Source organism: Gorilla gorilla, chromosome 11, assembly GCF_029281585.2.
Source record: "Gorilla gorilla gorilla isolate KB3781 chromosome 11, NHGRI_mGorGor1-v2.1_pri, whole genome shotgun sequence".
NCBI classification, from domain to species: Eukaryota; Metazoa; Chordata; class Mammalia; order Primates; family Hominidae; genus Gorilla; species Gorilla gorilla.
In genome coordinates, this window is record NC_073235.2 from 137,365,884 (window position 1) to 137,437,972 (window position 72,089).

The 72,089-nt window shown below is 43.5% G+C and overlaps 1 long non-coding RNA gene across 1 annotated transcript; it reads left to right on the forward strand.

Annotated features, from left to right (window-relative positions):
- The first annotated feature begins 16,930 nt into the window (after window positions 1–16,930).
- LOC129532108 (uncharacterized) lies at window positions 16,931–51,951 on the forward strand. Its single transcript, XR_008677723.2, has 3 exons — window positions 16,931–17,031; window positions 29,867–29,963; window positions 51,822–51,951. It is a non-coding gene; the product is annotated as an uncharacterized lncRNA (long non-coding RNA).
- Window positions 51,952–72,089: the final 20,138 nt, after the last annotated feature.

Here is a 72,089-nt window from a genome sequence, read left to right on the forward strand (position 1 = left end):
TGGGCTAATTTTTTAATTATTATTTTTTGTAGAGACAAGGTCTCACTACGTTGCCAGGCTGGTCTCAAACTCCTGAGCAATCTTTCTGCCTTGGCCTCCCAAAGTGCTGGAATTTCAGGCGTGAGCCACCATGCCTGGCCTATTTCTTTATCTTTTCATTTCTTTCTTTGTCTTTTTATTTTATAAAGTTTTACTTCAGTTTGTTTATTTTTACCCAGTCTGCTCTTTAAGCTTCTGGTCTTAGCATTTTATTTTGTTTCTATCTATCTGTCTGAAGTGGTTTGTTTTCTCAATTAGTTCACAATGTTTTAATTTTATCTTTATCTTACTGTTTTGACTCTTTGATTGTAGCCTTCTCATCTTTAACATGAATTTGTTTTACTTTTGCATTTGGTTTCGTTTTTCTATTCACCTCTGTTTTTCCTAAAGTTTTGTCTGTTTTCATTGTAGCTTCCCATCATTCCCTCCATTGCTTTAATGATCTCTTTACCATTTATTTTATCCTGTTATTATTTAATTGTTGTATAGAGATTTAGTTCTTCATTTTAGGAATTCTAGCCATGGAAGGCTGGTGTCAGAGTGACAGATGAGGGAAAGCTGTCATAAGGCCCTGAACACGTCACACCCACTTTATTAGGAAGCCAAGCGACAGTGAAATGAATGTGCACTTGCCATGTGTACCCGGGATCTCAGAAACGGGTCCCACGGTAATGAATGAGCAACATTTATTCTCATGGTAGCCCATTCCCCCCAACCCCCAAAAAGGAGAATCTAAAAAGCTTGTTTTTAGAATTCTTGGTGTTCTGACAATGTATACTACTGAAATTCAGGAGGAAAAACCTAGGCACATTAGGATCTCATATCCAATTGTATCATGGGTTGTCCGGAAGAAGACACCAATAAACAAATCTTCCTTTTAATCTATTCATAATATGATTTAGGTTGTTATCTGAACAGAAGGGGGCAGAAATAGGAGAAGATAGGAGAAGTTATTTTGATAAATGGGCAATGGCTTACTTATGAAATCCTGAGCATAGGTATCCTTCTCCAAGTCGTATTTGGTGTGGGACAGTCCACTTTCCTGCTATGGAAGACACCGTGGGGTCAATAAAACCACTGGTGATCCTGCAGGCTGAGCAGGTCTCACCTCTTTACTTTAGCTCAGGATTCTAAAGAAGTCTTGGCCAAAGGAGAATACTCCGCTTCACCAGGGAGCAAAACCATTTCCACCGTTGTCCCTTGATCAACAAACCTTAGACAGAATCCAATAGTACCATTTTGCAATGCTGTATTTTAATTCCTGAAAGAGGTAAAAGTCATCAGAAATCTTGCAAATGAGCCCCGATGTTGCTGAAATCAGCATTTTCCAATCTGTATACACAGGTATTTATAATTGTCCAGTGTTTCACTGTATGTCGGCAGAGGCTGATAGTGATTAAGATGGTAGGAAAAAATGTCATAACCATAAAGCTGGAGAAAATTGAAGTGCAATGTGCTCTTCAGACAGCAAATGGAAAAATAAATGGGTCAAGTTCTCATTTTGGCAATTCAGGGGGAAATTTTTTGAAGTAATGAAGGGAACTAGAATTAGATAGGATGAGAAATTGGCTCATGAATTGAAAGGCATCGTCTGTATCCTAAGTAATAAGAAATTCCAGATGTCGGTTAGAGTATTCACATTGCCCTGATGACATCTCAATAGTCTTCAAATGTTTATTGCAAGGGAATGTAAAAATTTTATAGGCAAAACATATTAGCTAACAAAGCACTGGATTATAACAAAAAGGAAAACAGCTTTCATTAAGTCTATAGAATGCATCTAGCACTTCTCCACTCATTTAAGGTGATTGTGTGATTTCATCCTCTCAAGAACTCTGTTGCTGCAAACAATGAATATGAGGCTAAACACTTAAGCTTCTTGTTCAAGCTCACACAGCTGGGAAATGGCACACCTGGGTCCTCAAGCAAGGAACCCTGAACACAGATGCTTTTCCATTTGATCCCACCCTTCCCAAGATTCTGAGCTAGGTTCAGCCACAGGCCGGCAGTGTGACCTCCACTCTACTCTGGGTTACCGCACACCTGCAGTGAGCTACACATTGCTAGAAGTAGGATTGGAAGCTGGATAGGCTGTTCCTGCCTCATGGTATTTACCACCTGATAGGGCCTCCAGCAATCAGCAGTTCACCATATCCATTAAAAAAAACATCAGTGAAGTCATTTAATTTCTTAGCTATCCAATTTCTTCATCTGCAGAGTGAGAAATGTTTAACCTTTCAGTGATTCAGAACTAAGAGCACGCAAAAAAGTCACCTACAAAGGTTTTGAAAAATTGAGTTATCAAGGCCCTACCCCAAACCGGCTTTTGAGTTGAGGCCTAAAACATGTAATTTGGAAACTTCCTTAGACGATTCAATTCAAACCTGTATTGTAAGAACCAATAGAAATGCTGACTCCAAATTCCTTTCTAGGACTCAGGTGCTAGTTTTATCTTTAGAAGATCTTTAAATATCTCTCCGTTATCCAGCATTTATACTTGAACACTGGCAGAAAAAATGCCTACTGACATTGGACTACCAGGTATTGGAGTGACTTCTGAAAAAGAAAAGGGTTCGCCATCTTCACACGGGGTTACAAGTTGAAACTTTCCCCTTAGCAGAATACGCAGCTAACAAGAGCCTTTCGGCTGGGCACGGTGGTTCACGCCTGTAACCCCAGCACTTTGGGAGTCTGAGGCAGGCGGATCACGAGGTCAGGAGTTCAAGACCAGCCTGACCAATGAGGTGAACCCTTGTCTCTACTAAAAATACAAAAATTAGCCAGTCATGGTGGCATGCGCCTGTAATCCCAGCTGCTCAGGAGGCTGAGGCAGGAGAATCGCTTGAATTCAGGAGGCAGAGGTTGCAGTGAGCTGAGATCACACCACTGTACTCCAGCCTGGGTGACAGAGCGAGACGCCATCTCAAAAAAAAAAAAAAAAAAAACGAAAACAAAAACCAAAAACAAAAAACCTTTCATGTCAAGCAAGGAAATGAAGAAATTCCTGATGCAAGGTCCCTCCACCAAAGAAATTCAAGTTCCAAACATGCTGCTGGGGAATGGGCTTCTGCCTAGTAGAAAAATCTAGTATTTGGCACAGGATGATGGGAAGAAAGGGAAAGCAAGATTAAGAATTTACAGATATCATTGGGCAGGAAGTGAACTTCAGACCATGCAATCTGGAGTATGAGCAAAACTGAACTGGTTTTTGGAGGGGCAGAGAAGCTACCAAAATCATCCAGATCACATGTATGCAAAACACATCATTTTAGAAAATGTTTGCAAAAGGAGAGAACTTCAAGCCAAAATTACTCTTCCTGAGTTTTCCACAAGTAGCCACAGACTTTGTAATAAGGAAGGAAATTGAACACAATGAACACAGAATTCCATCTACACACAAAAATTCATGGAAAATCACTTCAAAGTAAGGGGAAATGCAATGATGGTAAATTACAATTCAAATTACTACCAGATCAATGTTATTTTTCCTATTAGATTTTATTTTTCCTTCTCTGCTTCTGTAAGCTGAGGCTGTGAGAACAGGGGCTGCCTTGCTTCGATACTTAAGCCAAAGTTGGCCCATGAGATTGTAGAAAGGTTAACCAGCTCTGCAGCAAGAAAAACATAGGAAGGCTATGAATTAATCTATTCACTGTCTTCCTCCCTCATTCGTTCCCACATAGCCCCCATTATCTTCCATGAACCTAAACAGCCAGTGCTGTGTCACTACTGGTGGACCTCCCAAGAGCTTCCTCTGTCCCTAAAAGTGGGGTGCCAATTCATACCCAGGAAGAGCAACCACAGCTTCCACCCTCTCCCTACACAAAAATTATAGCCATTCCAGGGATACTGCTAAGCATGGACTAGCAAGACCCAAACTGGGGGACACGGTGTACCAGAAAACCTGGGAGCACACCTTGGACCCAGTCCAAGAGGTGCAGAGGCAATATCCCAATGGAAGCCACCAAGAGGCAAACCAGGAAAACAGGAGCTAACATCAGGAATCTGCCAGGCAGAGCAACCAACAGGGGGCAGTGACTCCAAATTGACTATAGGAGGTGCTGGCCTGATTCCGGGAGACAGCAGGACCCTCAACCTCTCGGGTGTATATGCTTCCAAGAAGATGAATGTGTGTGTCTCTATGGGCACCACTGGGCCTCCAGTGCATTCCATATGGGACCCTACCTCTTTCTGGCACCTGTAGTCAAGCTGCCCTTTCCTATGGGGACCTAAGGGTAAGCCTCATATCAGGCCCTTCTGAAAAGTCCCCAGTACCCATGCTGGAACTTCACCATTATACTTCCCTTTGAATCTGTGCTATTTTGCAAAGTAGAAAATACCTCTCCTTTGCCATGAGTTGGGCTATGTCTTAACTCCCTTGTAAGATGATAAAATCCTTGAAGGAAATTGCTTTTGTCTTACTCATCTTTTTCTTAATCACCATCCCCACTATGTATTGAATGCACACAATTGCCTTAAGTGGAATCCAGGGACTTTCCCTCGGTCGCTGAAAGTGTGGTTCCAACAAGCAGCAAAACACCCTCAACTCAGACTCCAGCTCCTTAGGGCCTAGAAGGATTCCAGGTAAAATATTGCCTTGCTTTTTAAGTCGGGCAGTAGAGAAGATCCAGGCTCCACACTCACATAGGAGGTGCCACCCTTCCCTAGAGCATCGATTTTTTGCTCATGCTTTACATAGACATCATTTTTATTATTAAACAGATATAAATACATTATAGAAAACAAAATTCTACATATTTCTTATACAAAACATGAGTCCTCACATGACTGTCAATATCTCAATGTACCCTGCTCTGCCATTGAGACAACTCACTGCAATATGTAATCCTCAACATAGAAGCGTGAACAGAAAAGTGACCTTGTTTTACCATTGCCAGACCTAGGCTTTACATGATGCTGCTTAAATGAGACACACGGCTACCCCTGGGCTTAGCAAACCAGAAGCCCAGAGGGGAATCTCTCGGAAGAATAAATACATGAATCTATATGAAAGCCTTCCTAATCCACGGTGCTCAGTCACAGGAAGGCTTCAGTAGGTGTCACTGCAATGGCGTGGTCACCTCTTTGCTACATGGAGTGGGCTGCTGCCAGGCTGGGCTCAGCTCCATCCCCCTGGGGTCTCCCTTTTTGACATCTTGTGTTTGGTCTTTGCAGGGAACTGATTCCCTTGCTCTTTGTCGCAAGCTGCAAAGGCAGCACTCAGCTCTGAGATGAAGGCAGGATAGGCAGCAGGACCTCCCCGGTAGTGAGCAGATGGATTAGGACTAGTTTTGCAAAGGTGAGGGGGGAAGGTTGCCATGGGATCCTAGCTCCGAAGAATGGCAAGCAGATGCGGGGGATGCGGGGGTTGGGGGAGGCAGTGGGAATCCTATCCAACTCAGTGTGCTTTCCAATTAGGAGCCCTTCAAGTTAAGGCCTCCTTCAGGTCACCTTCAGCCACTTCTTGAAGGTTAAACAAGTTTTGCTTCTAGTGTACATTATGCAAAGTGGGTAACAATTACTTGTTACTTATTAACATCATATATTTTATGGTCAGACTTGACCCTGCCAAGCCCCCAACAGACCTGCCACTGGGAGAGGAGTCCCCGGCAGGCAGGGCCCAGTCACCCCCAGCTCAGCTCCAGACTCTCTGCCACAGGCTGCTACATACTGAATTTTCTTATAAGATTCTCTTTAAAAGGAGATTCCACCACTAAGATGTTGAAAGCACGGGTTTGACATGATGAAGCCTGCATTCAGAATCCACACACCTGTGTTGTCTCTGCCCTAACTCCACGAGCTCACATCAGCTTGGCCTTTCAGGTTGCATGGCCTTCCCTCTATGTCCCTTGTCTGGGGACCTGAGAAACCTCAGGTGAAAACTTGGCAGAGGCTGGTGCTTCTGATGGTATCTTGAAGGTTAAGTGCAAATCCTGAAGCATCAGTTTCCTTCCTGCCCCTTGCAGAGCACTGATAACCAAACTCACATTAGAAAGATGCAGAGGCCTGGTCCCCGGTATGGGCTCACTGCCTATCAGGCTCTACCCCTGCCTCCCAGCACAAACAGTGAAGCTCTGTGGAAGACTGGTGACATCATTCTTATCAAAAAACTTGAGGGCTGAAGACTTTGGGAAACTGAACAGCCTTTCACTCCTGCCCTGCCCAAGCCCAACCTGCCCATCTGATGTGCATGGCCCAGTTCCCTGAAAGTCAGCAGTCAGGACTGCAGCAAGGAAAGTGAAGTGGGCGATGGGCTCCCCTAACCCCAGTTGGGTCTTTGAGCTCTGAAACCCTTGAACCTGAGAGATTGTCACTAGGTAGGGTTTTGGTTTGGAGAAGAAAAAAACAATGGCTGCTGCATTCACCATCTGAAATTGGTGTCGATGGATGCTCTACCGTCTCTGAAATGAGAATTGTGTTCTTGTCATCAATGCAGTGGGCACCCAGCTGATTTTTTTAGGAACTAGGTATTTATAAAGAAGCAAGACTGATCACCAGACATGTAACTAGGAGCCTCAGAGAATCAATGGTTTTAATTATTGGAAATATTATATTTGGGTCCTATAGGATATGACCTGGAGGATCCATGAAGATCCCTTTGGTTACAACAAACAGAAATTTCAGGTCATACTAGTTGGAGCAAAAGGGGGCGCTCATGAAAAGGAAATTGAGTTTTCTCATATAATGAGATAAAGATGGGCATCAGGAACACCTGTAACTAGGCAAGAGCCTGACCATAGGAGCTCTGCTTCCCCTCCAATCTCCACTGTGCTCTGAGTATCAGCTCCCTTCCCTCTCCGCAAGGTGAGTGTCCTCAGCAGGCCCTGGGACTCATACGTCCTGGCTTCCACCACCAAAGAGCAATGGGCTCTTTTCCATGTGCATTTCAAAACATTCCTGGAGAAAAAAACTCACGTGGCCAGGCTTGGGACAGGATATCCCTGGCCCAGACAATCAAGGCCAAGCACAAAGGCCTTATTCACAAGGGGAGAGCCACCCCTAGGGAAGGGTATGGGGTCTTGGCCGACCACACGAGAGAGTCTCAGCCCTTAGGCCTGACCTCTATGTGCTAAAGCAGAGACTGGCAAACCACAGCTGAATCTGGTTGACTGCTTGTTTTTGTAAATGAAATTTTATTGGCACACAGCCACACCCAGCTGCCTTCCTACAATGGCAGAGTTGAGTAGCCATGACAGAAACCCTATGGCCAGCAGAGCCTAAACATTTACTATCTGACCCTTCAGAGGAAAAGTTTGCTAACCGTGTGCTAAAGGGTAAGACATTTTAGGAGAGAGCCCAACAGTGGTCCCCAGGTCTGGAACCAGCTCATAAGGAAACAGCCATCCTCCTGTCTCAGGATTCATGCTGTTTAGATGCATTCTAATAAGTAATAAAATGGAAATGTTGTGACTTGGGGTTGAACTTTGTGGACTTGGAGCCAGTGCTGTGATTTTCTTGTGTATTCTGGATCTTTGGATCTTCAGGGAAGTGAGATGTGGGAAAGATTTGGTATTGAAATAACTTAGCTTTTGAGGCTCTCAAGGAAATATGCCAGTTCCAGTGATGTCATAAGAAACATGGAGGTTACAGAGTGAAATGCATTTACATGTATTTGATGACTTTTTACGGGGGATAATGGGATAGGTTTTATAGAATAGTAGCAAGTCTGCATCCTTTTTACTGAGCAGAATTGTACCACATAACTTGTGCTACCATGTGCTGGGGGTTACCCTGTGTGACTCTCCCTGGAAGGTCTGTGAGATACTGTGAGGGTACTGGAACAGAGGGGACTCTTTTCCTCCTCCTGCATAGATGTTCATCAGGCAGTCATACTGGCAGGCATGGCCAGCTTGAAAGCTTTCTTCAGAACCGTCAAGAGGCATTCACTGATCCCTTATGGATGTGAGGTGTGTTGGTAAGGACTGGAGATGCTGCCCCATGAAGGAGTGGATAGATCTCTCCTGAAACATTATTCAGCTCCACACCTAAGCACTGCAGGGAAAGCAACAGTCCTGCTTGATCCAGCCCCCAGGTATGAAGTCCACTGGCCTCTCAGAGAGAAATAACCAGGAGGAAGGGATGGTTGGCTTGAGCCTCTCTCTCCCCTCTTCTCTCTGTCAGCACCCTACCCCCACTACACAGTTGGCACATGGAGAGGTAGGTGAAATGAACAAACCCATCTGCCAGATCATAGCCCCAAGGTCAGCAAGTTAAAGGTCAAGCAGAGAGTATGGAGCCTCTCTCCTTAAGAGGCTTTCCTTTGAGTAGATTGGCTGCATTCCCAGACTCTCTCTCTACTGGGCTGTTCTAAGCTCCCTTTGTCTTCTCCTCACGTGGCTGAGGTTAGAGGTTCATATGAGAACTTTCCTGGCCTTTGAGTGTCCTGAGACAGACACCCAGGACCAACTTTGTGTTGGCCTCAGGGTGAAATTGCCTCTATGACTTCATCTTTAGGATCAAAATTGGTTCATCATGTGCTCCAACCTTCTGAGCTGCAGAGACTACACTGGAACTTAGTGCATGGGGCTGGAGCTTCAACAGTGATGTGATGTTCCCCTGAAATTGTTCTCTGGGCATGTACCTCTCTTGGAGACCTTAAGGGGAGGAAAGACAAAGTAAGGTTGAAGTTTGGGTCTTTCTGGGTCCACTGGCCCAATATTATCTCGTAATCTCATCTCTGTCCCCACAAATACCAATCTAGATCCCTTATCTCAGAGGACAATGCTCTGTCCAAGCCCAGAGTGGAAAAATGCTGAGCCCATCTCACTGTCAACTTTCTAAGCAGGAGGAGGGGAGAGCTGTCCTGGGAAGACTGCTCTAAAGCTGTACCAGGCACCGCCTTTTGGAAGCTCTAAGATTTTGTCATAAAAAGCAATATGGAAGAGAGGATTTCATTAAGACAAAAAGACAAAGCCAAAATATATTCCAAGCTCACTTTCAAAAAAAAAAAAAAAAAAAAAAAACCGTAAGACTCCTTTTGAGAAGCTTTATAGGAGCTTTTCATGTCATTGAGCTCATCTAATCTAGATACTAAATTGCTTTCTGTTCACTCATCATTCTTAGCATTCCTCATGAGGACAAACATAAAATAAAACAAAACAAAGCAAAACCAACAGCTAAACATGGCTAGGAAGCCAGTCAAACAGTCACACCACATGAGGCAGCATTCATGCCCCCACACATCAGGGAGGATGCACTGAGAATCATTGCTCAGTTGTTCCCTGGGAGATACAGATACCAGTGGGCTGGGGGAGATCCCTGAACACCGGTGAGACCTTGACTCCAGCCGGTGCCCAGGCTCTTGACATCCTCACGAGAAGGAATTCAAAGATGAGTCAGAAAATAGTGCAAGTATGGAGATTTATCACAAAGGGAAAAGTACATACTCTAAAAAGGGAGGTGTGGGTGTACTTCAGAGTTAAGTAAATGGAGTTTGGGGCTGCTACCTTTATGGGTTTCTTTAATCAAGGGGTGGAATATTCATGAAAGTTCTTGGAAAAAGGTGAAGATTTCTTGAAACTGTGGTGCCATCCATTTTTTACACCAAATATGGGTGTTCTCAGAACCATCATGGTGCTGGTGGGTGTGTGGTTAGTATGTTAACGAGCACATAATGAGGTCCTAGGAGAAATCTCGGTCAAATCCAGTGCCATGTTGGTTCCAGTCATTCTCATCCAGCTTGGTCCACACCCTGGTTTTTCAGGGTCTTATCAGCCCATGGGCTGTAATCATGTGAAACTCCTGCCTGAAATGTTTTATTCTCTTGTGACCAACCTATACTATTCCTGTCTCAAAACAATGACCTCAGAATAACACCTGAGTTATTAGGATAGACTATGACCCACCCTGAGGTCTCAGGGTGATCTAGTATGAACATCAGAGTCCTCCTGGATGAGTTAGTGGATGTTGGGACAATTTTAAAGAAGAAAGCAGCACAATCCTTTCTTTGCACAGCCTCCCAGCACTGACCACTTATTGTTTCAGCACAGGGCCAGGTTGCAGGCGAACCCTCTCATTATTTATATTTCCTCTACAATAAAGAGTGCCAGCAACCTGAGATTCCATTCATTAATCTAAGCAGGTAAAAGCCAGCAGGCCTGCAGCTGGAAATGGTTTCAGGAAAATGAAGCAGAGATTGCCTTCCTTCAATATCTTATGGTAGGATGATCACCGAGCCTCTGTCAGTCCTCAAAACAGGGACAAATGACACCTATTACTTCCCTGATAAAGTTTTGATGTGTGTACTCATGGGTAAAAAGCTAGCTAAATGACTAGGAAGACCATCTTCCAGTCCCCAAATAAAATAAGACTAAATAACAGAGAAGTTCAATCTCCTTCAGGGAGATTGGCAAAAAGGATGGAGTTGTCAAAACGAAGAGGGGCCACTGCTTTTTCTATTGCCATCATTTTAGTGCCTCTGCACCTTCTAAACTTGTATTTGCTCACCACCGAGGTTGAAGTTGGGATAAAAGTCGGGGGGAAGGGAAGGCAAACATTTTCTTGAGTAAGAGATCATTGTTTCCATAGCTGTTTGCTATGTTTTCTTCCTGAGCCAAACACCACACACCTGTCTCCTAAAGAAAAGACAGAGCCTGTTTAACCAGCAGCATAAGCAGGTGTTCTCTCGCTGTTCTAAATGGACTGCTTATTCTTGCAAGCAGAAACATGCTGCTCTAAACAAATGCCATCCAGTTGCTTCTAAATCTGTATGTCTGAAACACCTAGGGGGGCTTGCTATAAATATAAATTCCCAGACTGTACCTCCCATGATTCTAATCCAGTTGGTCTGGGCAGGGGCCTAGGAATCTGAATGTCGAGTAGGCACTTCTGCTCCTCCCTGGGAGTGCTGGGAGCTAGGCATAGCAGTTATTCTGCATTCCCATACCTCACGTTAGCATTTTAGAGCGGAAAAAAGGAACGTGGGGATCATCTAACTCAGCCTCTTTGTTTTACACAGAAATAACGTTGAATCTGAAAGAAAGAACCTGATTCGACCAGTCAGGGCTGAGACTGGTGGAAAATCTCTGGTCCAGGCTGCCTGCCTCTTGCTGAATTGAGAACTTTGGGATATGTTTCTGTAAAGGGCTAGAAGCAAATAACCTTGGGGGCAGGGGAGGCTTATTAGGAGTCATCTATAGAAAGAAGCCTTTGTTCGGAAAAGATGGCTTTGAAAAAGCAAATGTTAGTGTAAGATACTACATTAGAGGAAGGGCCCGGGAAAATCCGGCCTGGGGCACAGGGGCACAAGAACCGGTCTTTGTTCGGCCATCTGCAGTCTGCATCTGAGTGCCCAGGGAAGAGGCAGGAACTCAAATGGCTAATAGCTTTTGAACTCCAAATAAAAGGCAAACAAAGCCATTCTTAAACAAAAAGACTGTAGTCTTGAAACAATTCTTAAAGAGAAAGGCCCTGTTGATGTGTATTCCTCCCAAATGGAACTTAATTAGGCCACACATGCTCATGCACTTTGGAGACACCAGAAAACCCAATCCTTTCTGTATTCCTAGATCCAGGAGGAGCATGGGTAGCTTACAGCTGCCTCGGTAGCACTATATGGATTGTCAGAGATATTGTGTAGATAATTATGGAGTTACCTCTGATAACATGTATGCCCATAACGGAACCACTTCCGGGTACCCTGCGCACACCCTTCGCCCCGATTCTTATTGAACCTCAGGACCCACAGCAGAACAGATGTTGCTGAGAACCCTGGCCATGGGCCTGTCAGGCAGGGATGTGCACATTGTGGGTGTGCTTAGTGTGGATAATGGGGATTCCTGGCAAATTTTAGACCTGGGTAACAGCGAATATAATTATTTCTAAAATTCTGGGTGTTTTGATTTTCATTCCCTTAAATCTTGCATCATGAAATGGGGGCCCTCTGAAGAATTCTCAACAAAAGGAAAATAGGAAGAAGCAGGGCCTCCCTGGGCACTTGCCCCACAGTTTGAGTGATTTGTAGACCAACTGTGATGCATTGAGCTCATCACTTTATTCATTTAGAAATGCCTGCAGTGCATGTATCCATGGGTTTCTAACCACACAGCCCATTAAGCAGAGCTGACAAAATTGAGGCCCTGTGATATTCTTGCAGGTACTGATAGAGCTGGGGCAAGGACCCAGGAGACCTCCCACACAGCATCCTTTCTACACCAAGACACAGCCTTGATGACTCATCCTCTGTTGACATGAATTTCCAAATTATTAGCTCTTTCCTGAGTAATCAGTGACATCTCATCTTTCCTGGGTTTGCATGGAGTCTTCTGGAAGATTTGGGATCAGTCTCTACAGCAGCTGCATCTTAATGTGATCCCCCCATGAGTCAAGCCTTGTGTGACCCTTCCCCTTGAGTGGAACCTGAGACTTGATTCTAGCCAATGGAGTATGTCAGAGGTGATGGGATGCCCCTCACTAAAGGTAATGTTATATGTAAGGTGATAGAAAGTGACCCTCCTGATTGTGTTATGCTGTAGGACAGGGGTCCCCAACCATGGGGCCATGGACCAGTACCCGTTAGGAACCAGGTTGCACAGCAGCAGGTGAGTGGCGGGTGAGCGACTGAAGCTTCATCTGTATTCACAGCCGCTCCTCATTGCTCACTTACCACCTGAGCTCCACCACCTGTCAGATTAGCAGCAGCATTAGATTCTCACAGGAGCACAAAACCCATTGGGAACTGCGCATGTGAGGGATCTAGGTTGTGTGCTCCTTATGAGAATCTAATGCCTGATGATCTGTCACTGTCTCCCATCACCCCCAGATGGGACTATCTAGTTGTAGGAAAACAAGCTTAAGGCTCCCACTGATTCTGCATTATGGTGAGTTGCAGAATTATTTCATTATATATTACAATGTAATAATAATAGAACATGCACAATTAATGTAATGTGCTTGAATCATCCTGAGACTGCCCCCCACCCCACCCCTGGTCCATGGAAAAATTGTCTTCCATGAAATCAGTCCCTGGTTGCTGCTGTAGGAGATGCTCTCACAGCTGACTGGAGTGAGATTACTTGAAGACATAAGCTGCCATCCTGCAAGAACACCACATGGCAAGGAATGGCAGACAGCCTTTAGGTGCTGAGAACAGCTGCAGCTACAGCCAGCTAGAAAACAGGACTCAGTGTAGAGCCACAAGGGACTGAATTCTGCCAACAACCACACGAGCTTGGAAGAGGCATGCAGCTTGGCCGATATCTGACCACAACCTTGTAAGAACCTGAGGTCCCAACTAAGCCATGCCCAGTCTGCTGACCCACAGAAGTCGCAAGAGGATAAATGCACAGTTGATTCTCATTGTACACCATAGTTATGTTCTCTGAAGTCACCATGAACACCGAATTAGCAAATACCATTGCTGCTATGGGGAATGCAGGGTTAGGTTCCTATGAGTCCCTGGTCACAACATTTTTTGGTCACTCAATCAATACGTAACCTTGTTTTATGTGTGTTTCTATTGACAGGCACCTGATTTAATATATATTGTTGATTCATAACATTGAACAACTCATGGCCAACAACGCCACAACTCATGCCTGTGTGAAGCCTCTCTAACACACGGATTTCCTCCAGGAAGCACATCACAGCCTTCTCATGCTTGGGAACACCAGACGGCTCTTCTGTGCTGTGCTTGGGACCATCTTAAACAGTGAAATCACCATCAAAAACACAAATTGGTGACAAACCATGGCACTAAATAGACTGTGAAAAGGACAATTGTTTACAGCGTGCGAGCTGGAGCAAGAAGGCAGAGCGTTGCTTTGTTCAACTCAGTGGGATGTGTGCCTTGGGTGACTCAAATGTTTCAAAGCTCTGTGCACATCCACCAGTGAGCATGAAAGGCACCTCGGGTATCAATTTTGGGGTTACTAATCAATTTCAGCAGTGGGAGAATTCACAAATACGGAATCTGTAAATGATGAGGATGGGCTGTTTTGTTGTTTTCAGCTGCTGAGTTTGTGATCACTTGTTAGGCAGCCATCGCCAACTAACTCAGTCTCTCACTGCCGTCACTCTGCCTGCCGGCGAACCCCAGCCAAGCTCCCTCTCAGAAATAAAATTCTGTTTCCGGTGAACATGCTGTTTCACACTCTGACTTTCTTTGCCTTCGTCTTCCTTTGAACGTGACTCCTGTTCTGCACGTATGAGGATGTTAAACAAATACTGTTCTTCTGACACAACCTTTCTGTTACTTGAGTGTTTTATAGTACATTCCTAGAACTCCTATGTATTAGAAAAGCACAAGGAGGTGGAAGGCTTTGCTGCACTTCATAAAGATTTGGTCTCTGTAGCAGACACAACTCATTCCCTCAGCCTGGCTTAAACATGAGGTCAAATCTCCTTTATTCCTCATTTTAAATCATCACATGTTTTAAGCTCTTTTCTTATCCCGCAAGATCATTTTTCTTGCTTTTACAAGAATCCCACTTCCTTTCCCTGATGGATCAAAGAATTCCAGAGCTCACTCACCATGACTCACCCATGCCCCAGCCAAGTTCACAGGGCTGAGAGAAAACCAGGAGAGTCGCTCTGTCCTCTGGCCAGCCCAGGCCTTGGCTGCATTGCTGTGGTCATTGCCCTGCTGCACCATTTCTCAACCCCAGGGTCACCGGCCACCAGCTCCTTTCCTTTGCTCTCTTCTATACCACTACAGAAAATTGGTTGAATATCTCCATGTGACTGAAGCAGGGACTGTCCCCTCTCACATCTGTCCCTCAGTGCAGGCACCCTCGCCCTTTGGACACAATCCTGAATATCAGACCAGCCAGATGTGTCCCACATTCATTGGCAGAATTGAAGCTGAAAGACCCCAGATCCTGCTCTGTACAGCCTGGGCTTAGCGCTGTCTCCAGTAACTGAGCTGAGTAGGTTGACACCTGTGCATAAAGCCATTGCTTCTCCCAAGGCTTGCACAGAAGATTTAGTGGGCAGGTTGCTAGCACCTTCTACTCTCCACTCAACATTGTCTCAGAGACCATCATCTAACCCTCCACATTAGTGCACCCCTCACCCTCCGAGTATGGAATCTGCCCCTCCCTCAATCAGTCCTCAAAACCAGACTGCCCTCAAGACAGGGTAAAAAACCCTCCCGGTTGCATGTAGAGATCCTCCTCCTTTTACAACGGGGTTATGTCCTAACAAACCCATTGTAAGTTGAGAATATCATAAGTTGAAAATGCACTCAGTACGCCTCGCCTACCCAACGTTATAGCTTAGCCTAGCCTAGTTTAAACATGCCTTAGCCAACAGTTGGGCAAAATCATCTCACACAAAGCCTATCTTATAATCAAGTGTTGAATATCTCATGATATTTATTGACTTCTGTACTAAAAGTCAAAAACAGAATGGTTGTATGGGTAGCATTGCAAAGTTGAAAAATCACAAGTCAAACTATGGTAAGTTGGGACCCTCTGTGTTAAAAAATACTATCACAAAGGAGCTCAGAGTAGGACACAAACATCCTTATGTTGAACTGCACCACTGCAGCACAGAACTTAGATAAATGAAGAGAAAGAACAACATTACGTTTATGACATAGGAAGAAAAATCTGATTGTCCACACACAATTAGCAATGTTTCCCCATCCCAGGGGTTCAGAGTGATTTGCCTATTTCCCCATGTTGCTAGGTTAATAATCATCATCTGCTTCAATGCAGCAACACAGGAGGAGAATTAATGAACCATTTCACAGCAAGCACTCACCGCGTCTCAGCATAGGCTTACACAGTAGCCTCAAAAATAAATTACGCAGACCTGCTTTATGCTTGCAGAGTGGAGAGAAGAGCTAACAAAGCCATAATTTTCCCTTCTTTTAAGCCTCTGCACAAAATATATAGTTTTCCACTTTGGTTGATTCCCCTAGGATTTTGTATTGGTGGTGATTGATTTTCTTCTTTTATCATTATCAATTGATGCTGTGTTCTCAGATCACTGAACATTAGAGATGTTACAATCTCATTTATAGAAAGCTATAAAAAGTTAAATTTGGAGAATGAGGAACAATACATTAAAAGCATTCTGAAGCATACTAGCACTTTGGCCTATAAAATGAAGATAATTGTAATAATTTATCACATAATTCTGCTTAAGATTTAATTATGTTGTGACTTTGAGATTTCTTCTTTCAGAATTTATAACTGCAATGAATCTTAAAACAATAAAGGAGTTGGAGAAGAATAAGGGAGAAGAAAATCCTTGATGTAAAAAAGATACAAGCACAGGATTCTTCAAAGAAAAAAGAAGAATGAGACAAATCTATGTGCCAATGATTACTCTCAACTCAGCCGTTAGCTCATTTGCATTATTTTAATATACATCACCTGGTCATAATATTCCATTTGGCTTCAAAATTCTTCCTCCCTCCATGGCAGAAGTGATTGGACATTATTCTCATGTGACTTCTTTATCCTAGATTTCTCCTTAACAGCTACATTCCAAACTAATATTAAGAACCGTCACATGATACCATTTACAAATCATAGGAAACATGCATGGAATTCAAAAGGGATAAAGTAGCATTCTCCAAAATATTTTATGGGCATTCTTATTTGTGCTTCACCTATTCTGAAAAGAGTTTGAGGCTTCTCACGACTATATATGTATTAAAGTAGAATTTTTAAAAGTAAGAGAAGAAAACCGTGGGAACAATGGAAAACGAGGATAGGAAAAGTAAGATGAGGTCAGTGCACCTGTATTATTCACCTAGTACTGCAAAAGTGCTGCATAATGGACAATGACAAAATCTCCGTGGCTGACAACTGCAGCATTCCCTTTGCACTCATAAGCCTGTGAGTCACCTGGGGGCCTCTCTCACTGCAGACCCTGCTGGCTCTGCTCCACGAGTCTCTCACCCTCCTGGGACCAGAAAGGCCAGTTGGGGCATGTTCTTTTCATAGTGAAGGCAGACCACAGGCTGGCAAATGGAAATGCATGATGCTTCCTAAGGCCTAGGCTCAGACCTGGCAACTGTCAATTCCACTTTCCTCATCTTATGTAAGTAGAAACTCTAAAGCAAATCTGCACAAGGAATGGGATTCTGGGAAATGTAGTTCCCAGCCTTAGATGCCTATAGTGATGGTGGTAAAGGTGAGGGTGATGGTGTGATGGTGACGGGTAGTAGTGGTGATGATGGTGGTAACAGTGGTGGTAATGATGGTGATGATGGTGACAGTGGTAGTGACAGTGGTGGTTATGGTGGTGATGGTGGTGATGCTGTTGGTGGTGATGGTTGTGGTGGTGGTGGGTGATAATGGTGGTTATGGTGGTGGTGGTGGTGGGTGGTGATGGTGGTAGTGACAGTGGTGGTTTTGGTGGTGATGGTGGTGGTGATGGTGGTGGTAATGGTAGTGATGTGATGGTGATGGTGATGGTGGTGGTGATGGTGGTGGTTATGGTGGTAATGGTGGTGGTTATGGTGATGATGGTACCAGTAGCAGTGATGTGATGGTGGTGGAGGTGCAGTGGTGGTGGTAACAAGCTGAAAATAGATAATTAAGCGCAGTATGAAAATGTTCAGTTCCTGAGCACCTTTCTAGACATAAGCTTGAAACAACTTCTATACTTTCTAGAATTCAATTCAAAGGGAAACATGATCACAGAGGCTGTAAGATTCACTTAGGGATGGGTCATTTATAATTCATTGGGGAGCAGGTTCTTTTTGTGTGAAGTTTTATCTTCATCAATTTCAATCATTTCTGTTTTTTATCTGATGATTCCACTGTTTTCTCTGTTTTCTTTTTCTGTCACCCTTATGTCTCATCATATCTCTCATTGTTTTCATCTTTTTATGTTTGGGAAAAATTTTCCTGACTCCACCTTTATTTTTTAATCTCAAATAGTTGTTCTTTTCCATTTCTTTCTTTTTCAGAATATTTTGTTCTTGGTTTATGTACTAAAAATTTTACATCTCTCTATTAATTGGAATATTATTCTTAGATATTTTCTGTATCCCAAATTACCATATTTTTTCAGTTTATATTTTTTTCTGTTTCTTTGTTCAGGTCTTTCTTGTTTGAGCTAGAAATCAAAAGGCATCTGAGACAAATGTCAATCAATTTAGAGGTTTACTTTGCGAAAGTTGAGGATGCACCCAGGAAAAAAAACAGAAGTTACAGTAGGATCTGTGGCCTGTGCTTTATCCGAAGAGAGTTTCATGAACATCAATATTTAAAGGCAAAAGAGCAGACAGGAGTGAAAGGAGGAAAGAAAAAAAAGAAAGGAGGGCAGGCAATGAGGCAAGCAGTTACATTCTTGTGAGGCTCTGATTAGTGCTCACTGCATCGACATTTTACATAAAAAGAGAGGAGTGGGGGGAAAGTCAATAATGCATTCCTCTCGAGCTCAGTAAATCTACATTTTACATAAGATAAAGTTAGCATGTGAAATTACAGCTCTCTGGGAACAAAGAAAGGCAGGTTTTGTTTGTTTGTTTGTTTCTGTTATATGTATTTTGTTTTGTTTTGTTTTTTGTGAATCAGTTCACAGGCTGAACTTTTTGCCTCTGGCATAGTGACTTTGGGGTCTTAAGATTTTATTTTTCTTGCACAGAGGTTAGGTCTCCTCCTCTGCCTGGTGATTCTTGGTCTTCTGTTTGGGATTGAGAAAACAGGATGGGAATGTGGTGTTGGTTCTCTCTGTGGCTGAGTCTCTATGGTACGGTAGGGTGTGTTCAATTATTTTAGAAAATAGGCTACAGTGGTTTCTCTTGGAACATCTACAGGACACCTCTTCTATGGATCAAGGAGTATATATTCTTTGTGAACTTGTGACTTATCAGGACTTTAATAACCCCCATGCATACCCAGTTAACATATTCTAGGAAGTCGCTTCACCACACGTTTCATTAGCCAACACATTTCCCTCTAACTAGCAGTATCTGCATTTTCCATTAAATAATCCATGACTTCTCATACTATTTGCCTTTGCCAACTTCATCACATATTCAAACTCTTTCTCTAATAACAGGGCTATATGAACTAAAAATCAACACAGCTTTACAGCATTTTTAATATTTGGAAAAGTCATTTCCCCTCATAATACTTTCTTTCAAAACATTTAAAATTTATTCTCAACACTTTTTTCTTCCACATGAACTTTGGATTTATTTTAACAAGTTTTCCCAAAAATAGTATAGAGACTTTGTTTGGAATTATTTTAATTATGTAAGTTGGGAAATTTAATCATACAAAATAGTCTTATCATCCAAGACATGTTATGTAAATATTGGTATTACTTATTTTTTGGTGTGTAATAATAGCATCTATAATTATTTGTATGTTTTCCAAGTGGTTATAGACATTATAAAGACCTGATTTTTTATATATTACTTTCAGAATCAGCCACTGAATTCTATCCACAATCCATATGTTGTTTTGATTGACAATCTGGGGTGTTTATATACAATCATACTGGCTGCAAATAGTAATACTTCTATCTTCTTCATATCAAATGTATATTACTTGTTTTTGTCTTCTGTCCAGAGCCTCCAAAGTAACATTGTAATGTGTTGATAGGAATGAGAAATGAAGACCTTCACTAAGTTTATTTTTCTACAGTTTCTCTATTCCTTGACTACACTGGGCAGAGGTATTTATTGTCTCTGCAAATAAATCATTTTTTGTTTCACTTATTAATCCTATCATCTTAAAATTCATTAATTTCTGATTTCATCTATATTATGTTCTTTCTAATTCCCTACGTTGAATGATAACATATATTTATTTTCTTCTTCATTTGGAAATGAAAGAATTTAGGGTTAATAATTGGCGTCTCCAGATACCTTGGAAAGCCTTAGTTACATAGTGTCTTCCTTTTTAATAATTTTCTAAATATACTGAAATAATATTTGATATCCTATTAGTTATCTGAGAGGGCTTTTATTTCATTTGTTATATCTTAACTAATTGGGTTATTGTTTCTAAATGTTTATTATAAATCTTGAATTTTAGAAAATTATGTTCACGAATAGCAAGTTTTGCTTTGAGGATTTTATAGAGGCAAATATATGCAACTTTTGTAAATGTTCCATGGACATTCAAAAATTAGTAGTCCTATTAGTATGAGCTTTATCTTTATCTTTTCTAAGTCTTACATTATCATTGTGATAGGCTGAACAGTGGCCCCTCAAGATATACAGGTCCTAATCCCTCAAACCTTTGGATATTACTTTCTAGGACAAGACTTTGCAGATGTGATTCACAGTCTTGAGATGGGAAGATTATCCTGAATCAACTTAAAGGAAAAAAAAACTGAGGCAAAATTAATAAAAGTAGAGAGTTTATTTGGGCCAAATTTGAGGACTGCAACCCAGGAGCATAGATCCAAATTGCCCTGAATCTACATTCTAATTAACAGCAGTTGCAAGTGGGATTTTAAAGAAAAGGAGAGGCAGTTCCTAAGCTGTTTACCAAGAATTTACATTAAAATAACATAGTCTATTGAATGGCTATACATTGTCTTTTGTATCACTAATTCCAGGAACAGGGTATATGGGTGAGACAGCTGGTCTGAAATGCTTTTAAACAATTGCCCCCAGCATAGGTGTGGAAGGGCGGGGTGAGACTGAAGCCCTGTGCTCAAGTGTCTCTGAGCCGGGTAAGTTCTGCCCACATCGTTCAGACTGCTCTCAGCTATTTTTCTTTTCTCACCTGGATTATCCAGGTATGCCCTAAATGCAAATCACAAGTATTCTTACAAGAGGGAGGCAGAGAGAGATTTGATACAGAAGAAGAAGGCCTTGTGACCACTGAAGCTGGATGCTATGCTGCTGGCTTTGAAGGTGGAGGGAAGGGCCAAGAGCCAGGGAATGTAAGGAATGCAGCTCCAAGCTAGAAAAGGCAAGAAAGGGCAAGAAAACAGGTCCTCCCCAGAGCCTCTGGAGATGGTGAGGCCCTACTGACATCTCCATTTCAGCCCAGTGAAACTGATTACAGCTTTCTGACCTGCACAACTGTGAGACAGTCAATATGTGTTGTTTTAAACCATCACATTTGTGGCAATTTGTTATGGCAGCCACACGCAACTAATTCTCTTTTCATTGTTTCCTGATCTACCATAGAGTAGTGGTACTGATAAACTCTCCCTAATAGTTGTATTTTGATCATTTCTTCTTGACTTTTAAAATGTGAATATACAGTGCCAGTACTGTGTTTCTCAGCATATGAAGGCTAAGGACCATTTTTACTGCTAATACCTTTCATAACACAACATGACTTTTATTGCCACTTTAAGGCTCCTTGAGTTGATGCCTACATTTTCTTCATATTGAAATAATCATTTCCTCTGTCATGTGAACTTTCCTGTCTATCTTTCCCCAGTCTTTTATTTTAAATTGTAAAAGAGCTCTCCTTAATATTTATTTCTTGTATCATATCCTATTTTTGCTTCCTATTATAAGACTTTGCTTTGATATAGCGGAATTTAAACTGCCAACATTTATCATCATAACGAAAATGCCTGACCCTTATGCCTCTCATCTTGCTTTGTTAGGCTTTCCATTGTATACTTTACTGTAGCTTTCTTTCATATTCATGTTATTTGTACAATGGTATTTTTAAAAATTATACCAATGAATACTTTTAATTTTTAAAATATCTATTTAAATGTGTTCTCTAATTATCTAAGTCCAGAATACAGCAATTATTTTGGCTCCTTTTTACATAAGACTTAAAATTTATTACACTTTATCTCTTCCTATGCACTTGATTATTTCCTAGTCTTTGTTAATTTACTTTCACATTATAGACCTAGATCGACATATATTATCATTGCTATTTTTAATAAAGTAAAAATTATTTGAGTTTTTTTTCTCTTTTTAGGCCATTTTAATGTAACTCATTTATTCATCCAATAAATATTTATTGAGGACCTATACTATGAGCCAAATGCTGAGCTAAGAAGTGGCAGAGCCTTAGTGATCAAGACCACACAGCCTCTGCCTAGGCCTCATGGGCTGTGGTGCTGTGTGGTCTCTGTGTTTGATCCATTTCAGTTCTCACCTACCCTGTGTTCAGGCCACCCTGAACTGGGCTTGGTTCTTTAGAATCACCGTACCTACCATGTTACCAAGCCACCATGCCCTAAAGCCACCATGCCACTATGCCCCTATACCACCATGCTACCCCACTACCACACCACCATGTCACCACGCCACCATGCCACCCATGCCATCATGTCACCATGCTACCACACCATCATGCCATCATTCCACCATGTCACTATGCCACACATCAACTCACCACCATGCCACCATACCACCATGACATCATGCCACCATGTTGCAATGTCCCCATGTCACCACCTCACCACACCACCATGCCACCACATCATCATGCCACCATGTTACCATGCCACCACATCATGCCATATCACCATGTCACACACCATCATGCCACCATATCACCACATCATTATGCCACCATGCCACGATACCACCATGTCACCATGTCACAACATCACCATGACACCATATCACCACGCCACCATATCACCACATCATGCCACAATGCCATCATGTCACATCACCATATCACCATGCCACATCACCATGCCACCATCTCACCATGATATGGTGAGGTGTTACTTACTGTACCACTGTGTCATGATGCACCCTGTCATATTCAACTATGTTATCAAGTTACCACACCACCATCTCACCCTGTCACCATCCCACCATGCACCATGCCACTATGTTACCTGTCTCCTGGTAGGTGTTCGCCTGTTTATTTCCCTCTTGTCCCTTGGACTGTGGGCTTCACAAGGGCATGGACCTTTCTGGTTTTGTTCAAAAGTTTGCTTACTAGCACAATGCCTTGGCACCTTGCAACCATTCAATAAATGTTTATTAACTAAAGGGGTGACTAAGTAAGGTGCTCTTTTTTGGTAATTAATTCTTTATGTTGACTGCTTTTATGTTGGCTAGAATATCTCTTAATTAATTATAAAAGAGAATGTGAATGGTCATTTTCTAATCCCCAATGTAACCAAGGATGACCCTGTGTTGTAAAAGTGTGGCTGGGTATGATAGTCTTTGTACCTAACTTTGACTCAATTTTTACCTCTTAGAAGTGTGTGAATTTGGGGGCATCATCCCCTGGCTTTTGCAGAAGAAATGTCTGATGTCAGATTAATTTTTGTTTGTTTTTAAATAATCTGCGTTCTTTTCTCTTTTGTCTAAAATTTTTATCTTTTTCCTTTAAAAAATCTCATGTAGTGTGTTGGTCTTGCCTAGTATATGGTGAGTGTTCTTCCCCCTGTGGATTAAATGTTTGTTCTACCCAGAGAAGTTTTCATGAATTACAACCTCCCTTGAACTACCCTGTCCACGTGCAGGTGGCCAAGTGACCTTCCCCCACCCACCACCATGTTGAGAACTAGAGCTCAAAGATATAGAGGAGGAATAAAGGTAGATGAAAGTAGGAACACCACTGATAGCTTCAAAGATAGTCCTTGTGCAGTGAGAGGGTGTCCACCCTGTTTTCTGATTAATGTGGACTCAAACAAGGATCACCCAGGGGGTCAAAGTCTTTTCCCACCTTCTCTGGGACCTGCTATGCTGATCTCATGCAGCGGACTTGGGGGAATTCCCTGTGTTCCTCAGTTAAACCCAAGCTCTGCTAAAATATACAAATAGTCATCCTAAACTCTAGGTCCAACATTGGCCTAGAAACTCTAGGTCCTAATTTTCCAAGCTGTTAGATGTTTTTATTTTCCAGATTTTTTTTTTTTTTTGAGACGGAGTTTCACTCTTGTCGCCCAGGCTGGAGTGCAATGGCATGATTTCAGCTCCTGCTCACTACAGCCTCTACCTCCTGGGTTCAAGCGATTCTCCTGCCTCAGCCTCCCAAGTAGCTGGGATTACAGGTTGCCACCACCATCCCCAGCTAATTTTTGTATTTTTCGTAAGAGATGGGTTTCACCATATTGGCCAGGCTGGTCTCGAATTCCTGACCTCAGGTGATCCTCCCACCTCAGTCTCTTAAAGTGCTGGGAATACAGGCATGAGCCACCACGCCCGGCCTGTTTTTGGGATATTTTAATGGAAAGTGATAGAGTATGAATCTGGCCTGCTCAGGTAGCTCTAGGTCAGCCATGAAATCTGCGTCCTGATAAGGAGCCTGGAGAGGCTTCCTCAAATCCCCAGGCCATGGCATTGCCAGTACAACACTTGCATCTCCTGACTTAGCCCAGCACTGCCAAGCAGACCTCACGGGTGTCCTTCTGCCACCTTCATGCTTCCTCCATCCTGGTCTCCCTGTCTGTTTACATCGGTGTTTTTCTTGGCCCAGGGGAGGGTCTCTTTATATCACGGCCTCTGTGGTCCAGTTAGTTAGGAGAGAGTTTTGAGCAGGTGCAATTAGTGTGGAGTCTCTGGGGCCTGCACTCACACACGCGGGATCCTGACAAGCCCTGAGTCCTGGAACAGCCGCACCCTGCAGTAGCACCCACGGAGCAGCCTTTAGGCCCTGATGCTCCTTTCAAACAATCAGAAGCTTCTGTGGGCCAGAGCTGTCCATAGGGCCTTTGAGAGCCTGGGGAGGTAGAAGGGAGAGTGAGGCATCCATAGCAGTGTCTGCAGGGAAAGGGGGGTTTACCTGTCCCCTGGCACAGTTAGATGTGTAGCTCACACTTTGACTATAGGATGCTCTTATGTGTCCACACTTCACAAAGCACAGGGCAGCTCTGTGTTGTTGCCCAGAAGAAAATGAACCCGCCCCTACTTCCACTAGGGGTCTGTGAGTTGATTTGAAATGCAAATATGAATTCTCTGCATCGCTGCCTCTAGGCAGCAGGACAGCCAGCAGTAAGCTGCAGACATCCCACCATGCTGCAGCTTGCTGTCTGCAGCAGGAAGCCCCACATACAGCCTGACAGTCAGGCCAAGCCATTTGGCCATTCACCAGTGCTGCAAGCTCAGGCAGGTTGCTTAACCTGTCTCAGTTCCTGCTTCTGAGAAGTAAAGCTAATGGGGTCTTTGTCATGAGATTACTGGAAGATTAAGTAAAATAACAAGCATCAGGCAGCTGACATAGAAAGTGTGCCTGAGAGGTGGATGGACAGCTCCCTAGCCCCTCTCTTTGTCTTCTGGGCTGAGCCCCTCCTGATCCCCACAGGGCAAAGGCTGGTTGATTTTCAGTAGTTTAAGCTGGTGTGCAGCAGCTAAACTCCACATTTCTAGACCGTTTGAACAGGAAACCTGAGATGAGGGAGCGTTTGAATTGGCTCATGCAAAAAACAATATTTGCTGGAGGTTAGCTGCTGCATTATGAATTTTTAACCTCCCATAAATCAAACTGTAAAAATGGACAAAGGCTGAGTTTCCTGTGCCAGGACCAAAATAGACACCGCCTGCGTCTCTTAGACAATTCCGATTATGTTTCCACAACCAAATCATGCTGAGATGAATAGCTGGAATATTTATATTTAGGTCCTAACGTATAATGTAAAATAAATGAAAACAGTCTATCTTCTTGGCACTGAAATTGTGCCACCATATCCATTTACAAATACGATAACTCAAAGACCAGGCTGTGCAAAGACCATCATGTGCCTGGGGCAGGATTTTGCTTCTCTGCTCCCATTGCTTTTCCCTACAACTGTCGTCACCAGATACCCAATACTAAATGATTAATAGAAAATCCCCAGCGGGATCAGTCCACAGCAAGGTTTAAAGTGAATCCTTTTGTGAATGCTTTATACTGACAAATATAAATGCTTTAAAAGGTCCAGGAGATGGAATCTTGTAACTGCAGAGGACGGTATTTTAACTAAAGAAAGCTTTTGTTAATTTGACAAACATATCTTTCTCTGGCAACTCCTATGAGCTACAAACTTAGATGAATATCATAACAACTAAGAGATTTTTATTCTTTCAATTTAGTGGTAAAGGGAGATATTAAAGCACCTGATTTACTATGAGGCAGAAAGAAACATGAGCTCAAGTGTTACAAGCAAATGTTACAGACTTCTAGAAGGAAAGACCACAGCAAAAAAAGTGAAGTTGGAGCTGAACTTTAAAGGATGATAAAGGTTTTAGTATGGAAAATAGAGCTCCAGAGGCAAGAGAAATGTGGCTACACTGAGGTGAAACTGGCAATAGGGTGTGGAGTGAAAGTATGCGATGCAAAAAATAAACTGAAAGCAAGTATGGGCCAGGCACGGTGGCTCACGCCTGTAATCCCGGCACGCTGGGAGACCCACGTGGGAGGATCACTTGAGGCCAGGAGTTTGAGACCAGCCTGGCCCACATGGCAAAGCCGTGTCTCTACTAAAAACACACAAATTAGCCAGGAATGGTGGCACACACCTGTAGTCCCAGGTACTTGGGAGGTTGAGGCAGGAGGATCGCTTGAACCCAGGAGGCAGAGGTTGCAATCAGCCTAGATCATACCACTGCACTCCAGCCTGGGTGACAGAGCAAGACTCGGTCTCCAAAAAAAATAAAGCAAAGTATGAAGCTATTTGGAATAAGGAAGATAGAGCCTTATAGGAGACTGGAGGTTTTTAAAGGCTTCTAACAAAAGGGCTGATATGATATCAGCAGTGTGAATGAATCCATTCATTCACTTAACAAATATTTACCGAGCTCCTCAGTGAGGGATGAAGTGGTAGGTAACAAAACCAATAGGCTCCTGCCCCCATGGACCCACAGTTTCATGGGGTGACAAGCATTAACAAATAAACCTGTAAGTAAATGTATTAGGTTGACGCAAAAGTAATTGTAGTTTCTGCATTACTTTTAATGCAATTACTTTTGCGTCAACCTAATATAATTACAGGCAGAAGAGAGAACTAGGTAAGAAGGGTGCTTAGGGTGATGTCCAAGGATAGCAGGGAGCCCTGACTAATACTGGGGGTTGGAGAGAGGAGAGAAGGCATTGCTGAGGACCTGGCATCCACACTGGGTCCTGGGGGGTCAATGGAGTTGGAAAGCAGGGCTATGCTGGGGCCAGGGCTGCAGCAGAAATTGGAAGCATTCCAAGTGCAGGACTAGGAACAAAGGCCTTTTGGCAAATGAAGAGGTAGGCATTTTCAAGAAAACAAAAGAGAAGAGAGTGGCGTAAGATAACTCCAGGGGGATGGGACATCTGCAGGGCCTGGCAAGGCACATTCAGGATTTTATTTTTATTTATTTATTTATTTATTTATTTATTTATTTATTTATTTATCTGAGATGGAGTCTCACTCTGTCACCCAGGCTGGAGTGCAGTGGTGAGATCTTGACTCACTGCAACCTCCACCTCCCAGGTTCAAGTGATTCTCCTGCCTCAGCCTCCTGAATAGCTGGGACTACAGTCATGTGCCACCATACCCAGCTAATTTTTTGTATTTTTAGTACAGATGGGGTTTCACTGTGTTAACCAGGATGGTCTCGATCTCCTGAACTTGTGATCTGCCCACCTCGGCCTCCCAAAGTGCTAGGATTACAGACGTGAGCCACCATGCCCGGCCCAATTTTTGTATTTTTAGTAGAGATGGGGTTTCACCATCTTGGCCAGGCTGGTCTTGAACTCCTGACTTTATGATCCACACACCTTGGCCTCATAAAAGCTCTGGGATTACAGGCATCAGCCACTGCACCCGGCCACATTCAGGATTTTAATCAGGAAGTGCAAGGGGAAGCCACTGTCTGGAGTGATAAGATCTGGTTGGTTGCATAACGTCCCTCTGGCTGCTGTATGGAAGGTGGATCTCAGAGAAGTGAGTCTGAAAGACATTGTGGTGATCCTGAGGACTATCCTCTGATTTTTTTTTATCTTGTCCAAATTTCTATCTCAAGGGTCTGGGGAGTCATGTTCTACAAATCATAAATTCTCATCAGATGGGTTTAATTTAACCCTATATAGGATGACTTACTTTCCAACCTGACTCTGGCATAACATTATGAGACAAGGAAGAAAATCAAAATATTTTACCCCAAAACTTGTTTCTTTGCCATATCTTGAAATGGCCCTGCAAAGCTGTCCTTTGTGGGGGAAAATTTGCATCTATAAAGAATCTCTATTAACCTAGCTAGTTCTTTTTCTTCAAGACCCTCCCAATCCTAAAGAGATTAACTAAAAGTCTAGCACCTTCTAAAGATCTGAATAGGAAACATTTGTCATCTGTTATCTCTAAAGGGCAGCCACCGTAAGACTTCAAAAGAACCTTGGTCTTCACAATCTTTTAACTTAACCCGAACATTTCCTTTCTGTGATCCCAGATCTTTAGATAAATTCAACCAATTGTCAACCAGAAAATGTTTAAATTCACCTATAGTCTGGAAGCCCCTGCTTTGAGTTGTTCTGCCTTTCTGGATCAAACTAATGTATTTCTTTAATGTATTTGATTGATGTCTCATGCCTCCCTAAAATGTATAAAACCAAGCTGTGCCCTGACCACCTTGGGCACATGTTCTCAGGACCTCCTGAGGGCTGTGTCAGGGACCATGGTCACTCATATTTGGCTCAGAAAAAATCTCTTCAAATATTTTACAGAGTTTGACTCTTTTCATTGACAATGTGAAGGAGATATGCGGCAGTTTGCACAGAGCAGTCCTGGTGAACCAGGAGGCAAGAGGGCAATTTAAGACCTCCTTTAAAGTTACAGCAGACAGATCTTGCTGATGGGTTGGGGGTTGGGAGCAGTAGAGGAGGGAAAAGTCAAGGAGATTCTATGTTCTGACTTGAGCCACTGAGCAGAAGGTGGTAGTTTCCCAGAGATGGAAAATCCTAAAGTAATGTTAATGCGTAGGCTGCAGGTGAGAGGTCAAGAAATCAGCTTGAGATTTGGAAACACTGAATGCCTATGAGACTTCCAATGCAGAGGTCAAGTGGGCCATTCACAATATGAGTCAGAAGCTCAGAAAAATGAAAACAACCACAGATCATCTGGGAGGAGGGCAGAGTAGAGGCAACAGCTAGAAAGGGCAGTTTCCATCTTGGCTTCCTGTGCCTGGGATCTGCCCCAGCTGACCTTTCCAGGAAGTCTCTGGTGGTCACCTGCCGACCTTATCACAAAGCTCTCCAAAACACATCAACCTTAATTTCAGGTTCAGGTTCACCCAAGAAGAAAAACAGTAGGCTTATGTCTTATATCCTTTTGCAATCACTTACCCTTCTCCAAATCTGGGCCCCAAGCAATCACGAGTTTACTTTCTGTTGCGATAGCTTAGCTTTGCCTGTTCTCCTCCTCGGTTCTTTGAATGTGCCTATAATAATCTCCAACAGGTTTCTTTGATATTATGACAAGTTCTAGACACATCCTGCATTTTCCTTGACTGCAGAATCTGTATTAACTCTTCTCAAGAGCTCTGGTTCCTTTTTGTGGGAAATGATATGTAGAGACCACAATCTGGGTTCAAAGGGTGCTAATTAATAGTGATTCATTGTTACTAGGCCTTTTATAAAGCTAGGAAATTTCTGACTGGGCGTGTTGGCTCATGCCTGTAATCCCAGCACTTTGGGAGGCTGAGACAGGCAGATCACCAGAGGTCAGGAGTTTGAGACCAGACTTGCCAACGTGGTGAAACCCTGTCTCTACTAAAAATACAAAAATTAGCTGGACATGGTGGTGCATGCCTATAATCCCAGCTACTTGGGAGGCTGAGGCAGGATAATCACTTGAACCTGGGAGGCAGAGGTTGCAGTGAGCTGAGATCACACTACTACCCTTCAGCCTGGGCAACAGAGCGAGACTCTGTCTCAAAAGAAAAAAAAAAGGCTAGGGAATTTCTAAAAATTAAGATAAAACACTTCCTAATTCATACTGCTAGCTTCCGATCCAGATTCTGGATATAGGCTTTTTACTAAAATTGATTAATCTTACTTCTATTCTTTTTTCTCCCACACAGAAAATTCTGGTTCTCGATACCAGCATCATTACTGATTTGCTTTCTACTCACACACAAATAGCCTCCAAATAAGAATGCCAACACTATCACCAAAAAGGTAATTGCTGAAAACTGTTTAAGATCTTTAGCAGGTTTTTGGTGGGAAGGGCTTGGGGGTTTGGGAGGTTGGTTTGGCTTTTGTTTGTTTGTTTGGTTGTTTTTTTTTTTTTTTTGGTCCTGACGTTATATCCCACTTGGAATGTATACTGTAATTACCATATTTGGAAATCACTTGAAATAGTTTCTCTTTGTGTGGTATGACATCAAATGCATACATCATGAAATTTGTTCTATTTTGCCTTCTATTTTTATGAATGGTTTTAATGGTGGTTTTGTTTTGCAACTATGTAAAAATATTTACATGTCCCAAGTCAAATTCCAAAAACAAGACATATTCAAAGAATTTTAGCTTCTCTACCTGCTATCCCTTTCCTCTAGTCAAATTCCAAAACGAGATATATTCAAAGAATTTAGCTTCTCTACCTGCTATCCCTTTCCTCTGAGATAGCGTTTTTTTAAGATTTATACCAGCACTGTTTTTACACATGCACATGTGCACACACACATACACACATACACATATTCCTTGTATTAGCTCATTTTCCTACTGCTATAAAGAAATACCAAAGACTGGGTCATTTATAAAGGAAAACAGGCTTAACAGACTCAGTTCCACATGGCTGGGGAAGCCTCACAATCATGGCGGAAGGTGAAGGAGAAGCAAAGACACGTGTTACATGACGGCCATCAAGAGAGAAGTGCAGCATGAAATGGGGGAAGGCCCCTTATAAAACCATCAGATCTTGTGAGAACCCACTCACTACCACAAGAACAGTTTGGAGGTAACAACTCCCATGATTCAATTACCTCCCACCAGGTCCCTTTCACAACAAGATGAGATTTGTGTGGAAACACAGCCAAACAATATCATTCTGCCCCTGGCCCCTCCCAGATCTTATGTTCTTACAATTCAAAACACAATCATGCCCTTCCAATAGTCCTCCAAAGTCTTAACTCACTCCAGCATTAACTCAAAAGTCCAAGTTGAAAGTCTCATCTGAGACAAAGCAAGTCCCTTCAACCTATGGACCTGTAAAATCAAAAGCAATTCAATTACTTCCTAGATACAATGGAGGTACAGGCATTGGGTAAATACACCCATTCCAAATGGGAAAAATTGGCCAAAACAAAGAGTTTGCAAGCCCCATGCAAGTCCAAAATCCAATAGTGCAGTCATTAAACCTTACAGTTCCAAAATGATCTCCTTTGACTCCATGTCTCACATCTAGGGCACACTGATGCAAGAGGTGGGCTCCCACAGCCTTTGGCAGCTCTGCCCCTGTGCCTTTACAGGGTACAGCCCCTCTCCTGGCTGCTTTCACCGGCAAGCACTGAATGTCTGTGGCTTTTCCAGGCGCGTGGTGCAATCTGTCAGTGGATCTACCATTCTGGGGTGTGGAGGACAGTGGCCCTCTTCTCACAGCTCCACTAGGCAGTACCCCAGTGGGAACTCTTTGTGGGGGCTCCAACCCCACATTTCCCTTCTGCACTGCCCCAGCAGAGGTTCTCCATGAGGGCCTTGCCTTTGCAGGAAACTTCTGCCTGGACAGCTAGGTGTTTCCAAACACCCTCTGAAATCTAAGTGGAGGTTCCCAAACCTCTGTTCTTGACCTCTGTGACCCTAAAGACTCAAAACCACATAGAAGCTGCCAAGATTTGGGGCTTGTACCCTCTGAAGCCACAGCTGGAGTGACTAGGATGCAGGACATCAAGTCCTGAGGCTTCACACAGCAGGGAGGCCCTGGACACAGCCCAGGAAACCATTTTTTCCTCCTAGGCCTCCAGGTCTGTGATGGAAGGGGCTGCTGCAAAGGTATCTGACATGCTCTGGAGACATTTTCCCCATTGTCTTGGTGATTAGCATTTGGCTCCTCACTACTTATGCAAACTTCTGCTGCCAGCTTGAATTTCTCCCCAGAAAATGAGTTTTTCTCTCCTAGTGCATCATCAGGCTGCAAATTTTTCAAACTCTTATGCTCTGCTTCCTCTTGAATGCTTTGCTGCTTATAAATTTCTTCCACCAGATACCCTAAATTATCTCCCTTAAGTTCAAAGTTCCACAGATCTCTAGGGCAGGGCAAAATGCCATCAGTCTCCTTGCATAGCAACAGTGACCTTTGCTCTAGTTCCCAACAAGTTCCTCATCTCCATCTGAGATCACTTCAGCCTGGGTTTTATTGTCCATATCACTATCAGCATTTTGGTCAAAGCCATTCAACAAGTCTCTAGGAAATTCCAAACTTTCCCACATCTTCCTGTCTTCTTCTGAACCCTCCAAACTGTTGCAACCTCTGCTTGTTACCCAGTTCCAAAGTCGCTTCCACATTTTCATAAATCTTAATAGCAGTACTTCACTCTACCAGTACCAATTTACTGCATTAGTCCATTTTCATACTGCTATGAAGAAATACCCAGGACTGGATAATCTATAATGTGTAAAGGAAAAGAGGTTTAATGGACTCACAGTTCCACATGGCTAGGGAGGCATCACAATCATGGCAGAAGGCAAAGGGGGAGTAAAGCCACGTCTTACCTGGAGGCAGGCAAGAGAGAAGTGCAGCATGAAGCAGAGGAAAAGCCCCTTATAAAACCATCAGATCCTGTAATAACTCACTACCACAAGAACAGTATGGTGGTAACTGCCCCCATGATTCAATTAACTCCTACTAGGTCCCTCCTATGACACATGGAGATTATGGGAACTACAGTTCATGATGAGATTTGGGTGGGGACACAGCCAAGCCATATCATTCTTATTACCTTTCTGAGATATATGGAAGCATATTGTATGTAAACATATTGTTCTCTTTGTTCTCATTGCCTAATATGACTGCACTGTGGCCTCTGATCATCTTCCTTCCTTTTACACCCTAATGCTCCATTACATGGAAGCACCACTGTTATTCAACCAGTCATCCATCCATGAAAATTTGTCATTTGTAATCTTCCATTATTATAAATAGGGTTGCAATAAATAGTCTTGATCATTTGTCTTTTTGTATTTCTGCTAGCACCACTCATTTTTAGGGCACTTACTACATTCCAGGCCTTAATAATATACTAGTGGGAAGACATAAATCCCTGCTGCTATGATCAAAATGTTTGTCTACCCCCACTCCTAAATGTATATGGTAAAATGATGGTATTAGAAAGTGGGGCCTTTGGGAGGTGAGGAGGTCATAAAGGTGGATCCCTCATGACTGGAATTAGCATCCTCATAAAAGAGACCCCAGGGAGCCACCTCACCCTGTCTGCCATATGAGAACACAGCCAGAAGCCATCATCTGTGAACCAGGAAGCAGGTTCTCACCAGATACAGAATCTGCCAGAACCTCCATCCTCCAGAACCGTGAGGACTAATTTTCTGTTGTTTATAAACACCTAGACTGTGGTATTTTGTCATAGCAGCCCAGATGGACTAAGACACCTGCCCTTAAGAAGTCGTCATTCTGTTGGGGTTGGGGGAAGAAGGACATTACAGAGAATCTGTTGGAATGTGGTAGGGGCTCTGAGGAAAAGTAAAGCTGGGTAAAGGGGATAGGAGCGATGGGATGGGGGTGGGCGTTCTAGCCTATTCAGATAAGTCCCCTCGGATAATAGGGCAGGTCAGCAGAAACCTGGAGGAAGTGAGGGAGTGAGCCACAAAGGCTCCAGGAAGAGGAACAGCAAATGCAAAGAGAAGCATACCTGAAATAGGAACAAATCACAGGCCAGTGCGACTGCAGCAAAGTGAGTGAGGGGAGGTGGCAGGAGAGCAGATCAGAGGCATGGCTGTGGCCTGGATCATGAGGCTCACAGAAGGGTATGGTGCATTCCAGAAGGCCCAGGCACAGGTAAGGCAGGCAACTGTCTGGGAGCCCCAGCACCCATACCCAAGCACCCAAGCCCAGCACCACACTCCCGACCAGCTCCCCAAGACTTTGAAACTTGAAGCCCATTCCCATCATCTATGGCACTGGCCCTGCCTGCTCAGGCCTGGGTAGCAGAGTGCACAATACATGGAATGTCTGGGCAGGCCACCATGGGACAGAGCACAAAGGACACCCATACAGCAGCTGATAATGACCACAGGCCCTCTGGACCCAGTCCCCGGCTGCTCCCAAAGCTGTCTGCTCCTTCAGTGTCCAGCTATGCCATCTACCCCAGAAGATTCCCCCTTGGCTTGATGACCTGATTGCAGCATTTACCTTGGTACACACCTTGTATTGTTTTAGGTGATTAAAAGTAATTCCCACCAACTCCACATGCCATAAGCCTGGGTAAGAAATGCCCCACCTGGTGCACTCCCAGGCCCCAAGCCCTATGCTAACTGACTATTCAAGGCATTCTCTGGCACCCACTCACTCACTATGCCTCAGTTCCCACCCGTAGGTTAGCGAATATGTCATGGGACACCAGGTAAGCGTGACTTTGTTGAGGAGTTAAGCTGAGGAGGAAAACTGAAGTCAGGATAGGCATACAGTGGGTTCTCTGACTTTTGAATCCTTTTGGCCCTGGTTTCCTCATTTAAAGGGATGAGGATAAAAGACTGGTTCCTGTATCATAGGATACATATGTGGGTTAAATGTTAACTGTCACACATGTAGTGGAGTGATGTCTAATATACACTATGTGCAGAAAATATGTTACACGATGACAGTGATTTTTATTATCATTACCATACATGGTGTCTTACTTCTTTTGGACTGCTATAGAAAAATATCATAAACTGGGTAGCCGATAAGCAACAGAAATGTATTTTGGATAGCTCTGGAGGCTGGGAAGACCAAGATTAGGGCACCAGCAGATTCCATGTCTGGCAAGGGCCCATTTTCTGGTTCTGAGACAGCACCTTCTCACTGTGTCCTCATGGGGTGGAAGTGCTGAGGGATCTCTTAGGGGCCTCTTTGAGAAGCGCACTAATCCCATTTGTGAGGGCTCCAGTCCCATGACCTAATCACCTCCCAGAGGCCCCATCTCCTAATACCATCACCTGGGGGTTAGGTTTCAACGCTAGAAAAGTCAAACTATACCAGCGACTAGAAGAATTTCATAAAATTCTGGAAAGTCTGTCACGTTCTGATAGTGCTGCTTCTCTCCTCCTGGGGGTCATGCGTAAAATGCCTCAGCCACTCCAAGAGCCAGTGAGGTGATCTGCGGAAGAAGAGAGGAAGAGCAGAGCTGGGCACAGTGTCCCCTCCACTTTGGAAGAGAACCCTGATGGACAAGGCAGTGGTGGTGACACTCTCAAGAGGTGTTGTGAGGGAAAGGGAGAGACAGAGTGCAGACAGAGGGTGAGGCAGTGCCAAAGGACAGTTTTGAGGGTTCCTTTCAAAGACTAGATGTGCCAGCCAGGTGCGGTGGCTCATGCCTGTAATCCCAGCACTTTGGGAGGCTGAGGCAGGTTGATCACCTGAGGTCAGGAGTTTGAGATCATCCTGGCCAACATGGTGAAACCCCGTCTACTAAAAATACAAAAATTAGCCAGGTGTGGTGGTGTGTGCCTGTAATCCTAGCTACTGGGGAGGGTGAGGCACGAGAATCGCTTGAACCCAGGAGGCAGAGGTTGCAGTGTGTTGCGATCGCACCACTGCACTCCAGCCTGGGTGACAGAGTGGGACTCTGTCTCAAAATAAAAAGAAACAAACAAACAAACAAAACACAAAAAACAAAAAACAAACAAAACAAAGAAACCCAAACTAGATGTGTCTGTTAAAGCCACATTAACAAAAGCAAAACCTCTGCAGGGATTTCAAACAGAGAGAATGCAATGCGGGGCTCTTACTGCACAGCTGGCAGAGGAGGTGAGGAGCCAGCAGGGCAAGCTGAGTAACCCGGGGCTGGCATGTCTGACAGTCACAGCCACCTTGCTGGAGGGAGGCTGGGCAGTGGTGATGTTTGGGGCCGGGAAGCTGGGGCTGGAGATGGAGTGTGGTGGGCTGCCTTTGGGAGCTGCTGCCAGAGACCCAGCAGTGAGCAGAGAGGTGATGCGGACCAGCACCCCCTCCTCCTGCTCGTCCCTAATCTTCCTCTGTGGCCTACCATTGGCCAAACCTGCTCAGGAGCTTGGGGTGAGTGGGCCTGAGGAATAGAAGAGCCAGAACTGTAGATGGACAGCTCTATGGGAGATTTGACAACTTTAGGGGTAGGATGAAGGAGGTGAGAATCAGAGCCATGGGGTTGGGGGACGGGGGTCAGAGACGTGGCCGGGGTGGGTCTGGCTGGAGGAGCAGGAAGCCTGTTCTAGCAGTTGGAGCAAAGCTGGCATTTACAGGGAGAAGGTGCTTCACCCTCAAGGGAGCTCAGAACAGGCCCTGGGAACGCTGGCTTGGGGTCCTGGGTATGCTGGCAAGGGTCCTGCAGAGGTTTCCTCGCTGCCACTCCCACAGGAGGGATACTGATATGGTTTGGCTGTGTCCCTACCCAAATCTCATCTTGAATCGTAGCTCCCATAATTCCCATGTGCTGTGGGAGGGACCCGGTGGGAGGTGATTGAATCATGGGGGCAGTTTCCCCCATACCGCTCTCATGGTAGTGAATAAGTCTCATGAGATCTGACGGTTTTATAAGGGGAAACCCCTTTTGCTTGGATCTCATTCTCTCTCTTGTCTGCTGCCATGTAAGACATGTCTTTCACCTTCCACCGTGATTGAGGCCTCCCCAGCCATGTGGAACTGTGGTCCATTAAACTGCGTTTTCTCTATAAATTATCCAGTCTCGCGTATGTCTTTATCAGCAGCATGAAAACAGACTAATACAGATGCTCAGCCACCTCACCTCTCGGAGGAGAAACTGAAGCCTGAGACACCAAGCTCACAGCCCCAAAAGTGGCCAAATCAGGATGGAATCCAGGTGCAGATGATTCCAAAGATCAAGCCCCTTGGAGCCACACATCCTCATACACACACACCCTCCCACCTTCCCACCTTCTCACTCAGGTGCACTCACAGCCCCTGGCCCCCTGGCACACTCACACTCACACATGTTCACACCCCTCACACACTCAGCACATCTCCTCACTCACACTCATGCCACAGTCGCCCGCCTACCCCGGGGGTCAGAGTGGCCCTTGGCACAGCCCGGCTGTGGGAAAGGGCCCAGTGCTCTAGGGCTCTCCTGGAGGAAGCTTTCATTGAAGACCAGACGTGGGGCACGCGGCGATGTCCCCACTGTTCGTGAGGTTACTGCAGGGGTTTCCGACTTGCCCCTTTGCACAAGGACAGGGCCAGGGCTTAGCACACGGTGCTTAGTAAACAGATGATGGAGGAATGAATGGGTGAAGCCAGGCGTGTCTGGGAGGGAGCCAAAGCCCCGAGGCAGAAGAGAAGGAAGGACAGACATGAACTTGCAGGGTGGGTGGTATGTGCAAAGAGGTGGTGGAATGTTTATTATCCTGAGACCTGGAGCGGAAAGTCCTTTGAGACAGACGCTGGTGTTTGTTCAGGATCCTCTCTATGTGGGTGGGTGGGGGCAGCTGTGTCCCCTGAGGGCTGCATGTGGGCAGGTACCCTGCTTCAGAGGAGGGAAAGCTGCCCCACCTGAGAGTGAGGGAGAGAAAGGAGGAAGAGTAGGGAAGATCAGGGGAAGTGGGAAGAGGGAGGGGAGGCAGGCAAGGGGCTGGGACCAGACAGGGAAGTTGACTTCAAGGAACGAGCTCTCCAGGCGCCTGACAGCACCAAGCTGTCCCTATTCAGCTTCTGCACCACTGCCATGCAAGACCCTTCCAGAAAAGTCTTCTCCACTCATGAATGGACATCCTAACTGACCTCAGCTTGGGTGGTGGGAGGGGGAGGGACCGTGAGAGAGATAAATGAGGAGCTGAATTTCATGCTGGGACCACGATGCATAAACAGTTGTGTTTGCTTCACTCCACAAAGACAGACACATTCAGGGAGGGTGTTCTCAGTAGAGGAAGAATAATGGCAGCTCATAAAATATCATGGAAACTGACAGTAGTGTCTTCCAGGCAAATTTGATAAGCCTGTTCCTAAAATAAACTTAATTCAAAAGGAACACAGGCAGCAGAATGTGAATTATCTTTTAACTTTCTTATTATTTTTCTGGCGCTTCATTCTTTTTACTCAAGATGCTCTAGTAGTAGCTCATTTTGCCTTTACAAGGAGCAAGGGACTCCAGACTGTCAGCATCTAGCTGAAAAACTGCTTCTGCTTGGGTAGTCCTCAGTCCTCCCAGAGCATGCACAGCACAGCGGGGAGTTTCAATCGCTGCAGGTGCCCAGGCTGAAGCCCTGGAGATTCAGGATCAGTTTACCTGGGCTGGGAGACCTGTACTTTTAAAAAGCTTCAAGGTCCTTCAAATGGGCACTCAGAACCAAGAACCATGCTGTTTGGTGCTGAAGCTAATGCCACTCCACCCAAAGCCTCAAAGGTTGCTTAGATACCCACACACTTCTGCTGAAACAAGCTTCCAGAAAGGAATGCACAGATGAATGTCGTTAACAAGGCAGGCCAAATGTTTTGAGTTCAGAAGTATTTTTTTTTTTTTTCTTTTTGAGACAGAGTCTTGCTCTGTCGCCCAGGCTGGAGTGCAATGGCACGATCTCATCACACTGCAACCTCCGCCTCCGAGGTTCAAGCAATTCTCTTGCCTCAGCCTCCTGAGTACCTGGGATTACAGGCACGCGCCACCATGCCTGGCTACATTTTCCATTTTTAATAGAGACAGGGTTTCACCATGTTGGTCAGGCTGGTCTCAAACTCCTGACCTTGTGATCCACCTGCCTCGGCCTCAAAGTGCTGGGATTACAGGCGTGAGCCATCACACCCAGCCAGAGTTCAGAAGTATTTTAACCCAGTAACTGAATTTTCTTTTTACAAATGTAATGATCTGGGAGGTTTGGCTTAATAATATGGAATATCAAAATGAGGGGAGAAACTGAATAAGGGTGTGTTTATGCTTACATTAATTATTTGTAAGTGTATCTATATAGCTTTAAATAACTCAAGTTGTTTTTTCTTTTCTTATTCAAATACCACGAAATCCAAAAGCTATGAATTCTCTGAAATATGGACTAATGCTTAGAATGTTACACCTTCCTTTCCCCTTCCAAAGTGTCGTTACTACTTTGATAGAAGCTGTAGGCACAGGCTTCGTAAGTATAATCATATCACTTTTATTCATAGCCAAGAAAAATTGAGCTTCTTATTGAGAGTACATGTCACTAAGAATCCAGCTTCTGCAGAGGGGGCAGGGGGAAGGTTTTCTGCTTAGTCCCAAATTGCTTTGTCCATGAATGGATTTCAGTGTGAAAAATTGGGGCAGCCTGTTCAGGGTGAGATAGGAGGAAGAGAATGTGGACCCACTAGTTGCTGAGCAGCTGTGAGACAGTCAGCATACATGCCATGCCTCATTTTCTCATCTACAACCAGGGGTGATTGCAGTATGTGGCATCCAAATGCTGACCATTCTACAGCTTCCACCCTGGGGTCTCAACAGCACTGGGGACCTGAGAACAAGACAGAGGTGAGCCTGGTACAAAGCTTCAGCCACACACCTACTCATCTATGCTGTCATACTCACTTGGCCCTAGCCAGAACCACAGATGACATCATCCCTGGTAAATTAGCATTATTTCCACCATTACTCGCCTCTGCCTCCCTCTTGCCTTCTCTTCTAGGAAGTTACGTATCTGAAAGTGGTAATTAATGCAAGTGAGAGATCTGGTCACTTAAATGTGTGTGGCACCTCTCCCCTCTTCTCTTCCTCCTGCTCTAGCTATGTGAGGTGTGCCTGCTTCCCCTTTGCCTTCTGCCATGATTGTAAGTTTCCTGAGGCCTCACTAGAAGACACTATGCTTCCCGTACAGCCTGCAGAACCATGAGCCAATTAAACTTCTTTTCTTTATAAATTACCCAGTCTCAGATATTTCTTTTTTTTCTTTTTTGTGAGACAGAGTCTTGCTCCGTCGCCCAGGCTGGAGTGCAGTGGTGCCATCTCGGCTCACTGCAAGCTCCGCTTCCTGGGTTCACGCCATTCTCCTGCCTCAGCCTCCTGAGTAGCTGGGACTACAGGCGCCCACCACCATGCCCGGCTAATTTTTTGTATTTTTAGTAGAGACGAGGTTTCACTGTGTTAGCCACGATCAGTCTCAGATATTTCTTTATAGCAATGCAAGAATGGACTAATACACATGCTTACTTTCAAAAACTTAAATATATGAAAAGTATAAGAAAAAAATTAAAAGGATGGATACTCCCAAAGTAAGAAGATCATCTTTCTTTACATGTTGATGCACTTTCTTGCAGCCTTTGGTCTAAACAGTCCTCTCAAACATCGCCGGGTCCTCCTTGTACATGGGTGCTCAGGAGGTACCAGCACTATTTGTTCCCCAATTCTCCTGGCTCATTTACTCTAACTCTCCCATTCTCCCCAGTTGATTTTGGGCATCCACAAGGGGCTCTCACACGGGAAGAAGTGACTTTCACACCAGTCTTCTTGTGATTTCTAGGGCACAAGCAACACTCCTCGGCACCACGGCCGCTGCCATCCAAGAAGACATCACCCTCCTTCACCAAAGAGCCCCTATAGCAGCCCCAAACCGGCAAGGGCCAAGCAGAACTGTGCTTTCTTCAGGCCCTACTCAATCATGGCCCAAGTCTATACTTCTGCAGGAGAGGGAAAAAACATCCCTTGTCCCAATTTATTCTGAATTTTGTCATCTGTCTTTGGAAAAATAGTCTCATAAATTTTACCTTGCACTCCCCCCTCCCCAGTTCCCCCTTCGCAGGCCTTGCCAGTTACTCAGGCAAGGAGACACATACTTGAGAAGTGGGGTGTTGGGGCAGGGGGCAGGGATGCCACCAGCTCCACAGTCAATCTCTTTACTTCTTTTTAAATATATTCTTAATTGACAAATAATAATTATATATATTTATAGGGTATAATGAAATGTTTTGATTATATATACATTATGGAATGAATTAGTCAAGCTAATTAACATATCACTTCACGTACTTATTTTGTTGTTGTGAAACATTTAAAATCTGTTCTTGGCTGGGCACAGTGGCTCATGCCTGTAATTCCAGCACTTCGGGAGGCCAAGAAGGGAGGATCACTTAAACTCAGGAGTTCAAGACCAGCCTGGGCAACACAGTGAAACCCCACCTGTACAAAAGAATAGAAAAATTAGCCGGGTGTGGTGGTGTGCAGTTGTAGTCCCAACTACTCAGGAGGCTTAGGTGGGAGGATTGCTTGAGCCCAGGAGGTTGAAGGTGCAGTGAGCCGAGATTGCACCACTGCATTCCAGCCTGGGTAACAGAGTGAGACCCTGCCTTCAAAAAAAAAAAAAAAATCTTTTAACAATTTTGAAATGCACATTGCATTATTAACTATAGTCACCGTGCTATGCAATGGATCTCAAAAGCTTGTCCCTTGCTGAAACTTTGTGCCCTTTGACCAGCCTCTCCATACCCACCCACACCCAGCCCCTGGTGTCTCTACCTCTGTGAGTTTGGCTTTTTCAGATTCCACATATTAAGTGAGATCATGCAGTATTTGTCTTTCTGTGCCTGGCTTATATCACTTAACATAATGTCCCCCCGGTTCATCCACGTTGTCACAAATGACAACATTTGTGAATAGTATTCCATGACGTATATATACCACATTTAGTGGTACATCAACATACATTTAGTTTGTTTTCATATCTCAGCTATTGTGAATGACACTGCAATGAACATAAGAGTGAAGATATCTCCTCAACGTATTGATTTCACTGTCTTTGGTTACATACCCAGTAGTGGGACTGGACAGCCAATCTTGATGTAGTCTTAGAACAAGGCTGTGCATGTGAATCTGTGTGTGTATGTTTATGTGTGTGCATGCATGTGCCTGTATGTTCGTACACATTACATAATTGTAAACTTTCCATCAGCACAATTTTATATTATTTTTGCTTCATGTCACTCAAGAATATATTATGAATATCTTTACATGTTAAATTTTAGGAAACCTCTTACGTTTGCTGCACATATATGATTTGCTTCTCCTTACTGGGCATTTGAGTACCTTGCACATTTTTCCATTTTAAATGATCTTGCAGGGAATGTCTTTTGATATCAACCTTTGTTATTTGCCTTGGAGTGAAATTACTGGGTCAGACGGCATTTACATTTTAAGCCCTAACTCTGCTTATAGAATAAAAGGCATGAGCACAATAGAGAATTTCCAAAAGCAAAGCAAGTGCAGTTGTCCTCTGGGGGCTGGGGACAGTCACTCTGGAACCACACAGCAGGTGGGTGGCTGTCTGCTACACTTATCCATCTAGGTGCATATATATATATATATATCTTAGATATATTTTTGTTAGAAACAGCCCTGCAGCTTTAGCCTGCAGCTCCCCACTCTTCCCCCCAGACATTTCTCTTAAGAGTGATGGGAATACATTCTATGAAGCTGCTGTTAGGCGAGACAGCTCCCAGTAATGCCAGTCATCAAGTGATTCCGAAAGGAGCCGTGAGGGGCTGTATGGGTGAATGCTCGGCATTGCAACAGTGCACAGCAGACCACCAGTCTATTATCCACCGAATCTTGAGATTCAGCCGAGGATGCATTCAGTTGCTAAAACTGTAACGGCAGCCACTCGCTGCTAGCTCTTAGGCAAGAAAATGTGCATTCCTTCAGAAATTCAGGGAAAGCCGTTGTCTCTATAAAACAGAAAGTCCAAAGCAATTGCGCAGCTGCATGATGTTCAGCACATTACATGGATTCTTCTCGCATCTGCCTCTTAAGTTGTGTAAAAATGATTATGCAATTCTAAATTTGGAAACTTACCTTATTGTATGCACCAGGGACTCAAAAGAAATTTTTATATCATATTCAAGAATATCAAGTGGTACCAGGACACTGATTAGGCTAGCATAAACGTTACAATTGCTAAATACATGGAGTCAGACTACCAAAGGATTCATTTGTTTCAATCAATAAATATTCATTGAACACTGAGTCTCTGTGAGACCCTGTGCCAGAACCAGGGAATGCAGTAGAGAAAGACCAGCCTGGTTCTGCCCCAGGCATTAAGCTTCCCACCATGTACACTAGGGCACTTCATCAACAGCAGGATTATGGCCCGCCTTGGTCATAAGCATAAAGACCATTGCTGCTAATCTTTATAGTAAAGCCCTGCAGAGATGGGAGTGAGAGCCCGTCTCTTTGACATTCCAACTCACATCTCTACATTCCCCTGACAGTGAGCTTTCAATTTGCCCTTGTACTGTCCTGTCTCATGTTTCCTTTTGATCTAGAATGCCGATCTGCACCTCTTCTATTGGCGTACATCATACAGCCAATCCTTCCACGCCTCGCCTGCCTATAACACTTTTAATGGGGAGTCTTGCCCAAGGCTCCAAGCAGAAACACCCACACTCTCCTTTACTGTGCATTGTGCATGCCTCCATGATGGTGTTACTATGCCGGGACCTGTAGGCCATAATTTTACATGTATTAATCTATTAATAGCTCCTTCTCCAGATGTAAGCTAATTGGGGACTGGGACATAAAGTACTTATGGGTTGAATGAATGAATGAATAAGTGAATGCAAAGCTGATGCACACAGATTTTAGCCACAAAGAAAAATTTCCCCAGCCATTATTAATAGAATATGAGCTTGGAGTTGTTTTTCCAGCCTTAAGAACAGCAGGGCTGGGCGCGGTGGCTCACACCTGTAATCCTAGCACTTCGGGAGGTCAAGGTGGGAGGATCACATGAGGCCAGGAGTTCGAGATTAGGCTGGCCAACATAGTGAAACCCCATCTCTACTAAAAATACAAAAATTAGCTGGATGTGGTGGCAGGCGCCTGTAATCCCAGCTACTTGGGAGGCTGAGGCAGGAGAATTGTTTGAACCTGGGAGGTGGAGGTTGCAGTGAGCCGAGATTGCGCCATTGCACTCCAGCCTGGGTGACAGAGTGAGATTCCACCTCAATTAAAAAAAAAAAAAAGAACAGCAGGACTGGGATGTAGGATGGCTGGAGGCAGAGGTATAACCTATGTCCATGAAGCTGAGAATGACCAATGGCTTGTAAAGAGCTTAGATCCATAACCCTGGACTCACTGCCCCTTGACTGTTGACAGATAGGACCCAGAAAAGTAGTGCCACAAAGCACGAGACAGAAAACCAACCATTGTCCCAATTCTATAAAAATGGACTCATTCGATGTAACCCTGGGAGACTTGGTTGAACTTCACCAAAACCCCAGTTCCACAGCCTGTGGCAGGTGGAAGCCCCCACCATGATGCCTGGGTCTCCATAGCCTCACTCGTCTCCCTTCTATGCTCCTGCCACCTCGTGGGCTGTCACTAGTGGATGCTGAGACACAGAACTCTCCCCTTCAGTAGGGTCCACAGGAAATCCATTCGCATCAAGCATTTTGTGATTTTTGTTAAACTCGCACTGAAGATTTTGTTTGTCAAAGAAATAGTCATATCACTCACCGAACAAATACACTCACACCAGCTTGCCTGTGTTGATGCTTCTTCCTTCTATTTTCTGACTCCTTTCCTTCTAGTACAGTCAAAATATTCCCCACTTGATTCTGGCCCTATCCTTTAGTCCATACCCAGTTCCTTTAAGAAATTAGCTTCTACCTCCACTCACTGTATCAATGAAATCCCTCTGAACAAATACAGGGCCCTCTCATTAAGGACTTCTGGAGATTTTGATGTTCTCTCTCCCACTTCATCAAGCAGTTGTTAAAATTTGCTGTTTGCCTCCCCCAACCTCCCAATCCACAGGACTCTTCTTTAGATATTAGCATAAATCAGCATGATTTGGGGGAAACAAATCGTATTTCCATGTTTACATGGTCACTGCTTTCTGAGCAAAAGGTGCTGGCAACCTGGGTTAAAGGACGTTTGAATGGCAACAAACCTTGGAAGTTAAAGTAGTAACTTCTGGAGAGATTGACAGCAGCATCTCCCCTAGTGATGGGTGTTTATATTCCAGTGGTTGATGGACCTAGAAATCTTCTCGTTCTCTCCCCAGAGAGCCTTTGTTTACATTTCAGAGCAAAAGCTCTTTCTCTTTCTCTACCTGGGGTGAGAAGAGGAGGAGCAGCTTTGTCAGCAGCTTTTATGTAAGCTCCAAAATTTATACTCCTCTCCGGTGGCCCAAATTCCTACATCCGGATCTCGGTTTGTCACTCTGAGGGGGATGGATGCATGGGGACTGGTGCAATGATGGCTATGTCAGCAATTAAAAATCTATCTCTGATCTAGAAACCTGGCATTTCCCAACAGAACAAACAAGCAAATAAGTAAAGTTATACAAGTAAAAGTTATAAAATGGATCTCTCAACATGAACTTTGTTATTTCTTAGATAAATAGATTGGAACGAAGTAGAGGACTGTGTAAAGAAAAAAGCAGGGAAGAAATTATTAACATCTCTGTGAATATATTTCATGGTGACGTGTCATGTATTTCATGAAACCTAAGATAGCAAAAGTTATAAGATGCACTATTACTTTGTGCACCACTACAAAAGAAAGAAAAAGCCTGCCAATTAAACTACAATGCAATGATTTCTAGTACCTTAGAACTTTTATTTTATTGAAAGAATTATTTTAGATTAAAATATAGACAAATCTGTCATATAAGTGACATAATTTAGTCAAGGTATTCCTAAAGCTTTTTTACATTTAAAGTCTGAAACTTGTGGATTTCTTTTCAAATTTCAGGTGAACATCAGTGTCATTGATGTTCATGTTGATGACACAGCATTTTTTTAATGCTGGAAATGATTACAATCGCACCTCACAAATTAGTCCTCAATGTCAATAATATCCTAATTGTTGTTGGGCCAATAGAGACTGTAGGAAGCTGTCAACTTTAGTATGCATCCCAATTTCAAAGATATTGGAATGTGAAAAAATGTGTCTTTTGAATAACTGAAAATATGGTATATGAGATAGACTTTTTGACTTTAAAAAGAAGGAAAGGGGAGAAGACACAAAAGTAGCAGTTGACTGAAGTTATTTTAATAAAAATGTAAGAAAAACATGTCTATTAATCACCATTAATGATCGCCATAAACAATTTTTAAGGTGACTTGAGTCAATTTCTGAATTTCCCTTTCTTTCAAAATTCCCAGTAAATGATTAACAATGAAAAGACTTAGGCATATGAAAAATACATGGGCTGAAAAACAGGAACAGTACATATCTGTGAACCTAGAGACCTCTTGACTTTGAGGATGTCAGATGATCCTTGAGTTCTGAGGGGGTTCATCCTGATGAACCCATCGTAAGCTGAAAATATCCTAAGTCAAAAACACACTTAACGCGCCTAATCTAACAAGGAACACTATCACTTCACCCAGCCTCCCTTAAACGTGCTCAGGACGCTTACATGAGCCGACTGACAGTAGGGCAAAATCATCTCACACAAAACCCATTTTACAATAAAGTATTGAATATTTTATGTAATTTCTTGAATACTGTACTGAAAGTGAAAAGTAGAATACTTGTATGGGCTTCTACCAAATGTGTAACACTTTTGTACCATGGTAAAGTTGAAAAATCATTCAGCCAAACCCTCATTAAGTTGGGGACTATCTGTATGGATAGAAGTGGGTTGGAGGTATCCCAGCCACTCTGATTCCACACATGTGAGAGTGCAGCGCTCCTGGACAGTATTGGACAGAATATACTCAAATCTGCAAAGACACAGTGGCAGGAGCTGAGCACGAGGGCAAGACGGTGTCTGATCAACAGGGATGACCTACTGACCACAGCAAGGGCTCCAGGGTCCTCACACCAAGCAGACTGGTGTTGGCTCCCAGGATCCCTGAGACAGAAATGGTGATGCTCCAGTGAATGGAGCCTGCACCCCACCCAGGGAAAAGAAATTTCTCTGGGGAGCCCAGTTCTCCCTTTGTGGCCTAGGACCTGACACACTGACTCTGTCTGATGTACTCACCAGTGGATCTCCAGAGCTCACTCAGAAACTGGCACACAGCAGGTACTTGGGGGTTGGCTGGATTCATTTATTTTACACATATTTGAGAGCCCAGAAAGGAACAAACAGTGGCTGAATCACCAGGCATATGGGAATAAACCAATGTCAGAGTCTCCAAGGAAGTTTACATTCTAATAGAGGCCATAAAGAGATCAATATATCCCAGGTCAGGAGGAGATGAGCCCAGAAAGGACAGGAAAGCAGGTAAGGGAGGCAGGGCTTGGGGGATAGGGGAGCGTGGCTGCCGCTGAAGTAAAATGGTTGGGAATGAGGCTCACAGAAGTTGCTGGGGCAGCAGAGAAATGAATAAAACAATGGAATGAGTCCCATGGACACCTGTGGAAACAGCATTGCAGAAAGAGGGAAGAGCAAGCCAAGGCTCTGAAAAAATAAGCAAATGGATGCAACAATGAATTTACGGGACTAACCTCCCTATCCATCCAAACCCAAGCTTCCTGACTTCTATTTCACCTGAGACTAAAGATTTGCCCACATCATCTCTGAAAGAAATGTCCTCAAGTTCACATTCTGAGCAAACATCACCCTTCCTGGCTAAGAATGATGGGCAGGTGGGGGCAGGTGGGGGCAGGTGGGGGCGGGTGGAGGGTGAGGTTGAAGTACAAAAAATGTATAAAAAGGTGAAGGATGTATAAAAGATGAAGGAGTTCAACAGAAGGGCACGATTATGGTGAACTAGAACCAATGTCCCCTAAGAAGTGGACTTGCTCCAAGGAGAAGGAGAGAATTATTTCCAAAGCGTTTTTTTCATACACAGTTTTACTTTCAACATGATGAGAGAGACAAGGCAGTTCTAGAGAGAGAACATCATCCTGAGGTCAGCGAAAATTGCTTTCAGTAGAAAAGCTATTACCAAATTTTAAAACACAATAAAAGAGTTTAATAAGGTGCCTAGTTACAAAATAAATCTATAAAAATCAATAGCTTTGTTTTACAGCAATAATAACCTGACACAAAATGTAATGGGAGGAAAATTCCATGCACCATCACGATGATAAATATGAAATACACAGGACAGTCTTCATGAGGTATGTCAACGTCCTAGATGAACACTTCAAAATTTACTTACAGAGAGAAGACATCATGTTCATTAAAGGGAACAATTGATGTTGTGGTTTTCATTTTCTCTGTCGTAATTTTCATTACCTTTGTATTAATTTGCTCTGATGTCTGTATTCCCCACTATGCTGTAAACTTAATAATGGCAAAGACTCGGTTCCATTCTTTGCTGGGCACATATCCAAGTACATAGCCAAGTCTTGGGACGCAGGAGGTGCTCAATAAACATTACTTGGATTAATGAGTGAAGACGGAGATGATCACAAAACTAAATTGTCTTAAAGTGACCTCCAGAAAAATCCAAGATTCTGCCCTGAATCAAAAGAATGGTTTCAAATCGTGGTAATTCTTAGACAATCAGGAATTTAATTCTGCCAACATAATATTTCTGGAGCCTCAGCAAAGAGTGTACATCCCAACACATTTAGGCATAGTAAAAGTGAAAAAGATGCTTCCAAGAAAATTACCATCTTGGTAATTTTCCCAGCAGTCCTGGGGGTCAGTGAGGCTCCTTGAAATGTTCCAGAGACTTCCGGGAGAGCGGTAATTCCTCCAGAACTTCCAACATTTATTACATTGACAATATCATGGAAGGAAACGCTTGTTTGGAACCAAACCTAACTTGATAGCTGAAGCTCTTTGGCCTTCTTAGACGTGGAAATCAGACAGCATAATCCACATAGAGGTGAAACTCAGTTTCCATTCCACCCCTTCTTCTTGACACTGGGAAGGAAAGGAGAAGGAGCTACTCTTGAAGTGGATACCCCATGGTTTAGTAGAAGACACTGATGACTTTTCAGTCTGCAAGAAGAGCTCTAGAACCCAATATTGGGGGCAAAAAAACAGAGACCACATAATCCTTCTGCATATGGAAAGGATTTGCTTTGAGGAAGGAGATGCCACGAGCAGAACAGGAAGTCAGAGAGCAAACAAAATGGCAGCAGGACCCTGGAGCCCGTGCTGGTGAGAATTGTCAAGGGATTGTCGGAACAAGTCCCAGTGCTCAGTTAAGTCCAGGTCTGTAAACAGATAGTTATACGAATCGAGGAAAAGGAGCCAAATTCCACATGTAGATTGGTACAAAGACTAGGAATCGGCTGTGGGAGGGAAGAGCTCAGGGAGGCTTTGAGTTCTGCCAGAAGTCAAACTCAGCTTGCAACAATCACAGGGAGATTGGTGGGAGGTAGGGAGGGCTGAGGGGGCAGGTGGATTACTTGGTGAAACTTGCAAGGAAGGGCCAAGAAGGCTCATCTGAGCCAAGGCCATCCTGGCAGCAAGTCCCTGTTAGCCACATGGAAGGGGACAACCTTGCTATTCCTTGCAGGAAAAATCACCCTTGGAGAGCTACAGCCCGAGACATTTACAACCTAGAGCTTCTCTGTAAGTTACCAGGAGATAAGTGAGAGTATACATACAGCAGATGAAGGCTGATGGAAAGAATTTGGGGTGTTTGGGCTAAAAAGAGAAGTCCATGGGGAAACAAAAAGGTCATCTTCAAAACATGGATGGACTGTACTTCTTATTGTTATGATTCTGGAGGGCAAATTGGGGTTAAAAGATGGAAGCGTGAGGCCAGGCACAGTGGGTCACACCTGTAATCCTAGCACTTTGGGAGGCCAAGGCGGGCAGATCAACTTAAAGTTTGAGACCAGCCTAGCCAACATGATGAAACCCTGGCTCTACTAAAACTACAAAAATTAAAATTAGCAGTGGCGGGCACCTGTAATCCCAGCTACTTGAGAGGCTGAGGCAGGATAATCACTTGAACCTGAGAGGTAGAGGTTGCAGTGAGCCAAGTTTGCACCACTGCATTCCAGCCTGGGGGGCAGAGAAAGACTCCGTCTCAAAAAACAAAACAAAACAAAACAAAACGTGGAAATAGCAGGAAGAAATAACTTGCCTCAATGCAAGGAAAATATTTCTGGCAATTGGAGAAGGCTAAGTATGAGGGTGCCTTTCCCTGCACATCAGTTCCTCTCTCACGGGGTAAGGTGGGTCCACAGGGCAGAGGAGGAAAGAGCCCGGCTCCAGGGTTTGAGGAGGGATTTGGGGAATCGCTGGGGCAAGAGGAGGTGCTTCCATGGGATCCCCTGATAGAAGTCCCAGCATGAACACCAGCCCCAGATGCCTCCGTGGGAAGTGGAGCTTCTCACAGGCAGGACACAGCTCCTCACAGCAGCAGCGATCAAGCGCTTTGGGGAGCATTTCTAGGGTAAGAACAGACACTCTTGAGCAAACTCAGGGACAGTCAGACAAGCGCCCCTACTGACTGTCAGGTGGGCTCTTCCCAAGGGAAGAGGTGGCCAGAGCATCTGCTTTCCGGAGTCATGGCACAGAACGGAGGAAACATGGGGTACTCCCCTATGCAGAACGGTTCTCCGAGCTCTCAGCCCAGTCTACGGGGCATTTGTGCTGAGAGCTCACAGGATTGTCTGGGAGGGCGTGGGAGCAAAAAGCCTGAGTGCACCACTGGAGAGATGGGAAGGGACGTATCGTGACTGGCTTGGGAAAGCTCTTCTCCCTTCCTGTGCAGCAAGGGCCCAGGGAAGTGGCATCTAAATCAGTGACTGTGTTGACGGCCATTACAATGAGAGGATTGGCCTCGGCCGCCGTGCTCAGAGGCTCAAGGCAGCCTCCATTGCTCACAGTGGCCCCCCAGGTGCTGGCTGACTGCCCCGGTGCCACTGCAGTCAGCACAGGATCAGGAGCAGGAAGCCCGGAGTCTCCCATTTCAGAGAGCAGTTTTCATGGTCACAGGCGGCACCAGAGTGACCCAGCCTGGGCCTAAATAAGAAATCGACTCTGGAGGGAGCAAGGGCTCCCAGATATCTCTGAGGACACCCTCTGGATGCTGTTGCTTTGGCCTTTTGGTGTTGCTAATGCCCTTGGCTTTTTCCCATCCCCTGCAGCGTGTAGATTAATACAAATTCCCTGCATTTCCCATAACCCCTCCCCAAAAGCTTGGTTACATAACTTTTGAGCCTCGTAAAGTGCTCCAAGCATTGTGCTTCAGGGTGAAACCAGCTCTCCAGCGTTCCAAGGCAAGAAGCATTGGCCAGCTAAATAGGATTTGGAAGTTCCAAAGAGCAGGCCGGGTAACACATTTAGAGCAGTCTTAGAGCAGTGCCATAGACAATTTTCTGGATCCTTGGATACAATAGCACAGGGAAAATGTGGTTTATGTGGCCAAGCATTGCTTAGATGGGTATAAAAAGAATATTGGCTTAAAATTGGCTGTTTTACACCAATAACAACCTGACACAAAATGTAATGGGAGGAAAATTCCATACACCATCACGATGATAAATATGAAATACACAGGACAATCTTCACGAGGTATGTTCACATGAAGAGGAATCTTCACATGAATCTTCACATGAAAAGGAATTCTATAGCAAAAATATCTCATCAACATGAGGCTGACTTGAGGCTCTTTTAACATGATTGAGTTAAAAGAGTCCAAAAGAAAAGAAATGAACAATGTAATTTGCTCTTATTGCTCCTACTATTATACTTAAAGTGACATGTTTATTTCTATTTTAATAAAAGATAGAAGCTAAAATTCTCTTAAGTGTGAAACAGCTGGGTTTAGAGAGGGTTTGATTAATTAAGCAAGTAAATGTCTCACAAAAACACCCTACCATTTGGCTGAAAGATAGTCTCTGCTCGGGAGAGGGCTGAGGCTGCAACAATGAAAAATAGCATTTTGCTGAAAACAGAACACGTCAGTGGAGAGCAGATTGAATCCCATAATCAAATTTGTCATTTGAAAGTAGGCTAGATTTCTCTCTTAGAAGACAGCAATCACACTGAGTTTTCAATCTATAGGAAAAATTATCTTCGTTTCCCCAAGGCCTGCAGCTTTGATAAGAAGGCAGGAGTTTTTGGAGGAGAGCGTTGTGTTCATCTGTCTGTAGACACTGAGACACTGATTTACAGCAAGACTCACGGTGACAAGGTTTGTATTCTTAAAAACCAGAGATAAGCCATGATTTTGCAAGGGACAAAAACCAACTCTAACTTAAGTGGAAAAGGAAAATTATTAGCTATGGACCTAAAGAACAGAGTGAAGACAGCAATAGCTACACTGTATTCAAACAACCTCCCTATCACACACACACAGCACACACATGCACACATGAACACACTCTCTGTCTCTCTGGGTTGGCCTAATCCCTCTGGCCAGCTGGCCCTATAAGTCTACCATACACCATAGAGCACTTTATCCTACAGCCCTACTATCTCACCCAGACAAGACAGACTTCTGCCATTTTTTAAAATCCAGGGAGGGACTCTAATTGGGTAGCTGAGGTCACAAGTCCATGGCTGAATCAACTAGCAAGGCCAGGTGTACGGATACCCTAATTGGCTGCCCCACCAGAACCATATGTTTCAAGTGGGAGAAAAAGAAGTCCTCTAAAAAAAGGGATGCAATCTTCTGAGAAGACAAAACATTACTACACCATGCTGGCAAAGTTCCGATTCTGCCTTGTTTCCCAGAGCACAGACACAAAAGGCACAGGGAACCAAGGTGATCTGCTTCCGACCTGTGCTGTCCAATATGGTGGGCACCAACCATGTGGCTGCGAGCCCTTGAAATGTGCGTGAGATGTGCTGTAATGCAAAATACACCCTGAATTTTGAAGACATACTAAAAAAAAAAAGTGTAAACATGGTGAAACCTCGTCTCTACTACAAAATACAAAAATTAGCCAGATGTGGTGGCATGTGCCTGTAATCCCAGGTACTCGGGAGGCTGAGGCAGGATAATTGCTTGAAAATGGGAGGCGGAGCTTGCAGTGAGCCGAGATCATGCCATTGCACTCCAGCCTGGGCAACAGAGTGAGACTCTGTCCAAAAAAAAAACCTCATTGGTAATAGTTTATTTTAATTACATATTGAAATGATAGTATTTTGGATCTATTACATTAAATAAGATATATTATTCAAAATTTTTACTTCTTTAACGTGGCTATTAGAACTTTTATAATTACATAGGTTATTACCTTAGGTGGCTTGCATTGTATTTCTGTGGGGATGGCTACCTCAGAAATTGAGGGTCACAGAGGCCTCAGGTCCTGCCTCACCAAATTAAGCCAAGTGCATCTAGCAAACGCTAGCTATACAAAAAGGAAAGTAGGATGGAATTAACTTCCATTTTTACACAGCATGTCATTAGGGTGCTTAGTGTGTCTGGTTAGATGATATCAACGCTTTTTTCTTTATACTTGCCAGAGTCCCTGCTTTGGTGTCTCCCAGCCATGCCCTTAAAAGATTTCTATCAAAGATCATCATCCAGTTCTTTCAGGAGGCACCAAGCAATAACCAACGCACACAGTTATAAATCTTTGTCTGGGTACCAAAGCCATATATAAATCCATAAGCTATCACGTCTTCCCGTCATCCCATGAAGCAGGTTGAGCAGGCTGAAGTGATTCAGGGTAAAACGTGCACTTTGTCAATGTCATTGTGTCACAAAGAGTCCAGATCCTAGACGCAGCTACCTCCAGTCTGCAGCCTCTCCATGCCCTAGTGGTCTCATGAATCTGAATAGCTTTCCTGTTTGATGCTAGCTTATTTTCTAGTGTGACCCGTTTTTCTGCAAAAAGCCAGTTTAGGTTGGTAAAGGGAATAAAGGTCTGTGTTGGAAAATTCATTGCCTTTCACTCAGAAAGCTTTCAATGGGAAACAAATTTAGATAGGACAGCCTTACTTCTTTGTATATGGAAAGCATAAAGGACTTTGCGTATTTCATCAACTTCCCCTCCCAGCATCCCGGAGAGGAGGAAGGCAGGTCTCTGCATCTGGCTGACAGGAGGATTTAGAGATGTCTATTTTAGTCAAAGCCTGCCCCTAAAAGCTTGTGACCTAAAAGAAGCCCTCCAACCTTCTTGCCTTCTGGGCTCTGTCTCAGTTATAAAACAAGGCATCCAAGGACACTTAAGAAAATATTTCCAAATGCAAACTACAGGGTGCCGTGCTTAAATCTCTCCAAGAGCTGCCCACACCAATGAAGTGCAAAGGTTTGCCGTGGCCTCTAAGACCCTACAGAATCTGGCCACAGCCTGGGCCTCCAGCTCTTCTCCTGCTGCCTCCTTCACCTCTCACAGCTCTTCAGCCACATAAACCCTGCCCTGCTTTAAGGAGAGGCAGCTGGTCCTGCCGCGGGGCCTTTCCTGGGGCAGGGTCCTGTGTCTGGAATGCTCATCCCAGTAATCCTTGCCTCCGCCTCCTTAGAAGGATCTTCCTAGATCAGTCTGAGCAGTTTTCCATTTCATGCATCTAAGGAGTCAGAAGTTGTAGTTCAGGGCCATCAAGTTAGCCAAGACTGGAGAGGTCAAGATCCCAGAGAAAAGTCAAGCAGAGGCCGGGCGCAGTGGCTCACGCCTGTAATCCCAGCACTTTGGGTGGCCGGGGCGGGCAGATCATCAGGTCAGGAGATCGAGACCATCCTGGCTAACACAGTGAAACCCCATCTCCACTAAAAATACAAAAAATTAGCCAGGCATGGTGGTGGGTGCCTGTAGTCCCAGCTACTAGGGAGGCTGAGGCAGGAGAATCGCTCAAACCCGGGAGGCGGAGGTTGCAGTGAGCCGAGATCGTGCCATTGCACTCCAGCCTAGGACACAGAGAGAGACTCCGTCTCAAAAAAAAAAAAAAAAAAAAAAAAAAAGTCAAGCAGAAAGGAGCTAGTCTAACAGTCTCAGCCCCTTCCCCGCAGGGAACTCAGCCTATTTGTAAAAGGCATGAACCTAGAGAAGCAGAAAAAAATTAGCTGTAAAAAGCCTGAGGAGCCACACAGGGCTTTTGGCACCATCAGAGCACTGGAAAAACTCTTAAAAATGGAATTCAGGGTCTGACAAGGAAGAGCTGCCCTGATAACAGCCAGGCACTCACATGGGGGCCCTGAAGAACCTCGTCCTAATGCAGTGTTTCTCAAAGTGAGATCCATGGATCCCTGGGGGTTCCAGACACTCTTCCAGGACATTCAAGAGCTCAGACTATTTCCATAATAACCCTTGCCTTTCTCACTCTGTTGACATTTGCCCTAAAGACGCAAAAGTGATAGCAGATGCCTCACCCGAAATTAAGGCAATGGCACCAAAGCCATAGGAGTCACTGTATTCACCACCAACAGGCACTCACAGAAAAGGAACAAACAAGCAAAGTTAGTTTCCCCTAAGAATACCCTTGATGTTTCAGTAAAAGTGATTAATTTTATTAAATCTTGACCTTTCAGCAAACATTGTTCTAATATTCTGTGTGACAAAATGAAGTACCTCTGATGAAAAATGAAATGTGATGGTTGCTTCTGGGAAAAGGAATTGTGTGATTTTTTTTTTTGAGTTGTTAGCTGCATTAGCCTCTTTTCATGGAATGACAATAGTCCTTGAAGGAACAAGTCATAGATAGATAAATAGATCTACCTATATACTATCTATTTATCTACCTATAGATGATACCTATAGGTAGATAGATCTATCTATCTAGCAACTGATAGATAAATTATGGTTAATAGGACTTGAAAGACATTCTGAAAAATGTACAAAGTGAACCTGTCTCTTAAAGGAAAAAATACTGAAGTATAGCATATAAAATTTGAATTTAAGTGAAAATTAGAATTTTGGAAAAATCGAATCTGTCACCAGGAACTTGGTAGCATCCCAATAGTAAAAGGCTTCCCTGATAGGACTGATAATGATATTAATGAATATGCTGTTTTGATTTTGTATAATAAAATGTGTCAACACTTGCAAGATTTGTGTAAGTCAATGACAAATATTTTTTGAATGACCAATGCATGATGTTATAAAATCATGCATCCATAAAAGTTTCATTCAAAGAGCAAGATAGGATAATGGCTTTCCAAGTAATAGAGTATGAAAAGTTTCTGGATATGGCTTCAAATTTCACATTGTGACCAATCTTTAAGAAACTACCACTTGTGGACTTTTGTTGTAGTATTAAAGAATAACCACAGTCATCTGACAAGGATATTAAAATACTCCATCCTTTTGCAATTACATATTGTGTGGAGCTGGATCTTCTTTACATGCCTTAATCAGAACAACAGATTGAAACAGATTGAACACAGAAGCAGATATGAGAATCTGTCTCTCATTAAGCCAGAAATCAGAGATTTGAAAAAATGCAAAGCGATGTTACTCTTATGACTAAATTTTTTTGTTTTTGAAGATGGAGATATTTTTCATAAAATATATTATTTAGACTAACATGGAATAGGTTTATGATTATTGATTATTTTGATTTTTATGATTATGTTGAGTAAATAATGAGTAATAATATTTTGAGTAATATTTGAGTAATAATATTTTGAGTAACAATATTTGAGTAATATTTTGAGCAAATAATTATTATTTTGAGTAAAAAGCGAGTGTAAAACTTTCTCTGTTTAATATGGCAAATATCAATATATGTAACCCACGTTAACAGAAGCTCTTTGGGGATCCCAGTAATTTTTAAGAGTATAAAGGAATCCTGAGACCAAAAGTTTTCAAAATTACTTATCTGGAACAATTGTCAAAATTGGCCATATGCCAGGCCTTAAGGCAAGTCATGAAAAATCTCTGTTTTGAAATTATTCAGAGTATGTTCTCTCATCATAGTGTAATTAAGTTTGGCATCAATAAAAATACTTTAGAAATCCCCAATATTTAGAAATTAATCCATTCACCTCTAAATATTCTATGTCAAGAAGATATCCCAATAGAATTTAGAAAATATTTTCAAGTAAATTACAATTAAAAATGACGTGTCAAAATTCATAGTATCTAAATAAAGGTGTACTTAGAGAAAAACTTATAGCACTAAATGTATATATTAGAAGAGAAGCTGAAAAAAAGTGATCTAAATATCTATTTAGAAGAAGTAAGAACAACAAAAGCAAATTGAGTCCAAGAAAGCAGGAGGGGGGATAATAAGGTCAGAAATAAGGGCTTAAAACACAAATATTCGATGGAGAATCAGCATAAAAGTTGGTTCTTCTTTGAAAAAAACTAAAAATTAATAAATACTTTAATCACTCATCAAGAAAATTGGAGAAGGCATAAATTACCAAAATCAAAAATAAAACGTGTCATTAAATAAATTTTAAGATGATATGAGAAAAGTATGAAGTTTAGAAATCACAACTTACCAAAACTGATAGAAATGGAAAACACGAATAGTTCTATACCTACTAAAGAAATTGAATCTGTACGTCAAAAGCTCCCTATACGGAAAACTCCAGACTTGAATTCATTCAAATATTTTAAGAGGAAATGACATTAATCTTAAACATTTTCTTTTTCATAGGATATAAACATCTCTTCAATTCATTCGATGAGGAAGAAAAGCTTTGATAAAGAAACTTGACAAGAACTTTACAAGGAAGAAAAATTACCAACAATTTCTCCTATCAATGTAGACGAAAAATTCTAAACAAAATGTGAGCAAATTGAATTCCATTTTATGTAAATAGGATAATACATTATGATGAAATCAAGTTTATTTAACAATGCAAGACTGGTTTGCTATTCAAAAATCAATGAAATATGAATACATATGTAGAGCGACTAAATGTTAAGAAACTCCGGTTTCCAGTCCAACATGTGAAGAGCTTGGAAATCTTCATATTAAAAAAAAAAACTGAACAAATTGAAAATCAGCAATTCTTACATCCATCAGAGAATTGAGGTCCCAGGGCAATCTGCTGCCTTGAAAATGAAAGAAACAGACAGACAGATACAGAGAATTTCAGCTTAAAAGGAGCAGGCGGCCTCAGCTGGACGAGTTCGAGTTTAAAACTCCAGGAGGGGCCAGCCTTGGAGATGCCACACAGCTGGGAGTTTCACCTCCAGAAGCCCTACTGTTACTCAAAAGGGGTCCCAAGCCAAACCCCAAGAGAGGGTTCTTAGATCTTGCACAAGAAAGAATTCAAGGCAAGTCCATAGAGTAAAGTGAAAACACGTTTGTTAGAAAAGTACAGAAACAAAAGAATGGCTACTCCATAGGCAGAGCAGACCCAAAGGCTGCTGGTTGCCCATTTTTATGGTTATTTATTAATTATATGCTAAACAGGTGGTGGATTATTCATGCCTTTCCTTTTTAGACCATATAGGGCAACTTCCTGACATAGCCACGGCATTTGTAAGCTGGCATGGCGCTGGTGGGAGTGTAGCAGTGAGGACGACCAGGTCACTCTCATCGCCATCTTGGTTTTGATGGGTTTTGGCTGGCTTCTTTACTGCAACCTGTCTATCGGCAAGGTCGTTATGACCTGTATTTTGTGCCTACCTCCTATCTCATTCTGTGACTTAGACTGTCTGTCTGGGAATGCAGCCCAGTAGGCCTCAGCCTTATTTTACCCAGCCCCTATTCAAGATGGAGTTGCTCTGGTTCAAACGTGCCTCTGACACCACCAGTTACTCACTGTGAAGGTCCCTCATACTCCTCGCCCTGGGAGGGAGATAGCAACCATTTTAAGATATGGCCGGAGCATTTTGCTCTCCTTAACTGCTGCCCTCAGGGGGAAAGCATTTTGCTAGAGCCTGACTTGGGATTTCATCCAGGCCTAACTGGCCTGAGAGAAGGGAAATACTCAATTCGGGCTCACTAAAGACTGAGCCCTGATCACAGGGCTACAGGACGCTTCCCCTCTCCCACACCTCATTGCCTTCTCAATAGAGCTCCTGTGTAATAATGGAGGATCAAGAACTGCAAGCCTTAGGCCCTATTTTAAAATTTTAAAAGTCTCTAGGAAAACCCAAAGACAACAGGGGAGACAAAAACAAGAGCACTAGAGGAAATTTCAGCCTCTGACACTGCAGCCACAGTAAACAGTATTGACAAAAAGAGTCAAACTGTAAAATACTTTAAGAGATTTATTCTGAGCCAAATATGAGTGACCATGGCCTGTGACACAGCCCTCAGGAGGTCCTGAGAACATGTGCCCAAGGTGGTTGGGGCACAGCTTGGTTTTATATATTTTAGGGAGGCATGAGACATCAATCATATGCATTTAAGAAATACATTGGTCTAGTTCAGAAAGGTGGGACAACTCAAAGCGGGGGGAGCAGGGCTTCCAGGCTATAGGTAAATCTAAACATTTTCTGGTTGACAATTGGTTGAGTTTATCTGAAGACCTGGAATCAACAGAAAGAAAATGTTCAGGTTAAGATAAAGGCTTGTGGAGATCAAGTTTTACTGCATAGAGGAAGCTTTCAGATAGCCAACTTCAGAGGGAGCATGTTGTAAAATGTTTATTATCAGGCCTAAAAGGGCACCGGGCTCTTAGTTGATTATCTCCTGATCTGGAAAGGAAAGAAGGAAAAAAAAGGGGAAAGGAGATTGTCTATAGAATGTGGATTTTACCCACAAGGGACGACTTTGCAGGACCATTTCAAGACATAACAGAGAAATATGTTTTGGGGTAAAATATTTTGATTTTCTTCCTTGTTGTGCCAGAGTCAGATTGGAAAGTAAGTCACAATATACAGGGTTAAGTCAAACGCATCTGATGAGAATTTATGGTTTGTAGGGCATGACTCCCTAGACCCCTTAGACAGGAATTTAGGCAGGACAAAAAAAAAAATCAGAGCTTAGTCTTCAATAGTAAACACAGCCCAATACCTAATCAGATAAACATAAACTTCACACTCACATCCTATCCACCTCAGTTCCTATTACTCAATACATCGTATTGGGCTTTCAACAAAAAAATCACAAAGTGTGCTAAAAGCCAAAACACACAGTCTGAAGAGACAAAGCAAGATCAGAACCCACTTTTGCAAAAATCATGAGAGTGAGAAAAACCTGACACAGGGAAATTATGGCAGTGAAAGAGATCTGACTGAACTGATTCCATCTTGCCTTTAACCTCGAAACTGCTCTTGTTCATTCCTGGGCGTAGGCTAAACTAACTTTGGGAGAAATTTAGTTTATAGTTTAACTTTGAAACAAACATAATAACAGCCCCTCCCTGAAAAAAAAATACCCCTTCTTGTCTAGGGACCAAACTGCCTTTGTAAAACTAACAAATTAGCCACAAGATTAGAAATTATGGCTCAGGAGTCACACATCCAGAGCCCAAAAGATTCCTAACCTCCCCAATTGCTCCTATAGATAACACTACTACTGTGAAAGCTAAGATTGGTGTTTAAGGTATTCTTCAGGATCTGCATTCTGTTGGACCAGCTAGCACCACCCAGACCAATACACTGTCTCATCTGGTCTTGTGAACCCCACCCAGGAACTGACTCAGTGCAAGAGGACAGCTTTGTCCCCTATGATTTCATTCCTGACCCAACCAGTCAGCATTCCCCATTCCCTTGTCCCTGTCTACCAAACAATCTTTAAAAATTCTAGACTCTGAACATTCAGGAAGGCTGATTTGAGCAATAACAAAACTCTATTCTCCAATTTAGCTAGCTGTGTATGTATTAAACTCTCTCTCTACTGCAGTTTCCCTGTCTTGATAAATTGACTCTTATCTGGACAGTGAGGAAGAACTCATTGGATGGTTACAGAACCAAACTCAGATATGGCAGAGATTTTGAAATTATCAGAAAGGTAATTAAAATAACTACAGTAGGCCAGGTTCGGTGGCTCACGGCTATAATCCCAGCACTTTGTGAGGCCAAGGTGAGTGGATCACTTGAGCCCAGGAGTTCAAGAGCAGTCTGGGCAACATGGAGAAAACCCGTCTCTACAAAAAATTAAAAACTTAACCAGGTGTATTTGAAACCAGCCTGACCAACATGGTAAAACCCTGTCTCTACTAAAAATACAAAAACTAGCTGGGCGTGGTGGCACGCACCTGTAATTCCAGCTACTCAGGAGACTGAGGCAGGAAAATCACTTGAACCCGGGAGGCAGAGGTTGCAGTGAGCCGAGATTGCACCACTGCACTCCAGACTGGGCAACAGAGTGAGACTCCATCTCAAAAAACAAACAAAAAACAAACAAACAAAAAACTTAACCAGGTGTAGTGGTGTGCCCTTGTAATTCCAGCTACTCAGGAGGCTGAGGTAGGAGGATCCCTAGAGCCTGGGAGACAGATGTTGCAGTGAGCTGAGATTGCACCACTGCACTCCAGCCTAGGTGACAGAGTAAGACCCTGTCTCAAAAAATGAATAAAATAAAATAAAGACTAGTTAATATGCTAACAATTTTAATGGACAAAGTGAACAATAGGCAATAGAGCCAATGGTTCATGTAGGCAGAGAGATGGAAATTCAAAAAGGGAAAAGACTTAAAAGGAAATGCTAGAAATCAGAAGCACTGTAACAGAAATGAAGAATCTTCTTGATGGGCTCATCAGTAGACTGGAAACGTTCAAGGAAAGAATCAATGAGCCTGAAGGTAAGTCAATAGGAGCTTCCACAACTGAAACGTGGAGAGAAAGAAGAATGAGAAAGATGGAACAGAATATTCAAGAACTATGGAATAATTACAAAAGGTGTAAATTATTATATATAATAACACTACCATTTTTGACAATATCAAAAAACATTATATACCAAAAAATAAATCAAATAAAAGATTGTAAGTCTTCTACCTACAAAACCACAAAACATCACTGAGAGAAAGTAAATAAGATAAATAAATGAAAGAATATACGATGTTCGTAGATTGCAAGACTCAAAATTGAAAGATGTTCATTCTTTCCAAATTTACTCAGTACAATTCTGATTAAAAACTTCGGAAAGTTTTCTATGAAAACTGCAAAAATGATTCTATAATTTTTGTGAAATGCAGTGGTACAAGTGCAGCAAAGACAATCTCAAAAAACAAAGTTGGAAGTCTCAAATGACTATATATCAAGACTTATTATGAAGTCATAGAAACTAAGACACAACTAGAGACAAATAGATGAATAAAACAAAACAAGATTACAACAGTCCACAAAATGTCACTTTATTTATGGAAAAGGTTACATATTATAGCAGTGAGGAAAAGTTGATCTTTTCACTAAAGTCAACTGAGTATCTTTATTTTTAAAAATGAATTTTGACTCCTTTCTTATATTTTAAACAAAAATCAATACCATTTGGATTATAGGCATAAATGTGAAAAGTAAAAAATAATAAGTTTCTAGAAAAGAATTTAAGAGAATGTCTTCATGGTCTTGCGTAGCAAAAGTTCCTTTTTTAGGGAACAATAAGTCCTAAACATAACAGGAAAATGATAAAAATTAGACTATATTAAAATTGAGAACTTGTGTTCAACAAAGACAAAATTAAAGGAGTGAAAAAGCAAACCACAGAATGGAGAAAACATATGTAATAAATGTGTCTGACAGATAACTCAAATCTGCTATGCACAGGGAAGTCTTCAAATCAATTTAAAAAAAGAAAAAGCAGACAACTAATAGAAAACTGGACAAAAGACTGAATTTAACTTCACAGAAGATATAAAGTGTTCAGTAAACACATAAAAAGATGCTTAACATCCTTAATTGTCAGAAAAAAATACAAATTAAAGCAATGCGATAGCAGTACACCCCATCACAATGACAACTGTTTCCGATGTGGAGGTATTATGAATAATACTGCTATGACTATATTTGTACATATCTTCCAGTGCATATTTGTACAAAATCTGCTGGTTGTATACCTAAAAGAGGAAATGCTGGATCACAGTATGCTTCTATTCAACCTTAATAGAGAGCCCTAAAAAAATCTCCAAAGAGGTTAAGCCACTGTCCACTCCCAGCCTACAGGGAAGAGCAGTTGGTAGGAAGGATGTGAAGCAACTGGAGCTCTCACGTTCTGCTGGTGGGAGTACACACTGGGAGTTTGGGAGTTTAAGGGTATCTTTGGGAGTTTAAGGGTATCTATGAATGTTAAATATATGCATACACTGTGGTTCAGTATTTCTTCTTTTAGGTATATAACCAACAGATTTTATACCAATATGTGTCAAACGATATGCAAATCTATTCATAGCAATATTATTCATAATAGTCCCACATCAGAAACAATCTCAGTATCCAGCCATAGGAGAATGGATATATAAACTGTGGGCCTGTTCATAGGAAGAAATTCTCTATAATAATCAATACGAGTGAACTGCAGCTATATGAATGAAGTTCACACATATACTATTGGAAGAAAGAAGTTGGCCGGGGCGGTGGCTCACGCCTGTAATCCCATCACTTTGGGAGGCTGAGGTGGGCGGATCGCAAGGTCAGGAGATCCAGACCATCCTGGCCAACATGGTGGAACCCCACGTCTACTAAAAATAGAAAAATTAGCTGGGCATAGTGGTGCGTGCCTGTAATCTCAGCTACTTGGGAGGCTGAGGCAGGAGAATTGCTTGAACCCGGGAGGCGGAGGTTGCAGTGAGCTGAGTTTGTGCCACTACACTCCAGCCTGGGCGACAGAGTGAGATGTCTCAAAAAAAAAAAAAAAAAAAAAATAGAAAGGAGGAAATCAGACATAAAAGTTACACGCTCTATGATCCCACTTATCTAAAATTCTAACACGGGTAGAACCAATCTATCTTGTTGGAAGTAGGAACAGTGGCTGGTGTGGAGAGGTAGAGGCCTGAGAGGTGACACAGTGTGGGGGTCCTGGGGCTGGGTATTGTTGGGTAGCCTGGTCTGTGTGCTGGTTGCCCTGGTGTGGCCACTTTGTGAAAGTTGATCAGGCTAGACTCTTCAGATGTGTGCACTTTTCTGTAGGTGTATTAGATTTCAGTGAAAAAGCTTGCTTTAATGAACAACTGCAGGGAGAAGTGGGAGTCACCTTTACCTGGAGGCAGAGGAGCAGGAGAATGCTCTTTAGAATGTTTTTTTTTTTTTTTTTTTTTTTTTTTTTTAGATGATGTCTTGCTGTGTTGCCCAGGCTGGAGTGTAGTGGCTCGATCTCGGCTAACTGCAACCTCCGCCTCCCGGGTTCAAGCAATCCTTTTCCCTCAGCCACTTGAGTAGCTGGGACTACAGACATGCACCACCATGCCTGGCTAATTTTTAGGAGAGATGGGGTTTCACCATGTTGGCCAGCTGGTCTCAAACTCCTGGCCTCAAGTGATCCATCCACCTCTGCCTCCCAAAGTGCTGGCATTACAGGCATGAGCCACCACTCCCAGCTAGCAGGACAATGTTCTAAAGAGGCTACATACAGTCTCTATTTCCCTCCTTCTGAGGAAACAAACAAAAAAAACATTTTCCTCTTGTGGGCAGACAGGGTTGCCTTTTTGTTCAGCCTTGTGCTATTCACAGATCCCACAGCAGTGACTGACATGTGGTGACTGGGGAGTCAGTACATCTTTGGTGAATGAGAAGCGAAAATGTTTTTCTTCTCCACTGAGATTCTCTTTTCAATGGCTCTCTGTGGGGGCCAGGATCTATTTTCCATCTCTTGAATCTGGCTGGTCCTGTGACCTGCTTTGGCCAGCTGAAACGGCAGAAGCAATGCTGTGCCCACTCTGGGCGTGGACCTCCAAAGGCCTTGCACGCTTCTTCTCTGCTGTTGTGGCTGCTCAGTGAACAAACCCAGCTAGCCTATTGGGGAATGAGACACCACGTGGCAGGAGACTGAAACACACCAGCAGAGAGCCAGCCAAGCCCAGAAGCACAGCCCCTTGACTGCCCTGAGGTCACTGCAGACACACAAGAGAGCCCAGGCAGGACCAGAACCACACAGCCGACCTGTAGATGCCTAAGCAGTAATACAGGGTTGCTATTCTAAACTACTTAGTGGAATAGTTTGATACTCAGAAATAGTTAACTGATTAAACGACCTCTGGGGCAGCTTTCGCATAAAGTACAATAAAAATGGACCCCCTGTGGTTTGCAGCGCAACCTGCAGACACCGGATGCAGTGGCCCTGGAAAGTGCTGTGGGTGTGTCAGCTGGCCAACCCCACTTCCAGCCTCTCTGCCTTGTCTACCTTTTCTATAGAAGCTACATATGCTTCACTGATGGCCCAGTTTCCCTGGCCACTGGGTGTGGCTGGCCATAGGACACTGCTCTGGTGAGTTAGATATAGGCAGACACCTGCTAGTGACACCTCTCTTCTCTCTTCCTAACTGTGTCTGTGATGCCTGGAGGTGCCACAACTGTTTCTAAGGCAAACCTGAGAGATTCCTTTATAGTATCATGGAAGAGAGTTGCCAGATTTAGCACAAAAGAATAAATGAATAAATAACGATTAACTGAAAGAAATGCTGGACATTCAGGTACCTTTAAATTTGAGTTTTGTTTTGTTTTGTTTTTAAGACAGTCTCACTCTGTTGCCCAGGCTGGAGTGTAGTGGTGTGATCTTGGCTCACTGCAACCTCTACCTCTTGGGTCCAGCTATTCTCATGCCTCAGCCTCCTAAGTAGTTGGGACTACAAGTACACCACTGTGCCTGGCTAATTTTCATATTTTTAGCAGAGATGGAGTTTCACCATGTTGGCCAGGTTAGTCTCAAACTCCTGGCCTCAAGCCATCCGCCCACCTCAGCCTCCCAAAGGGTTGGGATTACAGGCATGAACCACCATGCCTGGCCCCCAGAGAATAACTTTTTTAGTATGAGTATATCCCGAATATACCATTTTCTCCAACTCTACCATGGAGTCACACATCAGCCCCCGAGTACCTGGGGTACCCATTCAGAGGCTTCCTGTACATGACTGAACCCCCATTTGCTTACTCTTCTGAGGTAGGAAGGGCTTCCTGCCACTCCGGCTGAATGCAATGCTAGCATATTTTCAAACTGACAGCAGAGGACCCCATGCTAGTCCAAAGGCTTGATGGACAGCCCTATCCTTTCAGTGTATGTATTGATTGCTCTGCTGTCTTGTATCTTACAGTGCTGCCAGTGGAAAATCTGAGAACAGTTGCATTTTCTTTTATTTCTTTCCCTTTGGAAACTTGTAAGATTTTCTACTGATTCTTGCTGGGCGGTGACATGGTCAGCCTAGGTCCACTGGGCATCTCTTTCATGAGTCCTCAGTGGAACTTGGGCGACTGGTTTTACCTATATACTCAAGTGATTTACAACTTGGAGAGTTATTTCGAGCATCTGCTTAGTGAATTCCTCTCCTACACTGTTACCCTATCATTTTTCTATCAGTTTTTTGTTAGTTAGATTTTATTTTATTTTTTTTTTGAGACAGAGTTTTCTTCTTGTCACCCAGGCTAGAGTGCAATGGCACGATCTCTGCTCACTGCAACCTCTGCCTCCCGGGTTCAAGCTATCCTCCCGCCTCAGCCTCCCTAGTAGCTGGGATTACAGGCACCCACCACCACACCTGGCTAATTTTTGTATTTTTAGTAGAGATGGGGTTTCACCATGTTGGCCAGGCTGGTGTCGAACTCCTGACCTTACATGATCCATCCGCCTTGCTCTCCCAAAGTGCTGGGATTACAGGCGTGAGCCACCGCGGCCAGCCTATCAGCTTTTATGGCTCTAACATTCAAGTTTCTTATTTTGTTCCCTCATACCATTTTCATCTGCAAATGTTTCTCTGGGCTTCAAGACACATGTCTTCCACTTAATCTTCCAGGCCACTAATTTGTGTTTAAGTAGAGGATGCCATCCCTTTGAAGATATGTGCTTAACTTTTTTTAATTCAGAAATAATTCTTCAGTTCCAGTCCATGCTGTAATTGGATTCTGAAGTGCTCTTACTGATTTTTGGTTCAAGCCACATCTGCTTCCAGCAGCAGGCCTGTTTCTGTGCAAGCTGACTGAGTGTTCTTCCTCTCCTTGTCTGTTGGGAAGGCTTAGATGCCTTGTTTTCCTGCCTTGCCTCCTTGCAGCTCTCTTCACCCTTGGAGCCATGCTTGGCTGGGCTCCCTTGTTGGTGGCAGCCCTCAGGTGGTGGGGGCCCAGCAGTCACTGCTCCCATGGGCCCTGTTGTGCAGCTTAGGATGCTCAGTTCCCTGCCCGCAACTGGGAAGCAGCACCCAGGTCCGAACTTTTCCTATTGCAAGGCTGTTGCTCTCTCATCCACAGAGGTGGGACACTAGGATCACCTGATCAACTTCCCTGAGGCTCCTCTGAGGGAGACCAGTGAGTCCTCCAGGACAGAGCACACTGGCTGGTTCCACCCTTCCAGACTGGTCCCTAGGTCTCCATGAGCTCCCTGTAGGCACTGTGGAGTCCAAGCCTCACCCCAGGGCTCTGCCTCAGGCACCCAGGCCCTCCCTAGCCTGGAAAAGACCAAACTTCAGCCTCTTACACCCTTAGGCTTTCTCATGCCTTGTAGCCCCGCTTTGGCTGAGCTCAGCAAAGGCACTTGATAGTGCATTCCAGAGACTGTGAGAAAAAGACTCCACGGACCATCTTTCTTCCCTACCGTTTTCCCACAAATGCCCAGGCCTTGTACTTGAGACACCTTTTATTTCTAAAGTTTTAAACTTTGTATATTTTTGTATTACAGTTTTAATCAAAAAATAGTTTTTCTTTTTTTGAGACAGGGTCTCACTCCGTCGCCCAGGCTGGAGTGGTGAGATCACAGCTCACTGCAGCCTCGACCTCCTGGTCTCAAGCCATCCTCCCACCTCAGCCTCCTGAGCAACTGAGACTACAGGCATCTGCCACTGTGCTCAGCTAATCTTTTATTTTTTGTTGTGATGATGGTCTCACTATGTTGCTCAGGCTGGTCTTGAACTCCTGGGCTCAAACAATTCTCCTGCCTTGGCCTCCCAAATGCTGGGATTACATGCGTGAGCCTGGCCTAAAATAAATATTTTTAACATCAAAAAGAGCTTTGCTTAAAGCATGATAAAAAGAGAAACAAATGTATTTGACTTCATTAGATCAGGATTTTTAAATTTCTGTCTGAGGGAAGGGAAAATGTCCCTTTTCCCCTGGATGGTGTGCTAAGGAATCAAATGACAAAGGCAGATTGATAGGAAGAAGTACATACAGCTTTATTAGCATACATGAGGAAGAATCACAGAGTGACTGTCCCACTTGCAATGGTACATCTGATGCTTATATACCCCTCTTCTTAGGGGAGAGGGAGATGGGAAGGGGCAGATGATTTTAGGGGGATAGTACATTATTTTTAGGGGAATTCAAGGAGCTTGAAGACATACACTGCCCTGGGACAAAGTCTGTTGGGCCCACAGAGCAGACAACCGTTTGTGACAATGATTTGTGCCTAGCTGCATAGACAGACTTCAGTCTTTCTTCCTGCGATATGAGTTTAGTTAATGAAAACTCAGGGAGGGACTAAAAATCATTGTTCCTCCTTTGGCAGGTCTGGACTTTAGACAAACAAGGGAACTTCAAAGAATAAGTCCATCCTGCGCTTTGGGAGAGACATAGGATTGAGAGACAGGGGAAGGGCTAAGAAGACGTCAGAGAGACCTTGAGGCCTCTTCTTCACTTCAGAATGTCAAAGTGTCATATTTTGGGGTATCAGTTTCTGAGACCCAACATTTCTTACTTCTAAGACTGTGTTTAGCAAAAGAGTGGAAACCACTTGTGTCCAGTAGCCATGGACAGTTGAGTAAACTATGGTATCTCAAATGGAATACCATGACTATGAAGCTATAAAAAAGGGTGAAAATCTGTGTGCACTGATGTGGAGAGACCACCGGGTTTTAATGGTAAGGGGAAAAGCATGATGCAGAAGAGCATCTAGGGCTCTGCAAACTTTTCCTGTAAAGGGTCAGGTAGCAACTATTTTAGGCTTGCAGGCCACACGTGCTCTCTGTTGCAACTGCTCAACTCTGCCGTGTTAGCAAGAAAGTCGATATGGACAATACATAAACTCATGAGTGTAGCTGTGTTCCAGTAAAACTATATTTATTGCCAGGCCCAGTCACACATGCCTGTAATCCCACTTTGGGAGGCCAAGACAGAAAAATTGCTTGACCCCAGGACTGAAAGACCAGCCTAAGCAACATAGGGAGACCCCATCTCTACAAAAAATAAAAATAAATATCCAAGCATAGTGGCATCTGTGGTCCCAGCTACTCAGGAGGCTGAGGTAGGAGGATCATTTGAGCCCATAAGGTCAAGTATGTAGTGAGCTATGATCATGCCACTGCACTCCAGTCTGGGTGACACAGTGAGATCCTGTCTCTACAAATAATAATAATAATAATAATAATAATAACTAAACAAACAAAAAAAACACTTGTATCTACACAACAGGTAGGGGCTGGATTTGGCCCATGGGTTATTGTTTGCCAGCCCCTGGTGCAGAAGGCACACCCTAAGGTGATCCCCAGTGCACTGAAGCCTTAGATCATCTACTGCCCTTGAGTTCGCACAAAGCCTGACTTGCTTCTTAGCTAATAAGATATGGCCAAAATGAAGGGATTTTGCAAATATAGTTAAGATCCCAAATCAGGTGGTTTTGAGTTAATCAAATGATAGTCTATCTTGGGAAGTCCTAACCTAATTAGATGGAACTCCTTAAATAGGCTTCTCTTTAGGTTAGAAGAGACAAAGAGTGTCTTCTGCTAGCTCTGCTAGCTCTCTCTCCTGCTAGCTTTGAAGAAGCAGACTGCTATGGGTCTTATAGCTGCAAGGAAATAAAGTCTGCCAGCAACTCAAGGGAGCTTGCAAACAGATCCTTCCCCACTCTAGCCTCTGATGAAAACACAGCCCAGTTGATGTGTTAACTGCAGCCCTGTGAGACCTTGTGCAGAGAACCCAGCCAAGACACACCCAGATTCCTGGCCCAGAGAAATGGTGAGATAATAAACACACATTGTTTTAAGCCATTAAATTTGTGGTAATTTGTTACACAGCCTAGAAAACCCATACACCTGTTTTATGAAAGCTGCTGTCATTTATGTAAGAAAGGGAGAAAAAGGGCAAGACTTTTCAGATATGACTTTTCATATTATTTAGATGTTTAAACCATGTAAACATATTACCTATTCAAAAATTAAATTAAAAATTTTAATCTACTTTCCCATTTGGTAATAAAAGATCATTTTCCAGATTTGTACCTTTCATATTTCAATTATTATTTATTTTCACAGTACCCTTTACCTTGATTCTTTTACATGCTTCTTTTTCCTTCAGAACATCCTTCATTTTATCTCAAACCTCTATGTTCAAAAGGAACTTCTTTGTTTTTTTAAACTTGAGTTTACTTTGCTCAGTGTTGTTCTCCTGGCACCCAACGGAGGGACTGGCATGAGAAATGCCCCCAATAAATACTAACAGAATGAATGAATCACAGTGACCCTCATCTTGGTGTTTGCACATGCCAAACCCACTTGAACAACTCCTGCGCCTACAACCCCCAACCCCTGCAGTTCAGATTTCATCCTCCACTTGGAAAGAAAACTTCTCTACAGAACAAGCTGTCTTGCCGCCTCCTTACCTCCCACCTGCCATCAAGAGATGTTGATGAAACATTATTTCTTGAGGCCTTTTAAACATCTTTTGGGAATATGTTATGCAGAGAAGACATAGTGATGGCAACAGCAAAACACAGGCATCTGTTCTTCTCTGGCTCAGTTTCTGAAAACAACTTTCCATTTTCCTAACACGCCCGCTGCCAGCTGACCTATCCTGTTGAGGCCACGGCTTGCAGGGACAGAGTGAGGATATTATGTCCCAGTCTCCCTGCCCCCTTCCCCTACTCCAGGCCCAGCCCTGCCAGTCAAGGCAGCCACCCTGCCCTGATCAATTCCCATTTTAGGAGGCACAAAGAATCTCCATCAAGCTATCCACCAGGCTCACCATTTGCCTGGGCTGACATCCTGCAAGTGGACCCTCTGCTTTGCTCTGAAGACAGGAACCCCAAGGCACACTTGTCTCCCCATAATTAAGAACCTATAAATATATTTTCTTTTATTCTCTTCCATGGACTAGAGTCCAGCTTCCCTTCAGCCCGTGATGGTCTCTGGAGCCAAAGAGAAGGTGGTAGGAGTGGAGGGGAGAGATAACAAAAGCAAACAGCAAGCTGAGTGAAACCGTCCAGAACCCAGAACCATGTTCCTGAGTGTGGATGAGAGTCTGGGGGAATGGGACAGGCTACCCTTGGGATTTCCCTGAACTCTGAAAAGGAGCTCTCCTGGCCTAAACCAGAAGTGACATGATCTCAGGTGTGGGGGTGGGCCTTGTGCATGCACACACATGCACACACACACATGCACACACAGGTGTACACACAGATACAGTCTTTGTCCTCAGTGAGGTGCCCTTTGGTGCTAATCTGAGGTTACTTGACCTGTCCTATCACTAGCAGGTGCATTGGAACCCCACACAGCCTGGGAGCAATCCTCACTTCCTGAGAACACTCCCACAGCCTATTACCAAGTTCTGGGGCTCTGTTGCCAACTCCTAGGTCAAATTTCCTCTCATTCTGTGCTCATCCACCTGGTAGACAATAGCTGCCCAGCTCCCAGGCACCCTGTACTCTTCTCTTGGCCAATCTGAGCACCACCTATGTTCACAAGCCCACCAAGAGAACCAAGAGAACACAAAACACAGTCGCTGGTTAGAGTTGGAGAGAGGGGAAATATCAGTCACAAAAACGTACAAGATTTTCCCAAGTGGCCATAAAAAATTTCCAATGGAAGCTAAAGTACTAATAATGAAGAGAAAAATCTCACAATATAGTGTTTTTTGTTTTTAAAGCAGGTTATAAAACAGTATTGACTATAGTCCCACTTCTGTTTATCCACTATTATTCTATGTTTCCTAACTCTACACACACCTAAACTTTCTTCCTTTATTCTCTTCCAGCCATGCTGGTCTCTGGAGCCAAAAGGAGGGTGGTAGGAGTGGAGGGGAGAGATAAGGAAAGGCAAAAGGCAGGCTGAGCAAAACTACCCAGATCCCAGAACGGTGTCCTCAGTGTGGACAAAGGTCTCAAGGAACATATTGTCTGCATTTCTACTCAAACTTCAAACTAAACAGGTCTTACATTCAGGTGGGGACCTTCCCCCAGAAGTTACTCCTACATCAGAAAAGATGACCCCCTTCTTCCTGATGCTCAGAGCCATCAATACTCCTTTGTCTCTCACCTAGCACCCAATTCATCTGGAAATCCTATTGGCACCACCTTAAATATGTAAACAGAACCTGATCAAGAGCCCCCATGGTCACCCACCTAATTAGGGGGGTGGTGTTGCAGGGCTCCTGCTGTCTCATACAGTGGCCAGAGTTAAGCTTTTCAAACA